Source organism: Hibiscus syriacus, unplaced genomic scaffold (assembly GCF_006381635.1).
Source record: "Hibiscus syriacus cultivar Baekdansim isolate YM2019G1 unplaced genomic scaffold, ASM638163v2 tig00005939_pilon, whole genome shotgun sequence".
In the NCBI taxonomy this organism is placed as follows: Eukaryota; Viridiplantae; Streptophyta; class Magnoliopsida; order Malvales; family Malvaceae; genus Hibiscus; species Hibiscus syriacus.
Window position 1 is genome coordinate 1,266,279 of NW_024062073.1, and position 72,089 is coordinate 1,338,367.

Below are 72,089 nucleotides of genomic sequence, written 5' to 3' on the forward strand. Positions count from 1 at the left end.
TGGGATAAACCACCAACCGCCGAAAACATTATAACAATAACAAAAAAAATAAACTAATATAAACTTTATACAAAAGTGATTCCAATGAAAATAAACTAGCCATTTTTCTTCTAAAAAAAGTTACCATATAATAACGAATGTTTTTATTTTACTTTTTTAACAAGTAACAAATAACTTAATGTAACAGTCAGTGTCTGTTTCAATTTTAACCGTTATTCTCTTTTCCCCCTTGCCAAACAAAGCAGCCTCAAGATCCTTTCTCACTGAATTTTCATTTTATTTTATTTTCTTTAAAAGTGTATGATTATAAATTAAAATCAATAGATAAAATGCAGCATCAAATCTGATTATAATCTTCAAAGCCCACCCCTTGAATTTTCCCCATTATCTCTTCGATCTCTTTCTCAAATTCAATTGGATTTGGATCCTTAAGAAAGAAGAAAAGCCACCCAATAACCATTGGATTCTGTTTTACCATATATATAGTTAAATTTGTATGAATCGGTTGTGTAAAAACAACACGGGGTTGAAGGGCGGGGATGGAAAGATTGGTGATTAATTCTAAATCAAAGAGAGTTTAGGAAATCAAAGAATGCCAGGATTTGCGCAAAGAAATGAGTAATATAGTAGTGCCTCATTCGGGTTTTAGTCTAAGCATCGCGATGATGTTAGCTACAATCAACTTCAGAAGGTATTCGATTTTCTTTTTCTCCACTTAAATTTTGTGGTTGTTGAAATTTTTGGTAATGTAATTGTATTAATTAAATTGGGATTGGATCAGTGTTTTTTTTCCCTTTTTTATCTAATGCGTAGTTTAAGTTTGGATTGGATCTTAATTTAATTGGATTTATTTATTGCTTACCGGATTCAGTTAATTTTGATTCTGTGCCAAATTTGATTCTAATAATGTACTTGTTGTTTTATGGCATCTGGCTTTCCGTAGAGAGCATAGAAATTAGTTCCCTAGTTTTGTTTAAACTCAAGGTTTTTAGTGCTGTTCCTGGTTTTGGATAGAGTAATGGAGGAAACAAAAACTAGAGGTTTGATAATTAACTTCCTCAGTGTTGGTTCTTCGAGATTTTTTCCTACTCTTTGTTGAGCTGTGTGTGGCTTTTAGTCGAGGTCTATGCTTTTAAAATTTTGTTTCTATTTTCTGGCTATCACAAGTACTGGTAGGTGATTTGAGGAGGAATTGGAAATTCGAGCATTGGTTCTTGTTTGCCAACGGCAAACAGGGTTGTCTTATCTCTAACCAATGGGGCACCCAAATGGGTGGGATGTGAAACTCTGATTATGAGAGTTCAGGTTTGAGTCCATGGGATGGGGGAAAGCAGGATCCATGGAATAGGTGAGAGCTGCCTCCCTTGTGTAGCTTGAGACCTACTGGATTTTCACATTATCTCCACTTCCCATATGTACCAAAAAATCCCGATGCCATTGCTTATACGGTTTAATGATAGATGTTATTCATAAGTATCTGTTTATTGATTTAATTTTCTGATTAGTCACTAGAAAGAGCTGTGTTTTTTTATTGCAGTTCTGGAGTGAGCTTCCATTACAAGCTCAACAGGAGCTTCTTAGAATTGATAAACAAACCCTTTTTGAGGAAGCTCGCAAGAATATGTAATGGGCTACTGCTCGAAGGTTTTTTACAGATTGTCATGTATGGAAAATCCTTGCAGCAGGAGGGAATAGCTGGTAGCCTTTCTTACAACAGGCCAGGAGTCACAAAAAACCGTAGTGATGGTGGATGGTGTATGACGAAGGGTTTCAAGATGAAATTCAAAATCCATCTGTCCATCCTTGAGGAGGTTTGACAACAAACCGTGATGGGTCACTGACACTTCTTGACTGCTATTTGTGCTCAAAGTCGCTCAAGGGTCTCCAAAATGTTTGTTCTGATCAAATTGCTTTTATGGTTATCCTTACTTTTTCATCTAGTTGCTAATGTTTCAATTGAATCAGGTGTTTGACAGTGCACTTGCAAGAGAGTGGAGCGTGAATTGCTTTATCCTGATGCTTGGGGTGGGGGAGGTAGGGGTTGGATTAGCCAAGGTATTGCTAGTTATGGAAGAGGTCATGGAACAAGAGAAACATGTGCCCTGCACACTGCCAGGCTTTCTTGTGATACCTTGGTGGATTTGTGGTCAGCTCTGGGAGAAGAAACTTGGAAACCTCTTTTAAGAATGAAGGAAGAAGATTTCATTGAGAGGCTCATGTACAGGTGTGTTTGTAGCTCCTCCATCATTGAAAGTGTTTCATTTTCTATATTGTTCAGCCGCTGAACAATGTGAAGTCAAGTCTTACAGTCATTGAACAAGGAGTTATCTTTGGAGCTAGAAATATAAGACTAGTGGTGGTGGAAATTCATGATGATTTCGAGACCAGTAGTTAACGGTATAAAAGACATGAAATCATTTGTGTGTTTTTGAGAAGTTTAGTTATCATTTGTTCTTCTCCTAGGTGACACTTGACTTGCCCTTCAAAATAAATGCAGTATTGGAGTATCTGATTTCCAAGCTATCAGTGTCAGTCAATATTGGAGTATCTGATTTCGAAGCTATCAGAGTGTTAGTCAATATTGGAGTATCTGATTTCCAAGCTATCAGAGTGTTAGTCAATATTGGAGTATCTGATTCCAAGCTATCAGAGTGTTAATCTTTTAAATGGAAAATTATGAAATAAAATTTGTGGTACCCCATGAAGTGGGGAATTGAAATCCATACTGCAAACTGGAAAAAGGCATTTCCTGAGATTACCCTGGAATTATAGAGTAGCTTGCATCAGTTATGTTCCCAAGAAAAAGCCTCTAAATTCGCTTTTTCTTATCTTTTTTTTTTTTGGGTTCAATCATAGACTCTTAAATATTGCTTTGTGTACTTGATTTCTATCACTTTATAATCTTTATTTTTACTTGTTCAATTTGTTTAATTTTTCTTGTTATACGGAGTCAAATGTTGCTGACTAAGACATTACATTTTCACAAGAGGACTTTTTGGTCAATGATAGTCATTACTGGTGTTTGTTGGCTAGAAATATAAGCATTAGGAAACTTATCACAGAGAATGATGTTGAAAAGGTGTCTTTGTTGTGAAGTGGATACAAATTGAGGCTGTAAAAATGTTTGGATGGGTGCATATGTTTAGAGGATATTGAGAGTTATATCATCCTTTAAGAAAAATGAATATGCTACAACTTCTTTTGAGCAGTAAAATTTACACATTTAATGGACTGAAAAGGCTAAATCTCCTTTTCACATCTGCTCATGAGCTTTGGCTTTTGTTTAGTGATAAGTAGAAGAGATTCAAATATCATACATTAAGGCTGGCTGCATCTTTTTGTCTTTCTTTTTTGTGGAAAATGGCTTTTGGAAAATGATTTTGGAGAATGGAATTATTTTTGGAAAAGTTGATATTTTATGTTGTTTTGATGATCCTGCATAAAATATATGTCATAACGTTTTCTGTGTGGATCCGTTAGACTTTAAATTTTTAGGTTTTTGGGGGTAAACGATGAAATTCGATTTGAAAAAAAAACAATTTGATATTAGAGTCGCCACCAACCTTTAAGTTAGGTAGATTGGAAACCTTAAACATCATTTTAATGAGTTTAGAAAAATCATTAAAAGACGACAAACTGGTCTGCGTTTTACCAAAGATTCATTTTTTAAGAGTTCGGGAGTCGGTTACGTGGGGAAGGGTAAACATCCACAACGTCCAAATTTTGGTACCTAAACGATTATATGTTGTTTAAATATTGGGAATTACAAACTTCAAAAATATATTTAAAGTATGATCATTCTATTTATTCAAAATCTGTAAGTGTTAATAAAAATCTTTAAAATAAGGAATGCAATTAATGAAAAAGATTAAATAACCCAAAAGATATTCTTACAAAATAAAAATATTATAATTATTTTATAATATGAGAAAGTGTGTTATTTTGTACGAACAATCCTTGAAAATGCACTTCCTTTATAGTTAGGAGACTTTTTCATAGATTCCTCTCACAAAATAGCATTATTCCATATTTTCACGAGATAAGATTAGTTAAAATAAAACAGAAAATAATAAATAATAAAGATAATTAAATGTAAAGCTAATAAAATTATTGAATAAAACATTTGTGCAAAAAGTCTTCGAAAAGATACATTCCCTTTAGTTGGGAGATGTCTTCGTGGATTTTTCCCACAATAAAATTTCTTTCTTTACATACGTAAGAAAACAAATAATGATTTGTAAAAAAATATGATGCAAATAATATACAAAAATAAATCGCACAAAAATCTAAAAGTTATAAGATTAATTGTACAACAAAAATAAAATGTTTGTATGTCAGTGGCAAGAATAAAATAATGAAACATAAAGTGCTTTAAATCATAAATAAATAATGCTGGAATTGAAGTATATTAGTGACTAAATTATAAACAGCGAAACTTAAGTGGCAAACACAAAATAAAACAAGACAGATAAATTTGGGGACTAAAATGCGAGTTACTACAATGTATTAGAGGTTTAACATAATTTTACGCAAAGAAAAAAAATTAGTGACCAGTTTATAAAAACGCTTAAATGTGCAGGGGTCTAAGCGTGATTTTATGCACAAGTTTGGTGATCAAGATGTAAAACACGACAGAAATTTGAAAGGCCTCAGCGTGATTTTCACCATTCTTAATCTATATATTTCACATTTTAAACCATTTTGGATGAACATAACCCCTTTTTGTATCTTCCTCTCTTCTTTCTGTCTATCCTTCTAACAGACCCCCTCTTCAACTATTTTTCTATTTTTTAGCCATAGAATTCACATAAACAAGCAGAATCAAATTATAAACTACATTAGGTTTTCTAATTACATCTCAAGAATCTAAAAAAATGAAAATATCTCTTTAATTTGCTTGAAGATTTCAGTTCTAATTGCTGTGTTTTATTGCTGAAAAAAAATCCGTCCCTTTTACATAGAATTCGATTGGGTTTTATACCCATTACAAAATCATATAATAATAATTTCCTGATGGTGGAGTGATGGGTGAAGCATGGGCAGCAACATGAGTGAGGTATGGTGTTGAGTTAATCGAATGACGAAATTGGCCAAGAGGGGGGTGAATTGGCAATAAAAATTTTGTGGAAGCTTTTGCAGAAAATTGAAAGTAATTGCACAGCGATTTACAGTGGTTCGACTTTCTCAAACAAAGTCTACTTCCACTACCTTAGCTATCCACACTAAGGATTTTCCAACAAATTCACTAATTTGTTCTTTCTTTTGAGGCCAAAGAGATAACCTTACAATTCCCTCAAGAGTATACCCCAACTCTTGAGAACACTCTTTTCTCAAAGAGAAGATTACAAATTTGCAAACTTACAAGAAAACCTCACAAGGTAAGATGTTTGCACAATTCTAGAACAAAGAAAAGAACACTCAAAGATGAATACAACTGAGCACAAAAAGTGTTCTTGAAAGCAAAATGAATATTGAATGAAAATGGGCTTGAAATGCTCAAACTTGAGGTTTGATGCTTTCTCTTTGATTCTCTCTTGATTCTAGTTGCTTGATGTTTTTTTGTTGTTGATCAATGGCTTCTAAGCTTGCTTAAATACACCTTGGATCACTTCTGAACGTTGGGGATAATTAGAGAAGATATTATAGCCGTTTTAGTGTGAAAACATTTAATAAAACAGCTTGGACAGTGGGGGGAATCGGTTCCCTCTCATAGGGAATCGGTTCCCTAAGTGTAAAATTCAAATATTTCGACCGTTGAACAAGGGGGAATCGGTACCCCCTTGGGGGGAATCGGTTCCCTCCGAGCATTCTGGAAATCTCGGAGCCAAACCATTCAGGGGGGAATCGGTTCCTCCTATGGGGGGAATCGGTTCCCTCTGAGTATTCTGGAATTTTTGGCTTTGAATTGGTTCGAAATACTTTGTAAAATATTTTGAAATTGTTTTATGATTAAAACTTAATTTTACACTTAAGTAAGGATCAAAAATGATTTTGAAATATTTGGAGTAATGTTTTGATATTCGAATAGTTATATCGAATATACTTAGAAAATCATTTGGAAAATCTTAAAATTCATTTAACTTAATTTGTTATATCGAAATATTAAAATGTTTCAACAATCTCCCCTTTTTGATATAACAAAACATTTTAAGATTTTTGAAATCAAGTTTTGAAATTACTCCCCCTTACTTTAACACTTCTTCAATTTATCATGTAAAACATTAAACACTTATTCTTCTCCCCCTTTTTGTTAAATCAAAAAGACATTGTAAAACAAGGTTTGAAAATCATTTAGCCAATTGATTTATTAATTATAAGCTTAAGCTGCTAAGATCACAATCAAAGAGAAGTTAGCCATTAGTTTCATAAATCAATATTCATAATAATGTGATATGGCAAAATTGGTCATATTGCTAATGATAATGTAAATAATGCAGAAATGTATAAAACACACCAAACATATAAGTTCACACCATTCATATATCCAAAATCCACTAAATCAAACAAATCAAAATGTTGAAACAATATTCATTTTGTTCAAAGTTTTAAAGCTAAACATAAAATCAAGCATCCGGATCGGTAGGAGGAAAACGGGCTCGCATAGCGGCCATCTCGTGTTTGAGTTCATTTATACGAGCGTTGGTTGATTCATTGTTTGCACGCATCTCCCGAAGAATCTCTAATTGTTGAGCTCCCATTGTGGATAAATGAGACTCTATAGAGGAAAAACGCGAGTCCATGGTAGCGTATCGGAAATCGAATGTCTCCATAAAGGATTGAAAATATGGAGGCATTTGATGCGTTTGTTGTGCTTGCTCCTTGGGCTGCTCTTCGGGTAGTTCAGGTTCTTCTTCAGCTTCATCAATATCCCTCATTAATTGGTCAAACTCGGGATCTTCGTCAGCTTCGGGTGGAGCTTGTGAAGAGCTAGCTCCCGGAGTAGAAGAACGAACCCATTCACCGGTTTCTTTGTCCTTTACCCATCCCGCTCTCGTTAAGGAAAGAAGATTTATTTGTTCTTAAGAGGAAAAAACGGCATCTAGACCGACTCTAAGCCCAGCTTTGGAAAACAGATTACTCAAAAAGCAACCGTAAACTAGAGATGAACAGTGTTTCTTGTTAGGAACAAGATTTACGGTTTCAATAATTTCAGCAAAAATAATCTGAGGTAGGTTAATTTTAATACGGTTTTCGAAACAATGTAACCACCAAAGATCCAAAGCTCTAAGAGTAGAATAACGACCTCCGGATGGTCGAAACCACCAAGAAATCATTAGATGAAGAAAACGCTCATGTAGGTCTAAGACACTCGCACTATCTCTTCTTTTATAACGAGAACCTAAGATTTGTTTTTCGTTCGAAATACCATCATTATCTAATCCAAAAGTATTGGCTATATATGCCGGGTCAATATATAAGAATTGTCCTAGAAGGTAGGAACGAATTCCTATGGTTTCGGTTTCAGCTTGGTTTTTAACACATACGGCATTAGAGTAGAATATACGAACAAGTTGATGGTAAACGATGGGTTCAAGATCAAATAGTTTATCAAATTTCCATTCTTGTAAAATGGGAAGATATTTAAAATTGATAGCTAACATAGCTTGACGAGAAGGAATACGTTCTTCCCGGATTTTGTAAGAATCGAAATACTGATAATACCAATATCGGTGATTTCTAGACCCAGGATGATTGAAACACGAATTTTGGATAGTCAAGTTAGGATCAGTGGGATTGGGATTAGAAATTGGAATAGAATGAGGATTTGGAGGTGGATTTGGTTGACGACTGGAATGACTAGATGAAGACCTAGGACGTTTAGGATTTGACATGGTCAAGGAAATCGGAATAGATATAATAACCTGCAATTTTAAAACAAGTGTATGCAATTCAATTAATCCCAAAACTCAAATGAGTCCTCAATATTTCAAGATTCTCTAAATCAATCCTAATGGGCAAAGTTTTTGAAAAACTTTTGAAAAATATGGTTTTGAGAAACAATATTTGTATGGTTTTTCATAACAACAATATAATTTTGATCAAAACACAATAATTTGAAAAATAACAATTTTTTTTTTATTATTTCGAAATTTTTTTTTAAAAAAAATTTGAAAAATTCTTGTGTTTTTGATGAAATTAGTTGTAACATCTAGTTTCTAATCACTAAATAATCAATGCCGATCACTATTTCAACCTAGAACTAATTGAAACTAATCCTATGTTCAAAAATAATGAAATAAAGAGTTTAGAAAAATTTACCTTGAAATATGAAGATTGAGGGGATTTAGATGTTGTTTGCACGATTTTAATGATTCCAACAGGTTTGGAAGATGATTTATGAAGCAAATTCCGATTAATATGGTTGATTTGAGGCAAAAATGGAGATTTGAGGGGTTTAGAGGGTGAGAACGGCGAAGAGAGAGAGGAAGAGGGTTTTTTGGAGAGTTTGGGGTTATTCTGCCCGATTTTAGCAAACCCCAGGGGGGTATCGATTCCCCTGTGGGGGAATCGGTTCCCCTTCAAAGGGGGAATCGGTTCCCTCATGGGGGGGATCGATTCCCTCTGCACCAAAATGCTAAAATCCAAATTTTTAAGCACAAAATGCTAAATTAATCTTTTCTAGTGGTATTGGCAACTCATATATCAAACATTAATTATGTTCAAATAATTAAATTAATCTTTAATTGATTTTTGAACATAAAATTAATTTTCATTAAGAATCACAAACTCCCCTAACTATAGCAAGAATGCAATCAAATATTTTATTATAAGCATTTTTCAAGCTTTATTAAAAGTGCTAAAATTATTTTAAACACTAAGTGAAGATAGGTTGGTCAAACCTAATTCTCTCTAAGTGTCCAAAATCTTTCCTTGTCTAAGGGTTTTGTAAAGATATCTGCTAATTGGTGCAAAGTATCAACAAATTCTAGAACTACATCTTCCTTAGTGACATGGTCTCTAATGAAGTGATGTCTTATTTCAATGTGCTTAGTTCTAGAGTGTTGGATGGGATTTTTAGTGAGACAAATAGCACTAGTATTGTCACACTTGATAGGAATGGTACCTACTTCAATTCCATAATCAAAAAGTTGTTGTTTCATCCATAAAATTTGTGCACAGCAACTACCGGCTGAAATGTATTCTGCTTCAGTGGTAGATAATGCAACACAATTTTGTTTCTTTGAAAACCAAGAAATCAACATATTTCCAAGGAATTGACAAGTACCGGAGGTGCTTTTCCTATCTAATTTGCATCCTCCATAATCCGCATCAGAAAAAGCATGCAAGCTAAAGCTAGAGTCTCTAGGATACCAAAGTCCTAAACTAGGAGTGTCCTTAAGGTATCTAAAGATTCTCTTAACAGCTAGTAAATGTGATTCCTTAGGACATGATTGAAATCTAGCACATAAGCAAACACTAAACATAATGTCCGGTCTACTTGCAGTTAGATAAAGCAAAGAGCCAATCATTGACCTATATAATTTAACATCTACACATTTACCTCCTTCATCTAAGTCAAGCTTTGTTGAAGAGCTCATTGGAGTGTTATGAGGTTTCCCATTTTCCAGTCCAAACTTCTTGAGCATATCTTTGACGTACTTAGCTTGATTAATGAAGATGCCATCTTTTCTTTGCTTGATTTGGAGTCCCAAGAAAAATGAGAGCTCCCCCATCATGCTCATCTCAAACTCACTTTGCATTAGCTTAGAAAATTCTTGACAAAGAACATCATTAGTAGAACCAAATATTATATCATCAACATAAATTTGAACTACTAATAAATCTTTACCTTTTCTCTTTAAAAACAATGTAGTGTCAACCTTTCCTTTTAAAAAACCTTTTTCAATTAAAAAATTTGACAATCTTTCATACCAAGCTCTAGGAGCTTGTTTTAAACCATAAAGAGCTTTTGTCAATTTTAAAACATGATCCGGAAAATTTGAATCTTCAAAACCTGGAGGTTGTTCCACGTACACTTCTTCTTTTATAAAACCATTTAAAAATGCACTTTTAACATCCATTTGATATAATTTAAATTCATTGAAACATGCAAATGCTAATAACATTCTAATTGCTTCCATCCTAGCTACGGGAGCGTATGTTTCATCATAGTCTATGCCTTCTTCTTGGGTATAGCCTTGAGCAACAAGTCTAGCCTTGTTCCTCACTATATTACCACTTTCATCAAGTTTATTTCTAAAAACCCATCTAGTACCTACAGTAGATTTATCACTAGGCCTTTCAACTAATGTTCATACTTTACTTCTCTCAAATTGATTTAATTCTTCTTGCATAGCCATAATCCAATGTTCATCTTTTAATGCTTCTTTGATGTTCTTAGGCTCTATGCATGAAATAAATGCAACATAATTACAGATATTTCTAAGAGAAGATCGAGTAGTTACCCCTTTTGATGGATCACCTATAATTTCACCATCTTTGACATAGTTGTACTCTCTTAGAAAAGATACTTCCCTTTCTTCAATGGTTGGATTCTCGAGGGGATCATGAGTTTCCTCATCTTTTGTTTCTTCCTTTGATGATGATTCTCCAACGTCATATCTAACGTCATTTGCTTGTACAATACCTACATCATCATTAACAGAAGAATCCTTCCTCGGAAGGGGATTATCATCGAAAACAACATGTATAGACTCTTCTACAACTAAAGTTCTTTTATTAAATACACGATAAGCTTTAGAGTTTAAGGAATAACCCAGAAAAATTCCTTCATCACTTTTAGCATCAAATTTACCAAGATTTTCTTTACCGTTGTTTAAAACAAAACATTTACATCCAAAAGGATGAAAATAGCTAATGTTAGGCTTTTTATTTTTGAGAATTTCATATGGAGTTTCTTTAAAATTGGCCTAATCATTACTCGATTTATAACATAACAAGCGGTATTTGTGGCTTCCGCCCAAAAATATTTTGGCAAATTATTTTCACAAAGCATGGTTCTAGCCATTTCTTCTAAAGTTCGATTTTTCCTCTCAACAACTCCATTTTGTTGAGGGGTTCTAGGTGCTGAAAAATTGTGGCTAATACCATTATAATTACAAAACTCAATAAATCCAAGATTTTCAAATTCAGTTCCATGATCACTTCTAACACTAGTGATAGAGTATCCTTTTTCATTTTGGATTATTTTGAAAATGTGATGAAATTTTCTAATGCTTCATCTTTAGTACTTAAGAATAGAACCCAAGTGTATCTAGAATAGTCATCTACCAAGACAAATGCATATTGTTTTCCTCCCAAGCTAGTAGTTCTAGTTGGCCCAAAAAGATCTAAATGGATCAATTGTAATACTCTACTAGTTGATACATCATTAATAGATTTAAAATAAACTCGTTTTTGTTTTCCTTTAGCACAAGCATCACAGATTTTATCATTATCAAATTTAAGCTTAGGCAACCCTCGAACTAAATCACCTTGAATTAGCCGTTGCAAACACTCATACTAGCATGACCTAGTCTCCTATGCCATAACCAACTATCATGCTCATCCTTAGCAACTAGGCATAAATTAGTCATATCAATAGAATCTAAATGCACCATGTAAATGTTTCCTATTCTATGACCAACAAGCATAATCCGATTAGATGCAATGTCAATGACTTTACAACCATTAATTTCAAATAAGACATTGAATCCTTTATCGCATAATTGACTAATACTCAATAGATTATGCTTTAATCCATTCACATATAAAACATTCTTAATTTGTATGGAAGAGGTATTACCTATTGTACCAATACCTTCAATGTGACCTTTTGAATTGTCTCCAAAAGTCACTTCTCCTCCATTTTTGGCGTTAAGCTCAATGAACCGGCTTTTGTCTCCGGTCATATGTCTTGAGCATCCACTATCAAGGTACCATGAGTTTGAATTTGTTTCCCGTGCCTTGTAGCAATGCTCCTTTCCCTACAAACATAGATTAATTTTTGATTTTTGGTACCCAAATTCTTTTGGGTCCATATTCATTAGTTTCCAAAATCCTAGTCCCTTTAGGTATCCATTTGTGTAGGATATTTTATCTTTAGTAGTAATGAGTTCTTTAGGAACCCACACACTTCTAATGATTTTTCCATTAGAGGTTCTTTGGGGACCTCTATGATTGTAGTTTCTAAAACTTTTTCTAACAAAGTTGGATTTTGAATTTTCACCTTTTTCAAAATGTTTTGTTCCAACTTTATCAAAAGAAGTTTTAAGATCATCAATTTTCTTTTGATGATCATCATTGATCTTTGAAAGTAAATTTTGCAAATCTAAATTTTTCTTTTCAAACTCTTCTAGTTTGATTTGCAAATTTTTTATTTTACTTTCAAGATCGTTGTTGGTTTTGGATATGAGTTTGTTTTCATTTTTCAATTTTGAAACATCATTTTTATATTTTAAAAACAATTTCTCATAATCCGAAGCCAACCCATTGTACTCCTCAAATAACTCATCATAAGATAAATCATCAAAATCAGATGAGTTAGAGGTTACCTTAGAATCTTCCCCGAATGCCATCAAGCACAAGTTTGCTACTTCTTGTTCCTCTTCATCGGAACCTTCTTCATCGCTCCATGTAGCCACATGAGCCTTGTGCTTATTCTTTGATTGACCCTTTTTCTTCAATTGTGGGCAATCATATTTGACATGCCCCGGCTTTTTGCATTCATAGCAAATGATTGGGTCCTTCTCTTTTGGTTCATTTTTGAGGCCTTCGTTTCGTTTGAATTTTCTTCCTTGGTAAGGTCTCATCATTTTTCTGAACCGTTTGGCAAACAATGCCATTTCCTCGTCATCATCATCATTAGAATCACTCTCATCTTTTGTGGATTTGAGAGCAACTCCAATGTTTTTCTTCTTCTCCTTCTCCTTTGGTGTCTCTTCAACTTTATCAAGGTCCACCTCATCTTCAAGCATCATCTCATGAGTGAGGAGTGAACCGATAAGTTCTTCAAGAGTTAAGGACGATAGGTCCTTATACTCGATGATTGCCGTCTTCTTTGATTGCCATGATTTTGGGAGGGAGTAGACTAACTTCCTCACAAGCTTTTCATTTGAGATGATCTCTCCATATGATTTGAGACCATTGACAATCGTTGAAAATCTATCCGTCATAGCTTTGATGTCTTCATTTGGTTTCATCCTGAAATTTTCATAGCTATGCGTTAGAATACTAATTTTTGATTTCTTTACCTCATCTGTACCTTCATGTGTGACTTGAAGTTTGTCCCATATTTCTTTGGCGGTTGTACACGATGAAACTCTTCCGTATTCATCTGGTCCAAGAGCACAAAAAATAATATGGATGGCTTTGGAGTTGAGCTGGAACATTCTTGTCTCTCCTTCACTCCACAACCTTGGATGAGTGAGAGGTTTGATGTATCCTTCTTCTACAGCATTCCATGCTCCCATGTCACTTGCTTGAATGAAGTACATCATTCTATTCTTCCAATAGGCATAGTTAGCTCCATTGAAGAAAGGAGGCTTGTTGACGGGCATCGAATCGAGACCGGAGTCGAAGTTTGAAGTGGAGGCCATTGATGACTTTGTAATTGATGTAACTCTTCCCGGATCGACTCAAGAGGCGATTAAACCTTCAAATGAGTTAGGCTCTGATGCCAATTGTTGAGTTAATCGAATGACGAAATTGGCCAAGAGGGGGGTGAATTGGCAATAAAAATTTTGTGGAAGCTTTTGCAGAAAATTGAAAGTAATTGCACAGCGATTTACAGTGGTTCGACTTTCTCAAACAAAGTCTACTTCCACTACCTTAGCTATCCACACTAAGGATTTTCCAACAAATTCACTAATTTGTTCTTTCTTTTGAGGCCAAAGAGATAACCTTACAATTCCCTCAAGAGTATACCCCAACTCTTGAGAACACTCTTTTCTCAAAGAGAAGATTACAAATTTGCAATCTTACAAGAAAACCTCACAAGGTAAGATGTTTGCACAATTCTAGAACAAAGAAAAGAACACTCAAAGATGAATACAACTGAGCACAAAAAGTGTTCTTGAAAGCAAAATGAATATTGAATGAAAATGGGCTTGAAATGCTCAAACTTGAGGTTTGATGCTTTCTCTTTGATTCTCTCTTGATTCTAGTTGCTTGATGTTTTTTTGTTGTTGATCAATGGCTTCTAAGCTTGCTTAAATACACCTTGGATCACTTCTGAACGTTGGGGATAATTAGAGAAGATATTATAGCCGTTTTAGTGTGAAAACATTTAATAAAACAGCTTGGACAGTGGGGGGAATCGGTTCCCTCTCATAGGGAATCGGTTCCCTAAGTGTAAAATTCAAATATTTCGACCGTTGAACAAGGGGGAATCGGTACCCCCTTGGGGGGAATCGGTTCCCTCCGAGCATTCTAGAAATCTCGGAGCCAAACCATTCAGGGGGGAATCGGTTCCTCCTATGGGGGGGAATCGGTTCCCTCTGAGTATTCTGGAATTTTTGGCTTTGAATTGGTTCGAAATACTTTGTAAAATATTTTGAAATTGTTTTATGATTAAAACTTAATTTTACACTTAAGTAAGGATCAAAAATGATTTTTGAAATATTTGGAGTAATGTTTTGATATTCGAATAGTTATATCGAATATACTTAGAAAATCATTTGGAAAATCTTAAAATTCATTTAACTTAATTTGTTATATCGAAATATTAAAATGTTTCAACATATGGGCTGGCATTTGGTGGTGTGCAACCACATGTGCTGGTGCTGGTAAGTGGAGCATGTGCTGGTGCTGGTGTGGAGAGTGGAGCATGTGCTGGAGTGGATAGTGGAAATTGTACAGCTTTGGGAACAACAAAGTATGGGGGACAAAAATTGGTTATTAAAGCTGCCCCTCTTTGCTCATTGCTATGAAAACAGGAATAGAGCAAAGACCTAAAACACCAATTTTGGACCGTCAACAAATCTCAAGCTCTTCTTTGATTGGCTCCAATTTCTTCGATTAATCGGTTTGATATTGAAGACGACATTGCTCATCCGCGATGAAGAGATCGGGTCGCTTTCGATTATGACTATGTTCCTTCGTGATGAGGAAATCGGGTCAATCAAGAGATAATTTGGGGATAATATGGTTCCTTCGTGATGAGGAAGTCTTATTGTCTGAGGGTGACACTGCTCCTTCGTGATGAGGAGATCTGGTCGGTTTGATGTTGAAGACGACACTGCTCATCCGCGATGAAGAGATCGGGTCGTTTTCGAGTATGACGTTGTTCCTTCGTGATGAGGAAATTGGGTCAATCTGGAGATAATTTGGGGACAATACGGTTCCTTCGTGATGAGGAAGTCTGATTGTCTGAGGGTGACACTGCTCCTTCGTGATGAGGAGATCTGGTCGGTTTGATGTTGAAGACGACACCGCTCATCCGCGATGAAGAGATCGGGTCGTTTTCGAGTATGACGATGTTCCTTCGTGATGAGGAAATTAGGTCAATCTAGAGATAATTTGGGGACAATACGGTTCCTTCGTGATGAGAAAGCCTGATTGTCTGAGGGTGACACTGCTCCTTCGTGATGAGGAAATTGGGTCAATCTGGAGATGATTTCATTCAAAAAATATCAAATGACATGCATGTCATATGCAGTGTGTCCTAAAGATGATCTAATGTGAATGTAATGCATGAATGTTCAATTATTTGTTGCATCAAATTTCGAAGTGTGGAATCTCATCGGCTTTTAGTGGTCTTCACTTGATTAAAACCGTCAGGGCTTTTCTACTGCCATTGTCTAGGATTCCAAATGTGACTGCATTACTAACCCCCTTAATTGACGAATACGTCAAATTGAATGGATAAAGCTCTGATTTAAAATCTCTTTTACTTGCGTAAACTGCTGATTAAAGTTATCCTGCTTACGTAGGCTTCCCGTTGGATACATGTTTTGAAATTATTGTTTCCTCTCACTCTTCTCTGAGTAATGCATAATAATCCTTCTTTTTATACAATACCATTATTAATCAAAATTTTATATGTATAATGCTTACACAAAGAAACAACAAAAACATCCAATTGATTAAAGAGTGGCAAAAAGGTACAATTTTTGGATGAAGATTTCTTTTTTTTTTATTTACGAAAGAAAGGCAAACATTTCAAAAGGAACAGAGATTAGGTACACCCGATATCAAGTACGCGAGTCTTTCTATCATTTTGTCTCAAGTCTCTTTGTCTCAAGCCTCTCCTGAGAGTTGACATGTGTTTAGAGGATTCAGATTGTACTAAAAGATGTCTGAGTATGAGAACCTCTCCCCTAACTGTCAATATTATGTGCCTAACCCCAAATATTTAAGCCGTATCTTATAGATTTTTAACTCAAATCCCTCATTTGGCTTTAAGACATACATCTTGGGTTTTTGCTTGATTCCCTGTTCCCTTTTCTTTGCTTCAGGTGTAGTATCTCTTGACTGAATCAGAATTTACGAGATTAGACAACTCATCTCCATCCATTTCAGTCAAAATCAAAGCTCCTCCCGAAAATGTCTTCTTTATGACATAGGGGCCTTCCCAATTTGGCATCCACTTTCCTCGAAAGTCTTTTTGCATGGGTAAGATATTTTTCAGGACCAAATCTCCTTCATAAAATTCTCGAGGTCGAACTTTCTTGTCATGAGCTCGTATCATCCTCTTCTGATAAATTTGGCCATGACAAATAGCTCTCAATCTTTTCTCCTCGATTAAATTTAACTGATCAAATCTGTTCTGAACCCACTCAGCCTCTCCTAACTTGAGCTCCATCATTACTCTCAGAGAAGGGATTTCTACTTCCACTGGCAAAACTGCCTCCATCCCATAGACAAGTGAGAATGGTGTTGCCCCCGTTGATGTTCGGACTGATGTACGGTAAGCGAGTAAGGCGAAAGGTAGTTTTTCATGCCAGTCCCTATATGTTTCGATCATTTGGTTGATAATCTTTTTGATGTTTTTGTTTGCTGCTTCTACTGCACCATTCATTTTTGGGCGATAAGGAGCTGAATTATGATGTTTGATCTTAAATTTCGCACATATTTCCTTCATCAGGTCGTTGTTCAGATTCAGAGCATTATCTGTGATGATTCTTTCCTGGGGTTCCATATCTACAGATAATTTCCTTTCTTAAGAATCTGCACACTACTCCTTTCGTGATACTGGCATATGAGACAGCTTCAACCCACTTGGTGAAATAGTCAATAGCTACTAGGATGAAACGATGCCCGTTTGAAGCCTTTGGTGAGATTGCCCCAATAACATCTATGCCCCACATTGAAAATGGCCACGGTGCGGTCATTACATGAAGTTGTGAAGGAGGAACGTGTATTTTATCACCATGGATTTGACATTTATGGCATTTGCGTGCAAAGCTGATGCAATCCCCCTCCATTGTTGACCAGTAATAACCAAACCTCATAATTTGTTTGGCCATTGTGAAACCATTTGCATGTGTCCCACAAATTCCTTCGTGGACTTCTTCAAGTATCTTATTGGCTTCAACTTTGTCTACACATCTCAGTAGTATCTGATCTTTTCCTTTTTTATACAAAACATCTCCATCAAGGACATACCCCATAGTCAATCTTCTTAGGGTTCGTTTGTCGTTTTCAGTAGCTTCAGTAGGATAAGTTCGATATTTCACATATTGAAGAATATCATAGTACCAAGGGAAACCATCCTCCTCATCCTCTTCTTCAATATTACAATAGTGAGCCGGTATTTCTCTTATACTCATTTGGATGGGCATCATGCAAGCTTGGTTATTGACTTTGAACATTGACGCTAGTGTGGCTAAAGCATCCGCCATCTGGTTTTCTTCTCTCGGGAGATAACTAAAAGTAATCTCCTCAAATCTTTTTATCAGATCCATGACTAGATTCTTGTACTCTACCAATTTGGAATCTCTAGTCATCCATTCTCCACGAAGTTGATAGATAACTAAGGCTGAATCTCCGAATACTTCTAGGATTTTGATTTTACGTTCAATTGCAGCTCGGATCCCCATGATACAAGCTTCATACTCAACCATGTTGTTTGTACATTCAAAAGTGAGACGACTGGTGAAAGGATAGTGATTTCCTTCAGGTGACACCAATACTGCCCCAATTCTATACCCAACAGCATTTGATGTACCATCGAAATTCATCTTCCATATTTCATCTTTTGGAGCTTCCTCTTCTTCTATTGTATATATGGTCATTAAGTCCTCGTTTGGGAATTCGAATTTTACTGGTTCATAGTCTTCTAGTGCCCTATTTGCCAAAAAATCTGCAATGACACTACCTTTCACAGCTTTCTGGCTCACATATACTAGGTCGAATTCTGCTAATAACATTTGCCATCTCGCCATCCTCCCATTCAAGATTGTTTATTTCATCATGTACTTCAAAGGATCCAATCTTGATATTAACCACGTGGTGTGGTACAATAAATATTGCCTTAGTCTTTTCGTAGTCCAAACCAGGGCACAACACAGCTTCTCGATGTGAGAATATCGGGTCTCGCAATCAGTGAACTTTTTACTTAAATAGTAAATGGCTCGTTCTTTCTTTCCTTGTTCATCATGCTGTGCTAGAACACACCCCATTGAATTTCCAAAAACGGTCAAGTACATAATTAATGGTCTATCAGGAACGGGCGGAACTAGGACCAGAGCATTGGATAAATAATGTTTGATTTTGTCAAAACCTTCCTGGCATTTATCATCCCAGGTTCCTGGATTCTTTTTTTTCAACAAACGGAAGATTGGATCACATTTCTCCGTTAACTGAGATATGAACCTGGCGATATAATTTAACCTCCCTAAGAATCCTCGTACCCCCTTTGGTGTTTTAGGGGGCGGTAATTCTAGGATTGCCTTGACTTTATCGGGATCTATTTCTATCCCTTTCTCACTGACTACGAACCCGAGCAACTTCCCTGAAGTGGCCCCAAAGGTGCACTTGGATGGATTAAGTTTTAACTGATATTTCCTTAATCTCAGGAACAACTTCTTGAGGACTTGAACATGTTCTTCTTCAGTTTGTGATTTGGCAATCATATCATCCACATAGACTTCTATCTCTTTGTGCATCATATCGTGGAACAAAGTAACCATAGCTCGTTGATAGGTTGCCCCTGCGTTCTTTAGCCCGAAAGGCATCACTTTATAGCAAAATGTGCCCCATATAGTCACAAACGTGGTTTTTTCCATATCGTCCGGATTCATTTTGATTTGGTTATATCCTGAGAAGCCATCCATAAATGAGAAGAAAACGTGACCTGCGGTATTATCGATCAATGTGTCGATGTGAGGGAGAGGGAAATTATCTTTGGGACTTGCACGATTAAGATCTCGGTAGTCAACACACATTCGGACCTTTCCATCCTTCTTTGGAACCGGCACAATATTTGCTACCCACTCGGGGTATTTGGACACTTGTAAGAATCCAGCATCAAATTGTTTCTTCACCTCATCTTTTATTTTTAGCAACATATCTGGTCTCATTCTCCGAAGCTTTTGTTGAACTGGCTTGCATTCTGGTTTTATTGGAAGCATTTGTACCACAATGTCATTATCCAAACCTGACATGTCTTGATAAGACCATGCAAACACATCTTTGAATTCATGCAAGAGATGTATAAGATCCGATCTTGTTTCTGCTGAGAATGAAGTACCAATCTTGACCTCCTTCTTATCATCCTCAGTCCCCAAATTTATTGTCTCAGTCTTTTCTTGATGGGGTAAAATATGCTTACTTTCTTGCTCAATCAACCTGACAAGTTCAGGATTTAACTCGCATTCCTCATCATCCTTATAACCCTCGGATTCCTCTAGACACATATCATTTTCAAAATCAACTATTGGTTCCGAAACGTCATTATTCGTGCAATTGATATCTAGAGACCTGCAAAGGGAGATGAATACGTTTGGGCTAGAGACATGAATATTTATTTATTTATTTATTTTTATTTTTTTCAATGACTAATGGCTATCATAAAGACAAAATAAATGTTTGCCATGGAAAGAATGAAAGAAAATACATCATTTTATTAAAATAAGGATTAATGATAGTATGCCCTAACAAAGGATCCCTATTACTTTCGGGCTAAAGTAACAAGGTTGTTATCATGCATTACTCTGAGATTTGTTTGAAAAATACAGGGAGCTTCTCAACAGTATAATTGTTCAGAACATATCCAGGAGGGCATGGATGAATCAATGCCAGAGAGCACTCCACACTAGTGTCATTTGTTATAGCGTTGATGCTGAGATCTTCCATCAGGGTTTCAACTTCAGTAGCTCCTTCCTCAATCCATGGAACTTCCAGTGCCTTTATCACAAAACCCCCAGATGTGAATGTCTGAGTGATGAGTGGTATGATGATAGGTTCCCCGAAGGCATCTTGGCCATATGCTCTGCCCTTCTTTCTGTCCCTGAGCTTCTGGGCATCTTTAACCCTGTCTTGATAAGTAGGTTTGTATCCTATCCCAAAATAATTTCTCTTAGGTATGGGGCTCAATCCCTTGGTTATTCCTTGCAACTCCTTGCCCAATCCTTTCCCAACTATAGCTCCTCGGGCTAAAGTTTCCTTCAACTGCATCTTAGCATTCTTTGAGAGTTGGGGAGATGGAAATTTCTTTCCTTCAGGGACAAAGGTGGCGTTGACGAACTCCAGGGATTGGAAGGACGACTCGAGTGCATTTTCGTTTACCTCTACATATGGCATATCAGTGGTGATAGAGGCTATGATTTCCTCTTCAGCTTTGATAGTTATCAAAGTCCTTTCCATGATAAATCTAAGTTTCTGGTGCAGTGAAGAGGGAACCGCTCCAGCCATATGTATCCATGGTCTTTCAAGTAGGCAATTATAATTAGGGTGAATGTCCATGACCACGAATTCTACCTCGAATATTGCAGGACCTACCCTCAAATGGATTATGATCTTTCCCATGATGCTCCTTTCTGTGCCATCAAATGCTCGAACAGTATTGCCACAAACTTTCATACGTGAGGTTTCTACTGGAAGTCGATTCAAAGTTGCCCAGGGCATGACATTCAATGCTGATCCATTGTCTATTAAGACTCCATATATGATAACCCCTTTACAGTGAACGGTTATATGCAGTGCCTTACATCTACCCTTACCATCCTCGGGTATTTCATCATCATTAAAATAGATAAAATTATCGGCATTGATGTTGCCCACCAACCTATCTAAGCATTCCACTGGTATGTTCTTGGCTACGAAGGTCTCATTCAATACCTTCAACAACGTATTTCGGTGTACCTCTGAGTGCAGAAGAAGAGACAATATTGAGATACATGCAGGAGTCTTATGGAGTTGTTCCACAATGTTATATTCACTATGCTTCAAAAATTTTAGAAACTCTTGGGCCTCATCAATTTTAACAGGTTCATTCATCTTTTTTTCATTCTCATTGATTACAACAACTCTAGCCTTTTTTGTTCGGCGAGCACAACATCTGCCACTTTTAGTGAAACCTCCAACCTCATCAACTTCGCATTCCTTGTGCTTGGGAGTGGTAATTTGACATGTGTAACTCCATGGAACACTTCTGTTGTCTTTGTAGGCAAATGGTACTGGTGTTTTTATCACTATTTTCGGTACCGACTTCCCCTTGTTCACCTCGTAGCTTGGCTTAGATATAACCAAAACCGGCTTTTTCATCTTTGTGTCAATCTTTTCTGAATTATCCTCGAAAGCATGAACGTCTCCTTCATTCTTTGTCGGTTCTTCTTCAAAGAATTGTATTTCCTTCCCATCCATCAGCTTCTGTATTATATTTTTGAATTCATGGCAATCTTGGATCTGATGGCCATCATCACAATGGTATTCACAGTGAATTTTTTATTTCTGCCCCACTGATCCTTTCTTTGGACTCAATAATCCTCTCATGATCATCTGTTCATACACCCATTTTAACGGTGTCTTTACTTCTTCAATGTTTTCTTTGACCCTACGACCTTCATTGATAGCATTAACTCCCTGATTTTGGTGATTTGGGAGTGGGTTTGCGGCAACGCATGGTGCCTCTGAGTCATGAAAGGACATGATCTTTCTCCTGATCAAATCTTCGACCAACCTTTTGAAAGCAATGCATTTCTCGATTGTGTGTCCCTGGGTATTGGCGTGATATTCACATGTTTCATTCTCGTTATACCATTTAGGGAAAGGAAGTTCCAACGGATCCACATATCTTGGTGACACCACATGTGACTTGACTAGCCCTTGGAAAAGTTCACTGTATGTCATCAGGATAAGTGTGAAAGTTATTCTTTCATTATTGTTTTCACGCTTGGTTGTAGAATTTCCAGCTTTCGGTTTATTTATTGAGAAGTTCACATTGTTTACCTCTCATTCCTTCTTCTTTACAAAGGGTTTCTTTAATGAGTTTTGGCCACCAACAATTTGACCTTTCTTCAATGCCCTCTCGATCATTTCCCCACACATAACTATGTCCGAGAAACTTTTCGTGGCTACCCCCAGCATATAATCAATATAAGGGGATTTTAGTGTATCAATGAACATGGTTATGAACTCTCTTTCAACCAATGGGGGGTGGACCTGGGCAGCAATATCCCTCCAACGTTGCGCATATTGGCGGAAGCTCTCGTTGTTTTTCATCTCCATATTTTGGAGAGTGACTCTATCTGGCATCATGTCGGTAACATGTTGATATTGCTCTTTGAAGACATTGGCTAGATCTTTCCAAGACCTTATTTTAGCCCGGGTCAGTTGGTTGTACCATCTTACGACAGATCCTGTCAGACTTGCTTGGAAGCAATGTATCAGGAGACTATCGTCTCTAACAAAGCCGGTCATCCTTCTACAGAACATTGTTAGATGTGCACTAGGACATGTCTTTCCTTCATACTTCTCGAACTCAGGCATCTTAAACTTAAGTGGTAAAACCAAGTCGGGTACCAAACTTAGCTCTACCGCGTCTATCCCTTCCAGGGAGCCTTGCCCACCCATCTCCTTAAAGAAATCCTTGCACCAATATTTTAGATGCTCAGGCACTTGATTCTTCATTTTCTCGATCTCATCAAGATCTGGTACATTGTACTCGTTCGGGTTGTTCTGAGGGTTTGTGACAGCCATTTGAATTTTAGTAGCAGAGGAACCTGTTGGATGCCCAGTGAGCTTTTCAGATGAAATAATCAATCTAGGACCAGACTGTATTGGTGCATATTCAGAAGTCTCGGCTACTGCAGTATTTTGTTCTTTCCCTTCCATGTCGCTTAGCCCAGATAATTTGGCCACGATGTCATTCACCATGTTAGATTGGATTTGTATTATACGGTCAATGGCAGATTTTTGTGACTGTTCCATCTTAGCCTCCCAGTCTTGTTGCATCTTCAAGAGCTTTTCTTGAAGTTCCTTTTGTATTTGCTCGAGTTTAGCATCCATTTTCTTAGTCTTGCTTCTGGAATTATGCGGATGTGTGGCTTCGGACTGGTTTTTATCGGTTTCCAGGGTATTTTTCTTCAAAATAAATATTCATAAATTAATATCTTTATGGTTGTTTTTTTTATGCACATGAGATGTTTAGAAAATTAATATACGAATGTAAAAATGCAAAAATGCAAAATGCAAATGCAAAAGGTATCGATTTCCAAAAGTAACCATTCTTAGAAAAAGTTTCATTCTTCCAAAAGAGTTTTCGTCATTACAAAAGAGATCAATCTACAAATACGGTTTGGCTCTTTCACTTAGTTCCATGACCTCAGTCATGATCTCAGCAATTTTCTCTCCATATTCGGAAGATAAGCTGGTGCGAAGTAGGATGACTTCAGCTCTGTTGGCGAGCTCTTGTGTATAGTGGGCCACCTCGCTCATTTGTGCTATTGCTTCACCCATCATGCGCTCCCGTTCCTCAACCAACATCCGGTGGTGCTCATACGTATCCTTCCACCCATCATTGATACGAGTGATTTCTCTTTCTAGGTTGGTGATGTATACTCGACAGCGCTGAAGCTCACTCTCTAGTCTTCTGACTTGTTCTCGCAAAAGTTTATTCTCCTCACGAGAAAACCTTAAGTCCATCGACTCGGGTGGTACTTGAACTTGAAGTAAAGACTCCTCGAGGTGCGTAATATGATCTTTAAGTTCACTATTCATATCCCGAGACCGATTCAATTCTCCTTCAAAACTGGTCTGTAGATCTTCCATTTCCTTGGTTAATTGTTCCACTCGCCTGTTCTTTTTTTGGAATCTTTGCAACCATGACCCAATTTCGGCCTGCTTTCTTTCGAGAATTCGGTTCCACCCCTGTCTTTCAGTCCATACTTCCTCTTTTTTTTGCTCTCTTGCTTTCTCTAATTCTTGGATCCTCTGATCTCTAGCCTCGAGTTCTTCCAGCATACTATTCATTTCAGTTTCCAAACCAAGAACTCGATGATTTTCTGCTTCCTACTCCTTCAAGCTAGTTTCTTTCTCAGCTTTCCATTTCTCAGCTCTACGACTTTCAATCTTAAGTTGCTTAGTCGCTTCTCTTTTTTCAGTTTTGTATTTGTCCCGTAATTTCTTTTCGGCTTCAATTCTCCTAAGTTGGTGTTTGTTCTCGGCCTCTAGACTTTGAACACATCGCTTCTCAATTGCCAACTCTTTAGCCTACTGTTGTGATGTCTTGCTAGATCCATATATTTTCTTTGCCTTTTGTAAGTTGCGATAATCTCTTTTCAGGTCAGCCAGTTCAAGATTAACTTTCTCTTTATCTTTCTTCAAAAACTCACATTGTTTGGCATGAAGACCTCTATCAAGATCTAACATGAAATTCTCTTGTTTGAACTCTTCCATTGCCCTGTCCCAATTCTTCTTTTCAGCTTCAAATTCAGCAGTGAGAATCTCTGATTGTGAGGGTACCACCTTGATATGTTCTTCCCAAGGAACAACTTCTCCTTGATCTGGAAAAAGGACATTTTCGTTTCTTCTTGCAGACCTCCAAGCCTCATAGTCTGGAATGTACATAACATCCCCGGCCATAATTTTTGTTCGAAAGGTTCTTTTCCAGGCAAGAGATAAATCACGTGCTCTCTTCTTGTAGTGGTCTCCATGGTATGTGATCTCAGACTTATTTAAACCACTCGTAACTGGGACAAATTGGCGTGCCCTATACTGTCTGAGAACCATCAACGGGGCATAGTTGACTCCTCCCCATAATCCTAGCAACGGAACGTGGTCAAGATCTCCACATCTGAATAAAATGCTAGTATATCCTAGCCAAGGAACACACCAAGCGATGTCTCGATCTTGTAGATTACTGAAAGCTGATATCCATCTTCTCCTTGGTAACCCCTCTGGCCACTCCTTGCTAAGAAATTCTTTCAAAGGCGAATACATGGTGGAGAAACGGTGATAAGATATTTTCTCTTCCTTCCAGAAGTGGCTACGAATCCAGACAGTGAGTAGCTGGGCACATCCTATAAATCGACCCCCTCCAGTCTACGACAATTGTTTAAGGATCGGAAGGTCTCTGCCAAAATAGCTGGTGCCGGATTTATACCTTTCTCCAATCTATCAAAGAAATCTGTAATAGCAGCCTCCACGTGGAACAAGGTCTTCGGGAATATCACTAGACCATATACAGCTAGAGCAAACGTGTATAATCTCTTATCTTCATCCATGTGCTCGAGTATCACCTTCTTGAGACAATTCCACGGAAAACATTCACTTTCTCCTTTCTGTTGGATGTGCTCTACTATCCAATTTTCGCCTCTACCAGTAATCTTTACAAGTTTACTTTTAAAGGATTGGACTTTTGGAGGTCTAGAATAAATCCTATCCACCTGGAGGCTCTCAAAGTTAAATAGAGTTGTATACTCTTCTATTGTCGGTGTCAAATCTTGTCTGTTGAAAGTGAAGCAGCTGTATGCAGGGTTCCAGAATCGGACCAGAGCTTTAAGCAACAGTTCATCTATCTTTACATAGAGTATATAGGCTATGTCACCATATTTCTTGTGGAACTTCTCTTTGGTAGCTACTTTCCAACTCTCCCAAATCTCTATCAGTTCTTGTAGATCATTCTGCTTGAGAGTGATATTTACATCTGTGGACATATGTGATACATAATCTCCAGGCAAGCTGTCTCCTTTAGCCCTTTGTGTTTCTTCAGACCAAACTCGGACAACCGAATTGAGTTCTTCCTTGTTATGAAAACTCTTTTCCATTTTAATGGTCGCTCTTCTACTATGATGATTACTTGGTTAATCAACACCTTTCTTTTATTTATGATGATCATGCAAAAAAAATGCCAAATAATAAACCATTAAACACAAAAATGTGTCAGTATAAAAGAATTCAAATATCAAGCAAATATTATTGAAAGGTAATTGCAACACCTACCCACATGCTCTTCTAGTTCACATGCTTTATTCAGAAAATAAAATATTACAAGTAAAGAAAGAAAGAAGGTTTAGCGTCGTTTGTCCTTTGTGTATACTTATTTTGGGTACCTACTGACGGACAGAGGTTCTGAATGAATTTTATCGGGATGAGTTCGTAGGGCTCATTATATGCATGGTTTCGGCATTATGAGAAAAAGGTACTCGAATTGTTCTTGTTGGTTCCTCCTTAGGCTGCCAAACCCTCAATCCTGACCCATTACAGGCTTAAGCGGATCGAGTTCAATTCGAGAGGATACATTCCCTTATGTCCATGCGGAGAAACATTTTATCTCACGTAAACATAAGGTATATGAACCCCAAAGATTACTTGCTAAAACCGTACGGAGAAACAATTTATCTCACGTAGGTTAAGCTTTCACCTCAACTTAAAAAGGACAAAGCTCGTAAGTGAGCTTATGATATGTAAATGCACGTGCCGTGTGTGAGGAGAAACTCACAAACCTTTAAAACATGACCAAAAAAAACTATTCTTTCACAAATCTCAAAAATCTGCTCAAATCTGAAGACCACTAAAATCAAAAATCAATTAGTTAAAGATAAAAATAATGCATGTAATGTTGAAACTCAAAATAAATAAAATGATCATAAATCAAATACAACTTAAGTTTGTAATTTTCAAAAATAAAAACAATGTATAATCGTTTATGGCCTGACTCTCTAAGTCCCCAGCAGAGTCGCCAAGCTGTCATAACGCTTTCTGTGTGGATCCGTTAGACTTTAAATTTTTAGGTTTTTGGGGGTAAACGATGAAATTCGATTTGAAAAAAAACAATTTGATATTAGAGTCGCCACCAACCTTTAAGTTAGGTAGATTGGAAACCTTAAACATCATTTTAATGAGTTTAGAAAAATCATTAAAAGACGACAAACTGGTCTGCGTTTTACCAAAGATTCATTTTTTAAGAGTTCGGGAGTCGGTTACGTGTGGGGAAGGGTAAACACATCCACAACGTCCAAATTTTGGTACCTAAATGATTATATGTTGTTTAAATATTGGGAATTACAAACTTCAAAAATATATTTAAAGTATGATCATTCTATTTATTCAAAATCTGTAAGTGTTAATAAAAATCTTTAAAATAAGGAATGCAATTAATGAAAAAGATTAAATAACCCAAAAGATATTCTTACAAAATAAAAATATTATAATTATTTTATAATATGAGAAAGTGTGTTATTTTGTACGAACAATCCTTGAAAATGCACTTCCTTTATAGTTAGGAGACTTTTTCATAGATTCCTCTCACAAAATAGCATTATTCCATATTTTCACGAGATAAGATGAGTTAAAATAAAACAGAAAATAATAAATAATAAATATAATTAAATGTAAAGCTAATAAAATTATTGAATAAAACATTTGTGCGAAAAGTCTTCGAAAAGATACATTCCCTTTAGTTGGGAGATGTCTTCGTGGATTTTTCCCACAATAAAATGTCTTTCTTTACATACGTAAGAAAACAAATAATGATTTGTAAAAAAATATGATACAAATAATATACAAAAATAAATCGCACAAAAATCTAAAAGTTATGAGATTAACTGTACAACAAAAATAAAATGTTAGTATGTCAGTGGCAAGAATAAAATAATGAAACATAAAGTGCTTTAAATCATAAATAAATAATGTTGGAATTGAAGTATATTAGTGACTAAATTATAAACAGCGAAACTTAAGTGGCAAACACAAAATAAAACAAGACAGATAAATTCGGGGACTAAAATGCGAGTTACTACAATGTATTAGAGGTTTAACATAATTTTACGCAAAGAAAAAAAATTAGCGACCAGTTTATAAAAACGCTTAAATGTGCAGGGGTCTAAGCGTGATTTTATGCACAAGTTTGGTGATCAAGATGTAAAACACGACAGAAATTTGAAAGGCCTCAGCGTGATTTTCACCATTCTTAATCTATATATTTCACATTTTAAACCATTTTGGATGAATATAACCCCTTTTTGTATCTTCCTCTCTTCTTTCTGTCTATCCTTCTAACAGACCCCCTCTTCAACTATTTTTCTATTTTTTAGCTATAGAATTCACATAAACAAGCAGAATCAAATTATAAACTACATTAGGTTTTCTAATTACATCTCAAGAATCTAAAAAAACGAAAATACCTCTTTAATTTGCTTGAAGATTTCAGTTCTAATTGTTGTGTTTTATTGCTGAAAATAATCCGTCCCTTTTACGTAGAATTCGATTGGGTTTTATACCCATTACAAAATCATATAATAATAATTTCCTGATGGTGGAGTGATGGGTGAAGCATGGGCAGCAACATGAGTGAGGTATGGGCTGGCATTTGGTGGTGTGCAGCCACATGTGCTGGTGCTGGTAAGTGGAGCATGTGCTGGTGCTGGAGCATGTGCTGGTGTTGGTGTGGAGAGTGAAGCATGTGCTGGAGTGGATAGTGAAAATTGTACAGTTTTGGGAACAACAAGGTATGGGGGATAAAAATTGGTTATTACAATATCTTTCTTGTACTTTTCTTTTGAAAAACTCTACATTGATATAAAAAAGATTGATCCCTACAGTTAAGGAATTGATCGTTGTTTGCTTTGCTTCAGCTTCTACACAATAAGGAACGGATTGCTAGACTGATCCATTTTTCTTACTTCAACTTCTAGAATATGTCTTATGCTTTTCTAAAGCACAAGACAATTTTCGGAAAAAGGGGGTAGTATTCCATTAACCTGGAGTTAATTTTCTTTCGACAAAGTTATTTTCTGTAAAACACCAAACAAGATTGGTGGCATAGCCTTATTATTTTTACCCTCAGAAAGATTTCTGCTGAAATTAATATTATTTCAAAATTCTCTTTCCTTTTGCACATCCGAGAGTTTTTCATAAAGAAGTATTGGCCTAGGCTGAAACTGTATTCAGATATCACCTATTTTTTTATTAGCTCCATCTTTAGAACATTCCTGCAAACTTCTGGTCACTATTATTTTGTAAAGATATCATATCTCACCTTTGCATTTTTGGCTTAGGTTTGACAGCAAAAGGTTTTGCAGAAGAAATGTTATCCGTGAGTTCAAGGAGCTGAAGGAACTAAAGCGCATGCGTAGAGAACCTCGATGCAGTAGTTGGTTTTGTGTCGCAGATACAGCGTTTTTATATGAGGTATCCTGATCTTTAAAATTTTGGTGCACCGACTATTGTTTACATAACATCAAATGTTCATCTTTAGATCAACTCTTCAAAAAAAAATTATTGGAGAAATTTCAATTTTGACTACCATAGTCATAAATATTGATCTTCTCGTGAGAATTTTCAAAAGTTATCTGACTTATGCGAATATTTTTCTTTATTACTCGCCCAGGTATCTGATGACACCATCCAGGCTGATTGGCGTCAAACTTTTGCCGACACAATTGGAACTTACCACCACTTTGAATGGGCAGTTGGAACTGGGAAGGAAAATCAGATATCTTGGAATTTGAAAATGTTGGTATGAATGGGAGTGTCCAAGTCAATGGTTTGGATCTTGATGGCTTGAGTATATGTTATATCACTCTGAGGGCCTGGAAATTTGATGGCCGCTGTTCTGAGTTTTCTGTAAAAGCCCATGCATTAAAGGGCCAACAAATGTGTGCATTACAGGCTTGTAGTTGGAGATGGTTATGTTACAATCACGAGGGGCGAAAGTATTAGAAGTTTTTTGAGCATGCCGAAGAGGCAGAGGAAGAAGAGGTAGTTCAAACTTTGTGAGGATTAGAAGTAAGGTTTTTGGAAAACTGCGACGTTGAACTTTTAAATCATCTTTTCCGGATGATGATTCCATGGACAAGGATGGAAATGAGCTTGATGGGGAATGATCACATCCACAAAAGCATGCGGAGAGTCCTGAGCTTGCTCAAGAGTTTCTTCTTGATGCAGCAACTGTTATTTTTAAGGAACAGGCATGTTCATACCTTCACTTTTACTGTGCTGTAACGTCTTGAAACATGAAAACAGCTTTGGGATTCTATCATTTCCATTGATAATTGAACCTTTGTGTGTAGAAGAATGTGAAAGTTAGGAAGATAACAGAAATCAGTTTATATTAATGACTTGATATGTTAATTTGCCTAAGGTAAGTTATTAACCAGAATTTCATTCTCTTGTTTCTTACAAAATCTCTATTCAGAATGGTTTGGTGTTGAACTTTGAGGTTTAGAGAAGCAGGACCAATAATAAATGATAATATTGTCTATGGTTAAACTTTGAGAAAGATTGCCATAGTCACAATACTATAAGCTACTTGGCTAGAGGAAATGCAACACGTTTGTTCTGTGAACAATGATATCTTGAGACCAGTTTCAGGCCAACCTTGCTAACTTGCTCCACCATGTTTGTTGAAGACCAGTTGTTTGTGTCTTCATTATTGCTAAAATTCTTGTTACAAATTTAAAAACAAGTGATCAATTTTGATATTCAGGTTGAAAAGGCTTTTCAGGAAGGAACAGCACGCCAGAATGTATATAGTATCTTCGTTAGTCTTGCCGTTAAGCTGTTGGAAGAACATGTTTATGTTGCATGCAAGGAAATTATTACTTTAGAAAAGCAAGTTGAGCAATTGGCGATTCTTTGAGATAGATATTCCTTTATACTTATCAGTAAATATAGGATTCTCCATATGTTTTTTTTTATAAATATCATTGTCACTGCGTGATTTCTACAGATGAAGCTTCTTGAGGAAGAAGAGAAGGAAAAGCGTGAAGAAGAAGAGTGCAAGGAAAGGAAAAGAACAAAAGAACGGAAGAGAAAGCTTAGGAGAAAGGAGAGACTGTAAGGAAAAGAAAGAGAGAGAGAAAAGAAATATGCTGAAAGTATTACTCCTGTTTCTCCTGATATTGCAAAGGAAGAATCTTCACTAACTGTCGAGGTTGTAGGAAATATTGCTATTACTTGCAGAGACTCTGTGAGTGACACAGGTGATATTATAGTGTCTGGACCTGGTTCTCCAGATGTTCAAGCAGACCAGTTTTTAGATGGGAATTCCGTTTCAAGTTTGCAGAATCACTCTTTTGATAGTTCTGATGGAGAAGGTACAAAGATAACAGATGGGAATGGCACTTTTATAATCGAACAATCAAAATTTTCTCGTCGGAGATTGGAATTTCACAATGATGGTCAGATCGATCTCTCCACAAAATGGTCTGATCGATGTCAGCTTGCTGTTGTTTCAGAAAGCTCTCCTGTTAATAGATCTGAGCCACGACAACAAAGTGAAAACTTTGAGGCTTCTTCAAGTAACTTCAATGGATTAAATAGGCAATTAAGGATAAGCAATGCAAAGTCCAATGGTCGGAATGGTAGTGTTAAGTATGCCGAGAAATTTCAGTGTTCCAATGGGTGGAGTGATAGATGTGACTTTTACTCCAGCAGCTGCAGCCAACAAAATGAATACAGAGCCAAGATTGAGCCACATATGTCTGCAACTAGAGTTGGTCAAGAGCCCAAATCTGTGATCAAGACAGAATCTAAGTTTGCTATGTCCAAGCAGGTCTATAGTGGTAACAAGTATAATCAACAAGTTCACATGCGTGAATATTTTGGGAAGCTGAAACATAAAATTGTTTGCAGAAACAATCCTACCGCTCGAGATTCACTTCAAGAAAGTTTGGGAGCCCTCAGAAGCGCATAAAATCTACCCCCGGAGCAACTCTGATACGCATATTACTTTGAGGTCATCTACAAATCTACCCCCGGAGCAACTCTGATACGCATATTACTTTGAGGTCATCTACTTACAATGAAGGGGATGAGCCTGATGATAACTTTGTTAATTCATCCAGTAAGGCGTGTTCAAGTGAAGCTAGTGCAAATTTGGATGAAATTGATCATGACCGTCGCAAGGTTAATACTTCAAGAAACTCCAACCATTCAACAAATAGTGACTGTCATGTGGAAACACATTATCAATGTTCTTCACTTAATGCTGGGTGTGAGGAAGTTGGAATTTTTCCCAACAGAAACCCTACCTTGAATGGTATTCCTCATTCTACGATTAGTAGCACTTCTAATTCTGATAACTTCTCCTCATGCATTAGTGAAGGAGATAGAAATACCTCCTCTTCAAATCATGGAAATTTGGAATCTTCGTCAACATCGGATTCTAAAGATGCCTGTCAACAATCAGATAGGAGAGACACTTCAATCTGCATTCAAAATGGCTTTTCTGAGTTTCAGGTGAAAGGAATGGATAAAAAGCAGGAAGTCAATGGAGGGATTGCTCTGGAAAGGCAGGCATTGTTTGGACATCCACTAGATGGTACTGGGAACAAAGCTCCCGGAAATCCGCCTACAAAAACTGCTGAAAATTCTGATAATGGAAACCAACTGCCTTTATGGGTCCTCAGCATCAAGGCATGTTTGCATCAGTGCATAGCCAACACGTACAATTTCCAGTGTACCAAGCTCCTTCAACCATGGGTTACTACCATCAGAATCCTGTTTCTTGGCCAGCACCTCCATCTAATGGTTTAGTGTCTTTCCCTCCTCCAATCCCTTATCTTTATACTGGCCCTCTTGGCTATGGTCTAAACGGAAACTCACATTTATGCATGCCATATGGAACTCTGCAGCCTTTAGCTGCTCCACCGTTTAACCCTGGTCATGTTCCAGTTTATCAGCCAGTTTTAGAGGCCAGTGGCTTGTACACGGAGGGGAGAACTCAGATTCCCAAGCCTTGTACAACAATCGAAGCTTTCACCGAATGTAACCCACTGAGGGTTGTTCCCGGCAAGCTGCATGCAACAGAACAAGCAGCAAATGGAGAAGGTAGGCAAAATGATAGCTCTGTGAAATCACACATGGATGACACTAGCTTTTCCTTGTTCCATTTTGGTGGGCTCGTGGCTCTTTCAACAGGATGCAAATCTAATCCTGTACCTTTGAAAGACGAGATCGTGGAAGAAATTTCTTCCCAGTTTTCAGCAGATCATGTCGAGAATGGTCACGGTTGCAACAAAGAGGAGTCAACTGTTGAACAATACAATTTGTTTGCAGCTAGTAATGGGACAAGGTTTTCCTTCTTCTGACTTCTTTCCCAGGATATTGGAGAGTTCTTTATAACTGGGCATACAATAATCTAAAATCCAAGTTTAGCTTATAGTTTCTTAGTAGATAGATTGTTTACCCAATGTGTGTCATTTAATTTATTGAATGTAGAGTGTCATATAATGTTTGAGGGCTTTCAGTGGTCAGTTTTTTTTTTTTTTTTGTTCTTGGTTAATGGAGCTTTGCTGGTTTGAGGTTTTGTTTTCCTGGAATTCATTTGGATTTTTTGGTCATTTCTTTTCAGTTTCTTGAATGGTTTGCTTCAGATTGAATATTAGCATTACATTTTAAGGTAAATGATAGGATTCGAACTCGCACAAAATGGGATAACACAAAGTGGTTCTTTTGATTTTCATGAGGCAATCAGACTAGTCCTAAATGATATGGGGTTCTCTGAAATGATGTCCTTAAAAGATTTTTATTACGTAATTTAATCATACAAAACGATTAAAGATATTATCATAACTTCTTTTATAATTTCTTCTATCTAGAATCAAAGAAAATGTTATTTTCACTTTTAACATAAATATCGTTAAAACATAAATATTATATACGAATATTCTAAATTTTGAAATCCCCTAGCATATTATATTCTATATTTGTCATTAGACGAACCTGGATGCAATTTTTAGTCAATGGATATGGCTTCCAAAGCAGCTTTTCGGCTGCCCCCACAAATGATTCTATTAATGTGCTCCCAACCAGTGAGATAAGGTAAGGTTTTCTGCTGGTAATCGATGGCTTGTATATCGTCGAAATATGGAACGGAACGATTGATTCTAAGAACCAAAAAGGTCGGGAGGGCTTTGGAGGTTGGGGGTTTGGGAAATGATTTGGGGACTAAGGTTTGGGTTTAAAATTTAAAACAGATTATAGAATATTATTTTATTAAACTTACTTATTATTAAAAGTTACAAAATGGTCTTCCGATTATAAGAAGTTGCTTTATTGAGTCTGTCAACTATTAAAAGTTATAAAATGGTCACCCGACTATTTATTATTTTCCGAACTCATCATTTTCCGTTAAAAAATTAACGATCACCTGAGTTGGACGTTAACATGGTGACTGAGATATAATAGTCATTTAAGATTATGAGATTAAATTTTATCATATCCCATTCAGCAAGTTAACTCCCAACTCATATTATCGTTAATTTTTTAAAAGAAAATGACTAGTTTGAAACATAATGAATAGTCGGGTGACCATTTTATAACTTTTAATGGTCGAGGGACTCAATAAGGCAACTCCTTGTAGTCGGAGACTACTTTATAACTTTTAATAGTTAGAGGACTCAACAAAGAAATATCCTATAGTTAGGGAATCATTTGTGTATTTTACCCTAAAAATAATTATCAAATGTAAACATATGATCTTATATTTGGTTTTAATATCAAATAAATGATAAATTAAAGGTAAAAATAAATCTGACCGACACATGAATAAATTTGATAGTATTTTTTACACTTACGTCAATGATCTCACGTGTCTAACGCCTTTATTAAAATCCATGCAACTTGTACAAAAGCTTCAGGTATTCCTTCTTTACAGTTATAGTATTAATCTTCAAACAAGTTCCATATTTCCCCCCCTCATTTGTACTCTCAAAAATGTCGAAAACCATGGATTCGAGCGGAACTTCCCAAGAGATCACTTATCCTTTCGCATGCACTCGATGTCCGAGAAGATTCGCTTCGTGGCACGCCTTGGGGGGACACCAAAACGCTCACAAGAAGGAAAGAAACGAGGAGCAGCGACTGTACAACGAGCGGCGCTTCGCATTCAAGAAGCGGTCTCCTCCGATGGTGACTATTCCAACTGCGGAACCGGTGATCATGATACTGAACAGTTACTCTTCGGCGGGTAACAATTTGTGTCGAGAAATCAAAGACTCGCGTACTCGTAACGAGGGTGGTAACAGGAAGGGAGTGGTGTTGAACTTGTTTGTGTAACCCTCTCAGACCGATGCGGATAGTCCGATCCGATCTGGAGTGTCACATTAGGGCCACCGGAGCAACCCACCGTAGAAATAGCGAAAACTTTAAAACTTTTCTTAAAACATGTAAAATCATAAAATGATTTATTATTTTTCAGAAATAAAACGGGTTTATCAGACTCTGATATAAAAACAAAATACAATCTACATGCCCCCTAATCACATGTACCATACTCTACAAACAACGCCGGAAGAGCTCCCTTATTGAATTCGATAAATGCACTGGTATAATTCTTTTAACCTGCAATGGTGAGTAATAGAGTGAGCTTCAGAAAGCTCAGTAATACAGAACTACCAGATGATGCTACATGACATGCAGATAAATGAGAAGCCATAATTTCCTTATTGAATCAAACGTATATCAATTGCGGAATAATATGGGGTTCCATTAGTAGTTCATCGAGTAGAAGCCATGAATCTCAGTTCATAAGAAACCTTTCATACTATCACATTTTCATGAGGTCGAATAGGATGCCTAGTGTGTTCCATCAGTACGATAAAACCATAATAGGTACACTAATCAAATGATAGTTCAGTAAAATCCCATAAACCATACTGTAGTGGAGCTTTTTTAAACTCGTATTTTAAAACCATTTTACAAAGAGTTAACCTAAGGGAAGATCTTAGGGCCTGAGAGCCTACCCAAGATAGATTTCGGGGCCGTGGGGCCTACCTAAGAACACATCTTAGGGCTGCAGGGCCTACCCGAGAATGATCTTAGGGTCGCAGAGCCTACCTAAGAGTCACATTAGGTCCATAAAAATTTTCCAGCTTGATCAGAGCTGTACTTTACAAATCTGTATCTCCAAGATACAGTTTTATATAATGATACAAATCCATAAGCCATCACAGTTAAGTCGGTGCATCCATAAAACAGTAACCATAGATTTTAGTGTACCACATGTTAAAACAATAAAACAATTTTTAAAAATATAAGGAACACACTAGAGAATCCAAATACTTTTCAGATGCATTTTGTAGTTATCAATATGGATAACATGAACTTATGCAATTTGATCGGATTCCAGTAATAAGATCTTATTGAAGAGAATCGATTTCTAATCGATCTAATCAGACATTTCATATTGATACTTTAGAATTCCACTAAGTTTCTATGTGCATCAGGAAAACGTTCAGGAACTTTTATACATAATAATTCTAAATTCAGATTTACTACGAGTGATTCCATTACCCAAACAATCAGGGGTATTCAGGAATATACTTTGAATTCATAGGATTTCAGCCCAATTGAACCAAATGAGGTATTCCGAATCTTTTCCTTCTGTGTTACTTGCGTTTTCAAACATGACCGAAGTGATTTTAGATGAAAATATAGAATCAAAGATTCAAGTCATTTACAATCTATGACTATCGACCGTATTATCAAACAACTCGAGTTACATAACTCTCAAACTGATGCATGTCAACAAGTCAATTCATTATCCTTCCAGTGTATTCACTCTTTAATACCATAATGCAGATCCATAGATCATCCCCATAACCATCGCTGAATAGATCTCTCAATTGTCTTTATTTCATTTCCATGTTTCAACGATATCAGGAAATACATACGTACTTGATTCATGGTTCATAACTCATAAAGACAATTCATCATGTAAGTTCAACAGTGTTTCCAGACTCATCCAAATCACTTATTTAATCCTCATTCATTGGGGTTATCTAGTTCATTTAACAATCATGTCTATTCTTGTTACTTCAGAGTTTTCCCGAGTAATTCAGACGTTTCTGAATTCCAAATACATATTGTATTTCCATTCAGTTCAATTTAGTCATATACTAGAGTCATTATAGTATTCGTGGTTGATTTTATCTTACGGATATCCATTACTTACTATCGAATATGCTCTAGCGTTGAGTTAAGTACTTCCAAAATTATCATCAATTCTAACTTGAGGAAACGAACAAGCATTTAAGTGGTTCCTATGCCATTCAAGTATTGATACAGCACTAGCATTGATTAATCGGCTTAAGTTGCGTTCTATAACCTTTAAGAGCAGTACAACATACATGTTTATTTGAATTTCTTAAATAATCCAAGACATTTACTTAGTCTAGGACATAGGGGTATTTTGGCCATCTTACAGATCTAGAATATTTCCATCATTTTCTTCCGTCCAGTCTTATTATTTAATTCAAACTTATCATTTATGTCAGTCCATTTGAACTATTCTGACAATATATCACCATCGATAAATTATTATTCTTCATGTACTTACTTAAGTCGGAGATTTCTAGGTTAAATGCATTCTCAGATGTTACTGACGGATTATTAGGAATTTTCCATACAAAAATAGGATCTCAATAATCAAATCAGTAATTTATCGGTTTAAAAACAAATTCTCATGTTACTTTTTCATTCAGAGTCAACTTGGACTATTTTTACCTCTCAAGGACATTTTCGTAATTTTTTAACCAGATAATTTCGGTATTAACTCTTAACGAAAATAATTATACTTTAGAGATCCAATGGTTAATTGCTTTCCCGAACATTCTTTGATCTCGAAATGATTCCTTAACAGACTTTTAGTATCTTGCATAAAACCTATTGGGTTAAAACCCGGTTATCCAAATTTTCTAAGCAAACTAGCATTTCTTATGCACATCTATAGTTTGCTCAGATCAATATATTCTTTCAAAGTTATTAGTCAACTTCCAGGGACAATTCTTGTCATCTTAAAACATAAGGGTTTTTTCGTAATTTTACCCTACCAAAATATTCTCATAATTTCTCATCCAAGTACCTTTGATGAAATAATTTATATGCTACAAATCCATGATAATACCTTTATCACTAATCACAGAACTCATAATTTAATTCTAACAATCCATCCATTTCTTATATTAGTCATATGAGCCATATTCATTTACCGTATTTTTAATGTATTCGAATCGTCTGTAGAACTTCATTAATTACACATATGAGACCAAACATTTCAATTCATGCATTTACCAATACCAACATATTCCATAAAACATGAAAAGATAGTAATGTATTACCTCGATTTTTGTGCCATACTGATCGACCATATAAATTCTATTTGAATGCCCTCGATCTTTAATTCAATGTCCAATAATTCCTCATATACATATTAACAGAAATTACATCAAAAAAGGAGCTTAATTCTGAAAAACGGATCGAAATGATAAATCAATGAAAAAACAACTTACTGGGTTCGAATTTGGCGAAACAGACTTCAGATTCAGGACGTCGAAAACATAAAATATGACTTTTCAAAAATCTTGAATTTTCGGTCAAAGTCAGTCAACAGGTTTGACTGGTAATTTCGAGGTCTTCGAGTCTGAATTTCAAAAAACGGACTGCAGAATCGGATTTGGAACGTCGAAAAAATATCAGGATAGGTATACTCGGTCAAAGTCAAAGGTCATTTAATGCATGGTCAAAGCTGGTCAAACTTCTAGTCAACGCCGGTCAACGGTCAACCATTTTACACAAATATCACCCTAATAAAAATTAATTACCAAATTAGCCATATTTTGCAAATATTACGAAACTAACACCCGAATTTTACACAAATAGCACCTAAACATAATTTAATTACAAAATTATCACCCAGACGATGCCCACTCTTGGGGGTGGCACGTGCGATGCGTGAACAGTGCTACGGTGTCGGAAAATTCCCGGAAAATTCTTAAAAATTATTTTAAGCGATTTTAAGGCACTTACCAAGCTTGGTTCACAATTTTGAACGGCGGAGAGCTCGATTCTGAAATGTCAGAAACTTTGACCGCTTCACCTCCTCACGCGCCGCCGCCGACGGAGACAAGGAGAACACCGGCAGACTCGGAACGGCACAAGGAACACGATGGTGCGGGAGGTGTCGTAAACGGATGACCGGATCGTCGTGAATCGACGAAAAACCAACTAAAATCGAGTTATTACCGATGATACTTCCGACTGAAATTAACGACAAATGGAGACGATTCACGACGAAAGGTTTGATGGGTTTTGTTCCTCAATCGACAACGAACACGATGGTGGTTTCGGTTCGTCGATCAAAAGTCGGACTGCGAGTAGATCGGAGTTGAAAAGATGGTTGTTATAGAGGAAAAACTGAGAAATTTATGCGGAAAAACACACGGGATGTGGGGTTATAATTCATCCCATAAAGAAAATGGGTAAATCATAAGTTTAGTCACTGAACTTCCTGCACTTCTTAAAATAGTCTACAAACTTTACAATTTTACAATTTAATCCCTAATTTCTTCCAAAAATACCAATTAAATTCACCACTTTATAATTTCTTAAAATTTAGCCCCTAAATTAGGGTGTTACAGCTTGAGCTTGAAGAAAGGGAAGATGAAGGTGTTGATGAAAGTAATGCAGAGGAGGTGGACTTGACTTTGAGAATTTGAGGAAGAAAAAGGCAAGGATGTTTAAGGGCATCATAAATGAGAATCTGTTTATTTATACAAAAAAATAATAAACAAACAAATAAACTAAAATTCTAGAAAAAAAAAAGTAAAATATTTTCGACTTCTTTCTTTTACTTTGTCACCTAAGTTCTTAGTTTTGTTATGCAATGTTATGTGTCAGCTATGATTAATATATGTAGTGTAGTTTTCATATTATATATATATATATAATAGCATCCATTTAAATTACGTAAAATTAATAAATTTTACATTAGTTTATAATCATTAGATTTAAATAAATAAATAGTATAAATTTAATTAAAATTTATAACTTATAAATAAATATTTCATTAACTCACAGTAAAATGTTATTTTTTTCTTCTTTTAGAACTAGGATTTATAATTTAAGATTTAAGGTTTAAGATTTAAGGTTTAAGATTAAGGGTTTGATGTATGAGTTTTAGGGTTTGAGATTTTTGTGTTTGAGGCTTGAGATTAAGAATTGGGGGTTAAAAGAAATTGTTTTACGATGTAAAATCTTTTAATTTTATACAAATTTAATATGATAAGTAAATAGGAGTGGAACAATCTCTTCAAATGCACACATAATCCTTTTTAACCATTGACAACAGGGATGGGCACGGGACTCGAATCCGACGGGTTCCGACTTGACTCATTTGATTGGGTTGGATTTAAAAAAATCGGGGTCAGATCGGGTCAGCTTGGCTGGAAACCTGACCCATGTCCATCCCTAATTGACAATACATACACTCCTCATGGACCCACCCACTCAAATTCGGAAATTCTAAGAATATTAAGACTTCTTTCTACCACTGAAATCACTTGATGTATTTTATATATATTATTAGCTGTGTTTTTTAACAGGAGAAAACACTCTCTGTGAGGGGTGCTCAATTTATATATATTTTAAAACTTTGAATATACATACTCAAATGATCTTATGACTTTTTAAATGATTAGTGGATAATTTATCTATTACTTTTAACAAATAATGACTTGTGGTTAAGATAAAATTTATAACTAAATTACATATTGTTGGTGTGTTTGATTAATGATTAGTGAACATTATTGAGAAATACAAGCTAGGAACATTAAATTAGTTCAATAATGTATAAACGAACACGTTATATCAATATATTCGTTTTAAACTATGATAATAATCATAGATAAGGGGATATATGCATATTAAAACAATGAATTAATTTAATAATATAACGAGACACATACAAGATGATAAACTAGTTACAACATAATTACTAAGATAAATATATTTATTGACAAATAAAAATTAGAAACGCTAAATTAATTGAACAATATATAAACGAATACGTGTTGATCAAACTATAATAGATATGAATATATTCACACAAAAATGGCAAATTACTTAATGTTATAACGAGACATATGCGAGATAATAAACTAATCACACGTTATATCAATCATAAATATATATTAATAAATACGAAAAATGAATAATTAATTCAATAATTGAATACTTGTAAGTTGATTTTTCTACAACTTATTAAGAAATAATCGTATATGTTGGTAGTACCAACATTTTACATATATACTCCACTGTCTATTTATTGGATTATTTTCCATGTGCTTTTTTGGGGGTTTTTCCCCCAAAGAATTTAAGATAAATTTATTGAACAGTACAGTTAATGATAAATTAAATCGACAGAAAGATAATTGAAGCTCTTTTTTTTTCTTTTTCTATAAGAAAATACAACAATTCAATTACTTACAAAAAATTACATGATTTATGAACATCATTGTTGGAAATTTGTAAAATGTAATAAATTGTGATTAATAATTTCTATTGATGTATGGAAAAAAATCCACTATAAATATATAAATTATGGAGAGGTGAGTTACATTATTTACATATCATAATATATTTTGATTATATAAATGTAAAAAGTTATATTGATAACCCACGTATATATTGCACATGTAATTTAATTTAATTTTTTTAAAAATAATTTATTTTAAGTAAAAAGACATCGGATGTCCTTGTACTTTTGAAGAAAAATCAATGTGGTTCTCGTATTATTTTTTCTCTCAATATGGCCCTCCGACTCAGAAAATAAATTCAATGTGGCCCTTTGATTAACGTTTTCCATCGTTGATTGTTATGGTGTTGACGTGACAGTTCACCAGCCATGTTTGAGTTACCAATTTAACTCATATGTCATGTCATCCGCCATGTTATCAACCATCATGGACTGTCACGTCAGCACCATGGATCGTCAGGTTAATACAGTGAACTGTCACGTCAGCATCATGATGATCAACGACGAAAAACGTTGGTCAAAGGACTACATTGAATTTATTTTTTGAGTTGGAGGGCTACATTGAGAAAAAAATAATACGAAAGCTATATTGATTTTTTTTAAAGTACTAGGATCTCTGATGCATTTTTGCCTTTTATATTAATATTAAAATTGTTCAATGAATTCTTTATTTTTCATGTACGAGTGGAGATTTGGAGAGGGAGAAGGTATAGTTGAGTAGAAAAATCCAAAGGGGGAGGTTGCCAAATGCCATTGCTATATGTTGGAAGCTAGCTTTCCTTGTCGGTCCAATAGTATATAAATATATATGATTTCTTTAGTATTTCTTTAGAGGTAGACAAACACAAGCAGATGTGGTTAACTCAAAGAATTAATGCGTCCTTAGCTAGTTTTTATACCGCTGTCTGCCATTAAAACGCTCGTGAAATGGATGTTCAAAGCTTGGAAAACTGTTGGCTTCATGCCCTAATTACCATTTTTTCTAATATATATATATATATATTATATATATATATATATATATATATATATATATATACACATGTATTTTGTACGATTTAATTGAGTTAAATAGTTAAATAGATGATTGTTTCCTTAGAGTCTCGAGTTCAAGCATGTCGCATATAGAGTGTTGAGCGTTCATTATTAAATAGTTCATAATCTTTCAAACAAATATTATTTTATAATTATATCAGGCTAATCAAATATATATATATATATATATAGTGGCGGAACTAAAGGACTAGAAATTTTCAGATTAAACTTTCTAGCCCCCTAAAATTTAAACCCTTAAAATTTAAAAAAAAAAAATTAACCCCCTAAAATTTATAGAAATTCAGATTAAACTTTAAAAAAATTTAATGTAATAGTTGATTTGCATAAAGTAGGGTGAATACATTATGCAATGGTTGAATTTGTTTAATTAAATTAGCCCTCGAAAATTTTTAGGTCAAATTGATCTTAAAACTTGACAATTTTAATCAAATTGGTCAGTATACTTTGTACAGCAACTTATAAGTTCAAAGGTTAATTTCTCCCAAAAAAACGTTTTGAGGAACAATTTAACCAAATTTGTGGAATTCAAAGATAATTTCAATTAATTAAGCTTTAATACATTTCAGTTCAATTAAAAATTCGATTAATGGAGATTGGATCGGCTAATAAATGAACTCAAACATCCAAGAAATCCTACTTCCAGCAGAAAATTAAGTGATGAAAAACAAAACTAAAGGTTGAGAGCTTCATTGCTTTCAAAACTACTATTGCACAAGTGAAGCGTTTCATATACAATGCCCTAACCAATGGAAACCCAAACAAAGTTGAAGAAAAGATTGAAGCCAAAAAAAAAAAACTCATGGAATACACAATGCACCCCCGCTTGTAATGCACAACAACATTCTCTGGACAATACTCTCCCAAATCATCCCTAACCGGATCCGGCCTTATTTTGAACCACATCGACCATCATTCCTTGACTCACCTAGTGTTTCTCTTATGATGATTCCGTAACAACGGTATCCACTCCGTTGGATTTCTTCAACTTGGCAACAAGCACCCACATATTTGCGAGTTCATTTTCAAGATAAGCTTCTCGTTGCTTCGATTCTTCAACTTTTCTTTGAAGCTCAACCTCTCGGTGATCCCTCTCTACAAGAGCAGCTTCGTACGAAAGCTCTCGTTCTTTACTCATGGCCAATTCCTTCTTTAGATCCGAGGGTGATCCAAGTTGGTCATTTCTTTTGGTCAGACTCTCCCTTCGGCTATTGTTCCGCACTGTACTTGTTCGACGTTGTGTCGGGGAGTTCTTGGCTGCTGCCAGTTCAGAAGCTAGTCTCTCGTTATGATTCATTAGTTTAGTGACTTCCTCTGACAATGCCTTTAGTTCCACAGCAGCAGCTGAGGCTAGCCCTTTAGCATATGAACTCTCCTCTGCCAGTTTCTGGTTCCGCAGTTCTAACTGCTCTTTCGACTCCGTTAGTTCCACAACTTTCTGCTTCAGTTCTTCAATCTCAGTCACCTGATCGAGCAAAGCCAGGAATTTAGATTTAAAATTGACATTCGTGAAAGCGAAATCATTAAAAGGTTAGCACCTAATGAAGTTATATTACCATACATTTTTTTTATAAGAGGAGGTCTCGTTAAAAACGCCTTCATACATCTCGTCATGCCAAATAGCATGCTAATATGCAGTGGAAGGAGGAAAAGAGTACCTCAATTTTATTTATCAATCAATCGTCATACAAAGCACAAGTAGAACCAAAATTTACAAACCAAATGAAAACATTCAACGACAGACTTAACCAATTCCTTCCTAAAAAACCCATCCTAAACCCTCTAACCAACTCATGCTAATCTAAGAAATTAATATCCAGAAATATCGCCATGAACGGAAAGGGGTAGAGCACGGGGACAAGTGGGAATCTGTCTTCACAAATATAAAGTCGTACTGGATTTCCCAATGAGCTATGGGATTACCTCTGGTTTTCATTTTGGCGACTAGAAGAAATATAAACTAAGAAATTCATATCCAGAATTATTGCAATTACTAGAAAGGGGTAGAGCACGGGGACAAGTGGGAGCGGTTTAACGTTGCATGAGTTGGCCTTAAATTAAGGCACCATAGGAGCAATGAAAGCATCAAGTATTAAGATATTAGAAGCACCTGTGCTTTTATAAGCAAATCTCCATCATTATCCTTTTTTGATGCCGCAACTTCCTTTTCCATCCGCAGGCCTTTCGTTTCTCTGGATTGTTGAGAATCAGGAGCTATAGGACCGACATTTTGCAATTCTAGTGCATCAGAGAGCTGCTGCTTTAAGGAGGCAACTGTTTCTTGCAATCCTTCACATTCACAAATCTGATAAAAATGTTTGAGTCAGAACAGGCTCTCAGAGGACGAAGTTTTTGAGGCATGAACAAATGAAAAATATATCTACCTTCAGGTTCAGCTGCTCTTGGATTATTCGGTTGTCTGCAGCTTTAACCTGGAAACAATAAATTTATGATAGGATGCTCATAAAAGAAACAGACAATAAAGCGAAAACTGGCAAAAGGCTGGGGAAAGCTTTTATAGCCTTCTTGGGTTCCTTTTACTATGTTACTGCAGTTCAATTTAAAGACTCCTACACCTATGAAGGAGCTCGCGGTAACGGACCATGTCCACAGATAATCAATTACCTTTTTAATATATTTTTGGTTGAATAGATACAGAAAATCAATTACCTCAAGTTCAAAGGATTTCTCATTTAATTGTGCCATCAATTCAGCAATGGACTGTAGCATTCAAAGGAAAAAAAATGTGTAAAGATGGAGTTGCAGGAGAGACAAATGGCATACAGAACCAATAATACAAGCTGAACTTACTTGATATATTTCCGATTTCTCCATCTTGTCGGGTGAAACCAAGATGGATTCAGCAATTTGCTTTTCTAGTAAAGCGATTTGTTCATTCTTTCCCCTTATTTCATCACTCAACTTTCTCATCTCAACCTTAAATATGAAAAGGATAGCAAAATTCAGTCTTTAGGAAGAGTATAAAAAAAAATAACAAGGATGATATCAAGCCAGTATTTTACTTGAATCTGTTGTTCGTTCTGGGGGTTTCTTGCGGCCTCCTCAGACAATCGCTTTAGGGTGCTTGAATGAAGTGCTACCTCTCCAGACAAAATCTTCTGCTGCTCCCTTAGTAGATCTATCTGATCAATTGTTTTGATGCTAGTCTGGAACAAATAAGACATTAAATTCTACTTACTGAACCATGAACAGTAATTCTAAAATTGAAAAATAAATGAATAAGGCACAGAGATTCTAAACAGTAGTTACACGACATTCCTGCAATTATACATTTGAAATGTTAAATGAAACTGGAGCATGAAGGAGATCAATTATTAAAAACTAATACACTTCAAGATATTCTGTAGAACAGAAAATGAAAAAAGGGGGAAAACATTTGCATAAGAAAATAAAGAAACAATAGATGCATACCAAAGGTGTCTCTGGTCCAAGGGTAATGTCCACCGGAACTTCTCTATCGTGTCTAGCATCCAATAGGATATCTATGGCTGGAGAACTTGCTGTAACTATGGATTGGGAAAGCCTAGATTCTGCATTGAAGTTGTTGCTTCCTGCTTGAGGAGTAGAAGGTGTACTATTAGATTTAATGCCACTTGACTTATCGCTGACACTCGTCAATGTCCCCGTACCATTATCACGTTTCTGGACAAGAATCATAAAATAATTTAAGCCACTAAGGAGGATAAGATCTAAGTATGCTTCAATAAAATCTATTAGTGTAACCGACACCGGCTAGCTTGGTGTCTATATGCTTGTATGAGCTTATTTCTTTGCCAATTTTGGGATAAAATAAAATGCATTTACTACATAGAATCTAGACTAAGTTTCTTGTATCTGTTTTCTTCCAATACAATATCATACCGAATTGACAATGTTGATTTTTAGGGTTCAGAGAAAGATATGGTAATTATTATTCTAAAGTGGCAATTAATGGATGATTTGTCTCGCAAACTCTAACAACAGAGAAGTGCAAAGCTATTAACTCTACAAAGATGAGGAAAGAGACTATGAACAAAAAATGTAGCTCATATGTAAGAACTGGATTGTCAAATTTGGGTTTTTTATTTTGGTAGAGCTATCATTTGAGGAAACCTCGTACTAAAACCTCTAATTAATAAACTTTTTATAGTTTCAGAAAACTAATAAAGAATACAGCTCATCTATTTTATAATAATATTCATTAAGTATATAATTCTAGGCTCTCACTTCACTTCTTGACGGCCATGGCAACTATAGGAAATTCACCTATGATGATAGGTGAACAACCACTCCAAATTAATTAATAAAAAGCCAACAGTTACAATTACAAAAGTAAGACTCTTTCAGATTATTTGCTTTGGCGTGCTGAGTAACTGAAACAAATGTAAGATCAGATGGTGAAAGAAATTCATCCACTGGTCTATTCTTAGCTGTTTTATCAAGACCCACCCCAAAAGCAAAATTTTTGATAAAAATAATAATAAACAGAGACTACAGGGAAACATAGAGAGCTAAAAGTCCAGAACAAACATACTCGGTGCTTAAGCCAGTTTAGCAAGCCATGCTTTCGGGGTTTTTTCTCCTCTTTAAGCCTATCATCTCCAGCATTCTCTTCGAGGGAAACATACAACTCAATATTCTCATCATCCAGGATCAAGTCCCGCCTTCTATGTGGTAGATATGCAAGCTGTGCATAAGCATAACTATAATTAGAGAAAATCTAATCAAACAAAGTGGAATTCTTAGTGTAAAAACAACTCCAGGCACATAGGATAACAGAACAGAAAATATGAAATAATAAGATCAACAATGATACCTCTTCTTCTCCAAATGAATGTCTCCTCCTTGGACCAGCGTGCTGGGTAAATCTTGATGATTGTGAAGCTTTTGTGGAAACAAGAATCAATTTTGTCAATCGTTGTATTCGGCTCAATAAAGCTGCTTTTGCTTCTTCTTCTTGCTCCAACCTTGATTGCAGCTTGACTTGACCATCTTCTAGCTTTAAGATCAGAATTAAGTTGTTGTCAAAGTCGAGAAGTGATTCATCTCTCTTTTCCCCTTTGAGATAAAATTAACAGCTATAATTCAAAAACTATTTACATCAACTCAATTATCCTGATACCATGCGACTAAAGTGAGATGTGAAAATGAAGAATAAAACCGTAAAAAATACAAAAAATGAAAAAGTAAAACAATGGAGAAGCATTTCAAAACAATACCAAGGATGTCCTTAGCTACACCATACATGTCAAGAATATACCATGTAACTGCTTTTGCGTTGAAATCTAATCTAATTCAATCTAAAATATCAGGACAGCTTTCCAAATGATAGCACCCTTGCTGAATTTGTTAGAGACGATTGTCTCAAAGATTTCTTTCCCCTAAGATTACTCGTGAGCATCCAATCTCAAATTATCATCTTGGAGTGAAGAATCTAAAGACTGAGAGGATAGGATGGTTGGCAATAGAAAAGAATTGTTTACATTCTTTAGGATATTATTCTCTCTTTCTACAACAAGCACCTAGATTTAGTACTTTCTTCTAAACATGTCCCTACTCTAACGTCACCAAAAGTTTCAAGAACTATAGAGGCTGCGTTAATAGAATAACCACAAATTGTAGGAAAACCTGCTGAAGAAAAGCCATGCAGTGTAGACTAGAGAACCTTTAATTTACTCTGCCCATACCTGCAATTAGTTTTCTGAGAAAATAAGGTAATTTGGTTCAGTAGGTTCTATATGGTTACCACTTGCCATAAGATACCAAGGGTCCAAGACTATGCATAAAGAGTGGGGTCCCAGCTAATGGGTCAAACTACTTTCTGTATCATTGGAACTGCTTAAAAGGAAAAACAAAAATTGGCTAAACCGAAAAGATGGATCATTGGATGAAAGGTTACTCAATAGAAAATCCTATCCACATGAAGGATACTACTTGGAAGTAAAATGGTCAACAGCTTCCAAGCATTGGATTATATTTTACAAGACAGAATCATCCACATTAACGAGCAGAACAAACTGTATCATTATCGGCCAAACAAACTTCAAAACCCACATACTCCATCCCAGAAAATAAACATACGGAATCTGTTAAACAAGACACAGTCAACCAAAATAAGTTTGAACACATGCTACCACAAGGAGTCAGCACTTCTGTGCAATAGCCTACCTCCCTATGAGTTGAAATCACCTAGTTAGAAAGATGATAAAGATATCAAGATCTATAAATGGAATTTATAAGGTAGCAACATTTCCCAGTAGGCTAGATTCACAATTAGATCAAAATACAGTTAAAAATTGAAAACTTCAGCTACTGTAGTCAAAGCAGAACAAAAGTACCTTCTGCTTTAAGAGAACAATATCATCTTCATCGATATCTTTTAGTTGGGGAATTGTTACGATACCCTGCTTCAATTGTTCTAACTCTTCCTTCAAGGAGCGTATCTCATTTTGGTATTTTTTGATAAGTGATTTCTCATCAATAATCTGCATTTTGACAAAGTAAATAAAAAAACTGAAGAAATTAATATTTAAATAAATATATTTGCGCATTAGCATGTGCACGCATATACATGTTTGTGTTTCTAGCATGTGATTCACCTACAATGAACAGACACACATGAACCTGCAAACAACAAAAAAGTATTACAAATCTAATATACAAGCATACCTTGTTTTGTGCCGCTTGGATTTCAATGTGTTTAGCACGGTGAGCAAACTTCAGTGTATTGTGTGTCTCTTCTGTGTTACTTGATGATGGAGTGACAGTGCAAATGAGCTGAAATTGTAGACAGAAAATAGAAATAATAAAATGAGACTTATTACCTTTTTAAGAGAAGAATATGACGCCACATTTACATTTTTTCTATCATCTTTTTGTTGACCTATACATATGAACAGTGTTTTACGAGAAAGGTACCAATGATGCTTACAGATACAAGCCCATGACCACTTAAGGAAGACTGAAGCAGCCTGGTCAGCTTAGAATCCCTATATGGTATATGAGTGGCTCTCCCATCTGTCAATTTAGATATAACCTACAAAAATGAAGAAGCCATGTTATAAGCAAGGTTTATCCTATAGAAAAGACACTAATAATAGTCTTGACAAATATGTTATGAAAGTGCACCAGTCATCCTATTGAGAAATATATGGCCTATGGGAAATTACTACCATCATATAGAGCATTCACTGTCACTTGACAGCCTGTAGATTCCCAAGCCAGTCCAGAAAGCATTGAAAAGTCCAATATGGAAAAAGGTTGTTGAAGAAGAGAGTAAGGCCCTAGAAAGTAATGGGACTTGGATTCTTACAGAGCTGCCGCAAGGAAAGAAACAATAGGCTGTAAATGGTTATTTACAATCAAATACAAGGTTGATGGGAGTGTTGAAAGATTAAAAGCAAGGATGGCGGTAAAGGGGTTCACTCGGTCATATGGAATTGATTACCGGGAGACCAGTAAATTGATTACCGGTAAAGGCTGGCTGTAAATGGTTATTTACAATCAACATAGACTTAGCCCGATCATTTAGCATTTTTCTCTTGGTATTTAATTTACTGGTCATAAAACACTAGAAAACAAATTGATATGTACTCGACAGCGATGGACTAACTAATGACTTGGAGATTAAAAAGAAGGAAATAATTGCAAACCAAAAACAAGTTAAATTACCATTATGTGTCAAACAAAAATGGAAAATTTTGACTCACAGTTCCTAGTGTTAGCAAACTTTTGTTGATATAAGATCCCTCTTTCCGTCTGACGCCAGTTGTTTCAGCCTTTGAGCTCTCTGAACCAGCCAGATCAATGAGGTTCTGCATGTATATGTAAAACATGAAAATATGGAAATGTTGAAACATTTTCATCAACAGTGGAATCTAAAAGCATTAGCTCCTTCAAAAACAAGGAAGACGATAAATATATATAAATAACACACCAAATTAAAATAAGAAACTAGAAACATTAAAAAAAACCTAGTCCAAGACAGTTTGTAGAATTTACCAGCTGAGAGAGATTTACTGCTTCACCTTCACTATTTTCACCACATGGACTGCTTTCTATTGTCTGTAGACAAGTTGGTCAAAGGAAACAATCAGATGTGGCAGTCAATTTGAGGACATGTAGATGACCATCAACCAATCAAATGAACCATCCAAAATCAGAACAGAACATGAATAAATATTTGACATGTAACAGAAAATCCACATATCAAAACAGGGAATCAGCATTACCTCACACAAATTCTTAGTATTAGCGAACATATTTTTACATTAATGTGGTAAAACTAAAAATGGGGGAATGGGGATCTTATACAAGAAGCAAAGTAATAGTGCATATACCAGTGTAAATATTGTATGGCTCCTGCTGCTGTGTAAGTTGAAGTTTGTTGACCCAACATGTCTGTGTTCTGTTTAAAAAGAAAGAAACCTAGTCACGTAACATGAAAAAAAAAAATCATTACTGCTATCAGAAGGAAACCAGCACTAATTCGAAATATTGACAAGGCATGCAACAAAGAGGATAGCACACAGAAACACGCATCTGCACCAACAAATTCATATGCATAAACACCCTCTTTTTGTGTCTGTAAACTATTTAATCAATTTATTCAACTGAAAAATAAATTGATAGTGCTAGTTTTGATAACCTAATGATTTGAAGCTCGGTTTATAGAAGCTCTCTACAAAATATTTGAATTAAAATTTGGTTAACTCATCTCGTTACTGCAAATCATGTCAGCATGCTTTACCTTCCCCGGCTGCTATAAGAGAAAGGGCATGAGCAGGTGACAGTACAACTTCTTCCTTTATTCCTTCAACAAATGTTCCCTACAGCCATAAACCAAGTGAACAATAAATAAGACACTTTTGAACAAATATGAAACACAAGGCATACCATTGATAAAAACTAAACTGCCTATGCCAACACGACTTATATGTTATTCAGTAAGCCAAAATAAATGCTTAAACTGTTTTAATAATTTTTTTACCTAATATTATCTCGTTAATTTTTTTGAAGCTAAACTACTGTAATAGGGTTAAAAGATAACTTACCATTTTCTTTCACGGTAGCTTTACCTAGTCACTAGGTATGAGTCCTAATCTACTCTATACATATACCTGTGTACCATCAAATGAGAGATAATTTTCTCTGTGATTGGAGCAATGTTGTTTTCACGAATAACCATGGCCAGATTTATGCTAATACATATTTAGTTATACATGTGATATTTGAGTCATGTTATCTGGCTATGTTGTTCGGATTCAAAACATGTTTTATATACATAGTGCACAGATTCCTAGACATGACAAAGAACCACTAAAGAACTTTATAGATGCGGACCGGCTACATAACATTCTAAAATATATGAACGTAGGCTCATATACTATTGTTGGCTTCATTTGGATGGTAAACATGATTTTCATGCCAAGAGCTAAACATGAACCTCCAATTAACAAATTTACACATTCACTAAAATCAACATATGCTGATATTAAAGAATTATCTAACCATAGAAGAGGACAAAAGCCAAAGGAAAATAGCATACATCATTTCCAAAGTAGGAAGGTTATAAATGACAAGGATAAAAAAATCAACAGCATAACTGAAAAACAAGTACCTGAGCATCTTCTCTAATTCTCAAGTTTTGTCCAGCTGGATTTAGCAAGTCATTAACAATATATCATATGTTTTCTAGAAAAAATGAAAGCTGTCAAGTAAGAAGAATATGCTAAAAACTAAAGGGAAAAAAGGAAGGTCACCTCATTATAGATCTCCAGGTAAGAAACACGAAGAAGAAACTCCCGATTCGGTGTCTACAGGTAAGGGGCTCATTATTATATTATCCATAAAAATGTAAAACAATAAAAAGTGCATAAGTCAACATCTCATATAAGCACCTCCTGAATAATACTAAAAGCATCTTTCACAGCCAATGGTATAATTCCAGGGGACCTCTGATCGCCCTGCCATTTCAGCAATCAAGATCAAGTTAACAAACTACTAGTACTCGTATTTTAAGAAAAATGTATGTTACATGTAACACTAATTCTAGACCAAATCATACTACGTATTATATTGTTGCATATAGAAATTGCTCAATTTTTGTTTAAAAGAATCCATGCATTTTAAAGATTTTGCACATACTCCTCGAGAAAACAAGAGTGCTTGATCATGAGTTTCCATTTGCATATATATTTGATAGACATGATGATCCATGATAATAAACCATACCCCTTATTATCACGTAATTATTGTCCTTGTTAAAAGCAATATATGTTATATATGTTCAAGAAGAAAATACAAAAATTAAATAGATTCTACTTGAAGCACAAAGTGAATTTGATACTTGATTTGCTAACTTCTAACTTTGAATAACAAGCCCACAACCCTTTGGAATGAACCATGTAACAACTTCGCCAAAAATGAATTTGGCAGAGTTAGAAATAAGTAGTAGCTAGGCACAAATCTAGAAGCGAATCAAATGTAGAAGACATTGATGGAAAAAGATCGAGATATCATTGCTTTAGTTAAAAAACTAAAGATACTTCAGAGCACATCGAAAAGGAAGATGCACGATTAAATAGATTTGATAGAACAAACAATTCCAATGCTTGTTGCACCAACTTATAAGAGCAAATAATCATTAACCCAACTCTCAACCTCCCACTCTGACAAGCTTAGAGTAATTAAGAAACCAATTCTTCACCAATATGTAATGGGAAAAAAATCAAACATTTGGTCTCCATAACGCAAATTGAATGACAGCTTTAGATGAAATTAAAATAGGAGACACCTTCCTACAATGCACCACATACAGACAAAGAAAAGGAAAAGAAGTAGCAAATTGTTTCTTACATGCATCGTATGAGTCTTCCCACTACTTGTCACGCCATAAGCAAATATGGTGCCTGTGAACAAAATTTAACATTGTAAGGTAAAAGAACAAGTTTTGAGAAAATACAAATTAAATGCCATAACTTTCGATATCAACCCACAATTTCTGATGCAAAACTGTGAGTATTATTCAGAGAAGTCAAGGTAGCTTCTTGCCTGAAACAATTGTTACCAAGGAAGCATAGGATACCTCAGTAACAAATCGTTCCAGAAATCTAAGCTGAGTTTTCCTAGATTAAAATGGCCTTCCTACAAAGTGATTATGATGTGGAGTCCTGCAAAGGGACTATCAATTAGATCTCAATCCAGTTCTATGAACACATTAAATAGCAATCACCAACAAAATTCCATATGCCAAAGCACTCAGGAAACCTCTTATACTTGAACCTAGTCAATCTAATTTATAAGCAAAGACGCCAGATTATACTCGCTCTTAGCAACAAGCCTTGGCAATATCCTCAAATTTTGTTATATATCCTTTACATAAAATGAACATTACACAGGTCACAAAGGCAGTAACAGCCTTGTCTGATTCAACTTCTCATGGATAAATACATTCACACATTCATAAATCCATCAGCCCATGTTGGATGAAAATAGCCAAACTATTTAATCTCAAAGTATCCTTAACAATAATCTCAATCCTTATCAACTAATTTCTTAACTTTCTTTTTGCCCACCATTGACAATTAAAAAGTAATGAATTCCTTTTTTTTTATTGAAGTTGGAAGTCTCATTAAAAACTCCCTTCGTATTCGTCCACATACCAAGAAGTATGTTAACGAACATTGGAAGGAAGAAAAGAGTACCTCATATTTTATTGAATGAAACACCCATTACATAAGAAAACACGAAATATCCTCAAACGGGGATAAACACTACTAAAAAAACATAATCACCTAAAGCTCTCGCCTTCTCGACCACAAAAATCAAGAGGCAATCACCCTATACCTAAGATAAACCTCCATCAAAAGGAAAAACAACCCCACAGTCTTGGCATGACATACATAAAAACAACACCTGAAACAAAACCAACAAGATTCAAAATCACCAAAAAAGTCAGCTCGATAAGTTATCTTCAATGAAACAAAACCAGATCCCTTCCCTTCAATCAAGTATCCTTGCCACTTAATTCTGGAGAATCATCGACTTCCTCAAGGATCCAAGAGATTGGTTTGAAAGAAGGCTCAACTTCATGCACCATGATTTTACAAAAATTAGAACCGACCCCCAAACTCAACAACTCATCAATTCTCACTCTATTCTCTGTGAGGATATGAAGTTTTGCACGATCAAAAGATGAAGGAAACTGAGAGCTTTCATCAATTGATATTAACTTGCCCCACCTAGCCGCAATGTTCTTGAAAGTACCCCAATTCCACGCGTGAAATGGAATCCCTTCGCAAACTACCCATACTCGACGGCACTCTACAACTAGACTCTCCGACCAAGCTTCAACTCTGGAAAACCACTCGACAAGAGTCTCTGATTGTTCATTCTTCACCTTATTCAACATATCAGTGTCCTCGAATATCATGAGAACTACATTCTCAGCAGCTCTCATTAACGAGAAACCATTGAGTCCTTTATCTTGCATTTGGCTAGCAAGATTGCCGATCTTGGTATAGTCCTTACACCACCCCATTAGGCAGTTATCCAAAACTTAAAGTTTAGTTTCGTCAACAACACCGTCTACTGAATAGAGATTATTTCTTGTAACATCTTCCCTCTCAGGCTTTTGATGAACAACTGACTAAGACTTTCTCCAAAAAGAATGTCTTGGGTTGAATTTAGCAAAAGAGACTCCAATTTTTCTACCATCAATGCGAGCTCCATTCATGGCTTCTCCAATTGTTGCAAAGCAAATAAATCCGAAACGAATCCCCTTCGAATTTATTTTGGTTGGAATGAAAGCATCCATAACCTGACCGAATGGACAAAATAAAGATCCAAATCTCTTCCAATGGATTTTCTCTGGTAAGTTCTCAATGTATAACGTAAAGCAGCCAGATCCATATCCATTACTGATTTTTGGATAGTCTTTCTTCCACCAGTAATTAAAACTGTGGCGATTGGGTGATTGGTTAACCGCCTCAGAACTCTGTGCAGATGTCTCTTCCACGTTCCTTGTTTTAACCAAGGAATCATCCTTATTCTTTTTTGTCACCAACAGCATCCTCTCATACTCTTCCTCCGCCGCAGTCATACTATGCTTCTCCTTCTCCTTCTCCTTCTCCACTTTCTTCAACGTCGGTGCTTGTTGCTCCTCTGTCTGTTTATGTAGCTCCGCTTCCGTCACCTTCGGCACCAAAATATCCACACGATTCGCCTTCTTAACTGGATTTTTCAAAGTTTTTTTGATCTCGTTTTCCCCAGATTTGGATTGACGGCCAGACTTAGCCCTGTGAGCTGCGGCTTTAGCCCGTTTCTCAGCTTCTTCCTCGCGATTCTTGGCCACTTTTTTTTGTCACCAGAAGCTATTGATGTGCAAGACTTTTGGATGGATTTTTCTCCAGCTCATAAACATTGTAACTGGAAGGAAGAACTTCTTCGGGGACAGCAGTTGAAACTACTGTCTCCCTCCCAGCTGCAAGCCTTTAAACCTTATGGGAGTCTTCAAGAGTTGCTTGAAAATCTACTGCAAGCTTTTCATCGACAAATTTCTTTAAGAGTTTTGCATCTTGATCAGCTTCTCTTGATTCCCTTAGTTTAGCTGAAGACTCTTTGACCAGTTGCTCAATATCAAGCCTTGTCTTATGCAATTTGTCGCGTAATTCAACGGTATCTTTAAGGGTACCGAGGTAATTAACAAGGCTATCAAAAGCCAAAATAGCAGTTCTTAAATTGAAAATCCCCGCCTCCACAGACTGCAAAACCGAAGCCTGTTCTGCATCTTGCCTTGGATTTTGCCGAGAGGAAATGTAATGGTGTGGGGTAGCAACACCCGCCTGGGAACTCATTCTTTAGCTTTTCTTTAACTCAGGAGGAGGAGGAAGATGGGTTAGGTTGAAAAAAAGCAAAGGAAGAAAGGGTGATGGAAAGAGCAATAACAGCAGCTAAAGATCGGCGGCGAACGTGGCTGACTTGGTTGCTTTGTGGAGAGACGAAAGCCGCATGGAGAGGAAGATAGTAAAGATTATGGCTTTACTGCTGTGATGATTCGCGCCGTCGTCGGAAAAGAAGAAGCGACGCCGACAAGCTTTTAGTCGAAGGGCCTCGACCAAGATCCACTGAGTTTTAGTCTCTCCCTGATGAAACGATGCCTAGATCCCTGATGCTGAGTCCGTTGGTGAGGCGGTGTTGAGCACGGACGGCGGAAAGCGGCGTGGGCCAGCGATCTTCCTGGAAAAAACGGCGTCCAAAACGGAGGTCGGAGTGTGGCGGCGGACAACGAGTGGATGATGGAGGAGAGAATAATTTTCAAAAACGCCTGGGCTCGTGAAATTTGAAATTTGAAATCTCCTGGGTTAGAGAGAAGCTAGAGCTTCTCTCACTAGTTCTTTTATTTTTTTGCTTTAATGAATTCCTTTTTCATTGTCAAGAAATGTAAAAACGTCAATAAGAAAACAAGTTTACTGCATTTTATCGAATGATGTAAGTGCCAATATTATCTAAGAATAGGTCTTCACAACATACCATTGATGCCTTCCATGGAACCACTGACAACATGCTGAGCAGCAACATCATAAACATGGCGTGTAGTAGTTGTTGGGCCAAACACTCGATCTATAAGCATAAGTAATAACAAATCAATTAAGTGAGATCTAGAATGCTTAAGAAAGTTGGAAAGATAAAGGTGAACTAGATAATATAGACTACGTCCAATGCCTAAAATTAAAATGACAGAGCAAAGCATTTTTTTTATTAAAATTCTATAGAACATAAATAACGAATGGTTCTCAAGCTTCATCAAGTACCACAGTGATATTTCACAGACACAAAACCCAAATCGGAACATAAAAAGTTGCTGCACATGAAAAATGACGGAAACAGAAACATGCTCAACAAAAAAATGTTAAACGTCAAGAAGATAAATGTTTTAAGAAGAAACATAAGAATTAGAATCCTCAAAAGCTGCCTTAAGGCTAAGGAACAAAAGAAATTAAGGGTTACAAAATACAAACAACCTAAACATTATCTTCAATATTTCCAGCTCTTTGACACTGGAATTACCTCATAGTATATTTATTCTAACATTTTTCATTAGGTGGTGTCTACAAAACATAAATATGAGTAAAATTAAAGGTATCTTCAATCAAATACATAAAGAAACATGATTTGTAAACTCTGTTTAAATTTTTAAATAAAAATATTACTTGAGAAAATATAAAACTAACCATACGCATATGCTGCGGATGGATTATGTTCATTTCTAACAATAGTCTCCCCATCCGCATACCAAGCAATCTCCTCGCCTAGACGAATTTCCCTTGGACTACATCCACAAACGCAATCAAAGCCTTCATTGAACAATTAAACAAACAAAATACTCAAAGCAACTCAAAAAATAATAACAATATACCTAAGAGGACGGAACCGAACTGTGACGGTGACATTTTCCTTGGATCGGTCAGCATCCACATGCAAATTCTCAGAGTAAATATATTGTGGCTTGCTTCGAGGCGATGAAGATGCCGGTGAGCTCTGGCAATCGATAGATGTTTCCAGAAATTGTTTGGATGATGAAGTTGTTGAAGATGAAGGTGAATTTATAGCCTTTGAGTTGCTTGAACCTAATTTCTTCGGTTTTGATCCTCTTCTCGACGACATTTTCACCTCCTCAAGGAATTCTCGCTTCTACACACAAGAAACACAAAAACGAAAGGGGAAAAAAGCAACTCCAAATTAGAAAAATAAAAAAGTGGAGCTAAAAAGATAGAAATTAATTACGGAAATAGCTACATTGTTATAAAATTGGTTAACAGAAGATGAAATTTAAAGCAATTTCCACGTTCTCAAGTTTCCTAAAGTAATCAAATTGTTAAAGAACAAAAAATCAACCTCTGGAGTCAATTTAGTAGACGAATTCAGTTGACTTTTTACAACTGGAGAAGAAAATAAAATCAACTTCCTCTTATTTCCTCAAATTTCTCAATCATTGAACACAAAAAAGAGAAGTAAAAAATCATTAAATAAAATATACTTTTTTTCCTTAAAAAAGTTCAACTCATCAATCCAAATAAAATGGCAGTAAGAAAGCTTACCTTCGTGGAATCAGAGAAGCATTGTGGATTAAATTATACAGATCTAGCTGTTATAGAAGAGAATTGAGAGAAAAAGAAGGGATTAATCGTCCTTCTATATGCCAAAAAAAACAATAGGAATACGAGAAAAACATCATCATCATCATTACCACTCATTCACCAGTACAAAAGAGCAAAAGAAAATTTTTAGTATTTCTTTTCACTCAATAATTTTAGTTGGAATAATAGCCTTTTTGCTTTCCTTGGAAGCGATGCCATTCATCCAATGGCTTAGATGAAATAATAAATGGGTGGTGAACAATCTGATGTGTAATTTTCGCTTTTGATTGATATTTTTTTATTTCTTTAGAATAAATTACTTATTTAGTCATTCAACTATCTCTTTGGTTTGTTTTACTCACCTGACTATTATTTTTTCAAAGTTATATCTAAAGTTGTGTTCTGGTCACTGTGATTAAAAAAATTATATTAGTATTAATGTGTCTTCGTAAGATAATATCATATCATCATTTGAAAATATAAAAAAAATCATCACATCAATAATTTTGTTTATTTTTAAAGGTGGGTAGAGATGGTAACGGGTTAAGTTGGGTTGGGTTTTTGGACAACCCGACCTAACCCAAAAGTATGTATCGTCCACCGGAATCCAACTCGATCTGACTCGATTCAAAAAATATATATCTTTCACCCGACTCTGACTCAACTTGAATTTTTAGAGTATAAATTTGACTCGACCCGACCCATTATAAAATAAGGATTTAATTGAAAAATATTAATTTTTAAAGAAATTACATTATTATCCTCGGGTCTAGTTAGGTCAGAGTTTTTTCACCCTCCACCCGAACCTTAAAGTTTTTAAAAAAATTGACTCTATTAGATCAGGTCGAGTCAAAACCTACCGATTTCGGGTTAAATTGCCATCTCTAGCCGTGGGTAACCAAAATAGAAACAAAATGTAACATTAGGCATGATTTTGAAGAAAAACTAGTTTGGTGACAAAAACAGAACCAAAGTGATAGTTAGGTTGCTAATACGTAGTTTACCCCTCTTTTTTAATGTAGCGCGAAATGAGTAATGAGTTGTAGAAGACACGATCACGAGAGTCGCGTGAGATTGAGGTGGTGGGGCCCAGTTTTCGTGGTAGTACACGTGTCGGGACCTGCGAACTATTTCACTCAGCTTTTTTTTCTAGATTCGCGTATAGACAATTTTTTTTCTTGCTGAGGAGAAAGAAAATGCATGCTGTACTTTTCTCTCGTTATTTATTCTTTTTTTCCTTTCTTAAATTATGTAATAAGAAGAAATTAAAACAATATTATTTTAATAAAAAGGCAAACCTCATAAAAAAAACTCATAATTCGTTGGACACATAAGAAAAGCATTTGACTATTTATCCCTCTTTTAAGGTTTTGTTATTAATATAAGATGACTTATTTCAAAGATTTTTAATTTAACAATAAACGTAAAAATATTCATGTTAATATGCTTGAACTTTGTCAATCATCCCTTTACTATTAGACATAATAGCAAAATTATCCATTCCACAAACGATTATTTTGTATCTTATCCTTTTTTCTCTCGAGTATTTTAACTTTCGATGTTTTATTTTAGAGCAAAATATCTCATAGATGGATGAAAATTATTAGTTGACTAACAATCAACACTTTTTATTGACGTAGTAGGTCCACATGTGATGTCAAGTCATCAAAAAATATTTTTAAAATATTTTTAAATATATTTTAGAAGTATATATATAATTAATTATAATTATAATTTACTCTAAAAAAATTTTGATGATGTGGCATTACACGTGAACCTCACACATCAATGGAAAACATTGATTCTTATTCAACTAATAGTTTTCGTCCACCTAGTGGACCAAAATAAAACGTTGAAGACTAAAATACTCCAAAAAAATGATAAAAGGCAAAGTGACCATTTATGCAACGTTGGGGTATTTTTGTTATTATGTCTTAGTATTAGGTCCACTTGATCATAAAAATGTATATATTATTAAAAGATAGTTGTCTCTCAATTTAAAAAATATTTAAGAAAATAAACTAAGGGGTTGTTTAATAAAATAAAATGATTAAGCGCTGAATGATTTAATGGCATGAATGACTGAATGTGACATGTTGTTTGATAATGGTTCTGAATGTAAAATCTAAATTATGAATATTTTTATTTTTACTTTCATAATGATTTATTATATTATATAATAGGGGCGGATGTACATGGCTCCCTAGGGGAGCCATTGCACACCTATTATTTTGAGAAAAATGTTTAATTTAGTTTAATTTGTTAATAGGAATAGAGAAAAATAAGAAAATTTGCATACCCAAATTTTTTGGACCTCAATTTTTTAATTTCTAGATCCGCCACTGTTATAAGATATGATTGTTTAATAAGACAACATGTGAAAAAATATGTATTATGGTAAAATATTGAGTGCTTAATGATTCATAATGTACTTTAATGATGAATCATTCAGTATTGTTTTGATGTTTCATTCAGCATAGTCTTTATTCAGATGTGAGAATCAAACACGCTAAATCTTGAACGATTCAACATTCAACGGTGAATGATTCCATTTAGCAGTAAACAAACGGCCCCTAAGTTTTGTAGTAAAGTTTAAAGTCATCAACACTTAAATAAAAAATATACACCAAGGAGTGTTTGGTTTGCGAGAAAAAAAATATTATCATGAGAATAATATTTTTAAAAAATGTATTCTCGTATTTAGTTTATGAAAAAGATCATTATTGGTTAATACTTTATTATCAATAATAACGTCTTTTTGTTAATTGTGAGAATATCATTATATTTGAATTCTTAGGTATTATATAGAGATGGGTATGGGTTGGGTTGGGTTGGGTCGATTTTTCTGTCAACTTGACTCAATCAGAAAATTGTACACCCTACACGCGACTTGAACCCGAATTGAAAATTATACACCCTCCACTCGACCTGAACTCGAACAAAAAACTATACACCCTCCACTTGACACGTCCTTTTGAGATAAAATTCGAACCGACCTGACTCGACCTGATTCGAAATAATATATTTATAAAAAATATTACTTTATTCAATAAAAAATATGGATTTAATTAGAAAATAATATATATAATAGTCTTATTGTAATCATCTCTAAATATATAAAGTAAAATTATAATTTCTTCGGATCGAATATCTTTTACCCGAATCTCAAACTCGACTTGACCCGAATATAATCTCTAAAAAGCTTACCCGACTCTACCCAAACATAATCTCTAAGAAATCTTTGAGTTCAGGTCACGTGAATATCCCTAATATTACATAATTATTTTTATTTTAGACAAAAATATCACTAAAATAATAAGATCCTTTCGTATAAATTATTGTCGATTCTTATTATTGTTTTACTTAAAATTATAAACATAATAATATACAGAGAATTTACTTTGGTCAAATATAAATAAATTAAAATTATTAAAATTATTTACCAAATTAGATTAAATATTGATTCTAAAAGAAAAAAAAATAGGATATCAACTAATTTGGTAAACAATTTTAATAACCGTTTTAGGTGCTCGGACCGTCAACGACGTTAATTTTTTCTATTAAGTTACACGTTTCACAATCTAGTTATTTTCAAATTTTATTGAAAACTAAACAATTAAAATTATATTTAAAAAACATAGAAATTTCAAAATAACCTCAAAACTTTGAGAATCTTCATTTTAACCCATAAACCCACGCCAACTATAGCCCTTTGCCGTCGAAGAAGCTTCACTCGATCTCACCTCCCTTGGTGACCAAAAGCCCTATGAAAATCGTGACCGATCGAGGGCAAATCGATGTTTCATACCTCGCAAATCCTAGGATGAAACTCGTATTCCCACGCTATTCTGACGATCAATCGGTGACAACTACGACAACTGATGATTAGGGGGATAATCGGGACTACGTCGGTGATAATGGTCATGGCTGGAAAGGGCGATAGTGTTGTGTTAGAGTTAGGATTTGGGGATTTTAGGGATTTTTTGTAATGTAAGAGAAATTAGATTTTTTTTTTATAAATATAATAACATTTTTAATATTTCTTTAAAAATAAATTTCAAAATTACTAGATTGTGACACATGACACTTAACGGATGAAATTAATGTTGTTGGACACTTAAAGTGGTAACGTTTATAATGTTAGACACCGATATCATTCAGAAAATAATTTAGACACCTATTCGTAGAAAACGTTATAATTTAAACACTTATTTTATATTTAATCTATAATAGACAACATGCGTCAAACAGTACACGTATTTATAAAGGTTTATTGTATTCATTACCATTTTAAGTTAATTTTTTATTTTTAAAACAATATTTATGGGTTTGGATAGGTCATATAATTGCTCACAGATTAAATAAATATTTTTGGACCGTACTTCAAAGTTCAAACCATAGTTTAATTTGCTTTAGATGCCATTCACAACACAAACATATACGTACCATGGCTTTAGGTATACAATAGTCAATAGTTGTTCATTGCCAGCTTCCTTTTTCAACAAATATTTTGTTTATTAACTTTATTTATTTTAATCAAGATGTTTTTAATATTTAATTCAATAAATAAATTTATATAATAAAGGAAATTATTCAAAATATTTTAAACTATATAATGCAATAATCTGTATATAATTAAATAATTTTATTTTTAATTATTAAATTCAACTTCATTTATATTACGATCTCCATTTTATATAAATATGATTTTAACATCTTAATGATATTTTTCTTGACAATATTGAAAAAATAATTACAAATTACAAATTTAAAAGTAATTGAAATTTAGGATTTAGGGTATGTTTGTTTGGCTGTAATTGGTTTTTCGGAAAATGAATTACTGAATTTGAATTACTGGAACTGGAAAATGAATTACATTTCTGGAAAATGTTTTCCGTAAAATGAATTATATTTTTCTAAAAAACTTCTGGAAAACGTTTTATGATATTTGGAATATGTTATTTAAACCTTTTTTCACTAGTCGAAGAGTTTTTTTAAAAATTATTTATTACAAATATTAAATATAATAAATATTATTATTTATCATAAAACTTAATATTATTATTTTAAAATATTAAAATAATTTATTTATTATTAAATATTATTTTTATAATTTTATTAATAAAAATAATAATTTTTGTATATTTTAGTGAAATAAAATATTATAAATTATATTAATTATTTATTAAAGTAATAGTGTTATATTATATTTTAAAAATATTAATTAGTATATTTTAAATATATTTATTAAAATATTATTTAAATATATAAATAATATTATTCATTATTAAATATAAAAAATATATATATTATTAAAATAAAAATATAATATCTTATATTATTATAATATAATTGATTATTTTATATAATATTAAAAATACAATATTATATTATTATAAATATTAATAAATAAATAATATTTTGATAAAAATAATATTAAAATATTTTATTAATATTAAATTCATAAAATAAAATTATTTTGTATATTTATTCTTTAAAGTGAAAAGTTCAGAAAATGACTTACGGAAAATGAATCCGTAAGTCATTTTACATAAAACACAAAATAAATTCTGTTACTAAGAAAATGAATTACATTCCTGAAAACCAATTACGTGAAACAAACACGGGAAACATTTTCCAGAAAACGAAGTACATGAAACAAACACGAGAATTCGGGGAAAACCAATTCCGTAATTCCAATTACGGCAAACAAACACACCCTAAAATATTTTATTAATATTAAATTCATAAAATAAAAATTATTTTGAATATTTTTTATTTGAAGTGAAAAGTTCGGAAAATGACTTACAGAAAATGAATCTGTAAGTCATTTTACATAAAACACAAAGGAAATTCGGTTACTATGAAAATGAATTACGTTCCGAAAAACGAATTACGTGAAACAAACACGGGAAAATATTTTTCGAAAAACGACTTACGTGAAACAAACACGGAAAAATATTTTTCAAAAAACGAATTACATGAAACAAACACGAAATTTCAAAAAAAATCAATTCCGTAATTAGTTTTACGTCAAACAAACACACCCTAAAGGTTGCGTTCGTGCCCTTCCCGCCCACTCTCTAATTTATTCGCTAGCCGTAATTTGTCTTGTCATTATTACCCCCAATTGAATTTAAATAATATATTATATTATTAATTTTAATTTCACTTTTACTAATAATAAATTTGATTTAATTAAAGAAAAATTTCCTAATCAATCATTTTAAATTAAAAAATAGAAGCTTTTTCTGAAGTCTCTGGCATTCTACTCATATATATACACCATCCTACGTTTGGACGTGTAGAAGGAACTTCAATTGAATATTTTTATGAGTGGTTTTCCCTTTTTCTTTATAAAATCACTATTTGTATTAAAAAATATCAAATTACAATAAAAATTTATAATTATAATAGTAAATTAAGCACGTAACTAGAGCAAATTTGTATAATAATTGAAGCAAAACTATTAACTTAAGATCACATAATGACTTGCACAAACTATCTTACTTCAATAGTTAAAGGAATTGTTATTGTTCGTAGAGGTTATGGGTTCGAGCACCAACGATTGTAGCATGATGATTGAGCGTTCATTGTTAAATGATTGAGAATATTGAGAATAATACTACTTTTGTAATCACATTAACTTAATAAAAAATATCACATAAGGACCATACAAGGAAAGATTAAAGCCTAACCAATAAACTCGAATAAAAATATATACAAACAAATCTGATCACATCAAGATCAAACTATTAAAAGACCGTCGACAAACCGTAACGTGAAAAATTATCAACAAAAGCATAATGGATATTCAAATCCAATCTAAGTGTTCAAAGCATAGAATCAACAATATAACAAATAAGCATAACCTCGATAGTTAAGACGATATCAAATCAACTCTTAAAAAATGATAAATAAAAACAACATTAAAGACTTAAAGGACTAAAAACGTATTAAAAAAATACTATAAAGACCAGATAAAAACGCATCATGGACGTAGATTTATTGAAAATATGAGTGGTTTTTTATTTATTTTCTTTTTAACAATGATTCCTTTATTATAAGATATACTTTTTTGTCGTTTTCCATCATAATTCAATAATTAAGGACGCATTTATTAAAAGGAAAATAGTAATAAATAAATAAGGATGCAATGTTGGGGAATTAATATCTTTTTGTTTATTCTAAAACTGTTCCACCTGATCTTTCCACCACACTAACTTTAATTCATTATTATTTAAGTAGAAGTAGTTAGCAAATGATAACTGCAATTATTATACCTTAGTATGTTATAATATATTAATATTTTTAATATAATTATTAAATTCGTTTCCTATTTTATTTAATTATAGTATCAAATATCTTAATTTCCACTCTTCAATAATTAAACTATATTATAAGATACGTGTTGATAAAATTAAACCACCTTAAGAATGTTAATGAAACCTATATGTTATTCAGCTGTTCACTGTGTTAGTTTTCCGTGTGCTCTTCAGCAGTTCAGTTTGTTCTGGATCTTTGTGGGGTCGTTTCTTTCAATCCTTAAAGAAACAAGAAATAGAGTTCATTCTGATGAAGCCAGATTGCTTCTGGATGTGCAGTGTGCTTCGGTGGTATCGGAGTAATGTTCTGTTATCATTAATGGTAGGATTGTTACTTCAAAACTCTTTCGGTGGTTCATGAAGAATAAAAAGTGTTCATTGGATGGCGCTTTGGCCGGTGGCGGAGCGGTGAATAGAGCAGTAGACGGTGATGAGAGGTTTCCTTGGTTGCAGGTGGTTTCCGTTGTAGTTGCTGGTTTCGAGGTTGTCTTTAATGTAGGAAATTTCAATGTTACACGTAGTAAGAGGCGTGAAGTTGGTGTTCTAACATGTAGATTCCCGCATGTTGATACTTTTGGTGGAATTAAGGTGGTTGTCGGGTGATTGGTAGCTCTTTCGATGCTTCAAGGATTTTTTATTGGTTTAGGGTGAGCATGGTATGGGCGTTAGAGTGGAGTAGGGATTGGAGAGTTAGTGGAAGCATGGGTGGTTTTGTTTGGTTTTAGTGCTAGCATGGGAGGCATGGGTGGTATTCCCACTTTTGGCAAAAAGCTACGTTATTTTATATGGTTTGATCCAAGTTTAGTATGTGGGGTTTATCCTGGTGTTTTATTATTGCCATTAGGTTCTTACCTTTGGCTTTGCTGTTTGTGTATGGTTCTCAGTGTGTTCTCTATGTATATTGTCGGCTTGCCTGTGTTAGTTATATGTGTCGGCTTGGGCTTGTGGTAGGGCGGGGGTTCGGTTTGAACCATGTAATAGTGTTATGTGTATTTGATCATGACCACCTTAAGGTATACTCTTTTTCCTTCATTTAGGATTAGAGAGGCTTTTTAATGAGGTTCTTGAGGTTATGTACTTTGTTATCATTCTTAATACAAAGTACTCTCTTTAAAAAATATAATGTTAGTGATGTTATCAATTGCTTACGTTATTTGAAATTAGCCAAGTCTCTTGATGATTAATCAAATTGAAAATAAGTATTAAAATTTAGATATATACATAAATATACTAATTTATATACACATACAATGTATAATTTAATTATAATTATATTGATGTTATTAGAATATTGAAGATTTTTCTACCCATGAGTTTTTTTTCTAACATATGAAGTAGAAGATGTATGACGTTTGATATCTCTTAAGTAAGATTTCGAGTTCGAGTCATTGTGTATGCAGAAAATTCATGTTGGGGGACTCACACACCAAAATAAAGTGTACGATGCAAGTCAGTTCAGATTAATCAAAACAAAACATTGAAAATGGAAGAGCAACAAAAAAATAAATTTAGAACTCATTTTAGTTACGATTAATTTTGAATTTTTTGTTTTCAGTTAATTTTAATTTTTAAATATTTTTTAAATTAAGTGGATAGGTAATTGTAGAGATGACAATGTAGTTTGATTGCGATTGAAGTCCAAGTCGATCCGACAAAAATTGATTCAAATCTGATTAGAAAAAGTTCAAATCCGCATCTAAATTTATATTCGATTTGTGTTCAATCATGGTTTTATCTATATTCAAGTCTGAATTAAAACATTTAATATTTTTAATTTTTTAAAATTTATAAAACCAAATGCCCAAATAATTCATTAAACATACGAAACTCTAACCATTGCGGCATCTTTCTTTCCATATTTTCCTTTTCAGTAAGAACGTGTTTGTTTTTCTCCATTTACTTGGATGCTTTAGCTCATAAGTCTTATATTATAAGTAAGATAAAAATTTAACCCGAGCAGACGGGTTACGATCTGATCTAATTTAATAAGGTTAATTTTTTTTTTAAAAATGGGGATTAGGTCAAATCGGGCTGGACTTTTTAAAGGAGTAGGTCAAGCCAGATTTTGTTCAGGTGAAGTGTGAAAAAACTTCGATCCGACCTAATATGATGATAATAATGTAATTTTAAAAAAAATATTATTTTTAATTAAATATTTATTTTATACCAGGTTGGGTCGGGTCTGATTGGATTTATACTCTAAAAATTCGGGTCAAGTCGGAGTCGAGTGGATGATATATATTTTTTAGGTCGGGTCGGATGGAGAAATATATAATCTTCAGGTCGAGTTGGATTTAGGTGGAGGATACATATTTTAAGGTCATTTCATGTTGACAAAAACCCGACCCTAACTCGACATGTTGCTATTCCCTAATTATAAGTATGTTTTGTGATTTTTTTTATTTACGCTTGATATATTCTATTTAATTTTCAAAATTTATTTTTTCTTACAAATCTATTTGGACTTTGTGTTCAATTTATTTCAAACTTGTAGTTGAATTATGCATGAAATCTTGTAGTTGAATATTTGGTTTGACTTTTTTTAATCTAATTGAGGTTTTAATTGTGTGTTTTTAATTACGAATTTTAGCGGGTATCTTGAAATTAATTTATTATTGTGTTATATCGGCTTTTTCGTTATGTTGGCAGACTAGACCAGTAAAACTATTATAGTTAATTTATGGACAATTGAGAGACTAACGAAAGACAACATAATTTAAGTTTGAGTAAAGGTATGATAAAAAATATTATAAAAATATTAATTTTTTTATTAAATGCAACTTTAAATGTTAATTTTTTCTTAATATTTTTCGGTTGAAAAATTCTTTATAAAAAAATTTGAAATTTTATGTTGTGTTATACCGAAAATATTATGATTTTTATAACATTTTTGATCGTATATATTTATTGTCATTTCTTAATCTTAAATTAAACTGTAGTAGTACATAACTACATATGGTTAGATTTTACTTTTAAGTTGAATTTTGAGCTACAACTATATTTTGTTTCACAATAAACATCGGCAATTGGAGAATATAAAGGTTGGGGGTTTGGACTTCATATGTTTGATGAATTATTTGGGCCTTTGGTCTTTTATGTTTTAAAACTTAAAAATATTAAATGTTTTAATACGGATTCAAATATGAATCTAACTCGAATCGAATATAAATTCAGATCAAATTCGAATGGAATCTTAATAGGATATGTATTCGATCCATCTCTTGTTAGAACTCAAATTCACCATCACTTCATCCAAATTCTAAACACAATTAAACCTCCCCCACCGTCATTACTTGGTGAAAGATACCTAAAAGAGTCCTTGCAGATGATATCACCTGACCAGGCTGTCACACATAGTACATTTCGACGATGTTATGCAAATCTTCATATTTTATATTTTTTATTGATAATATAATTTTACACTCTTAATATTTTATAATTTCGCACTTATGTAATTTTAATATCACTTTTTAAATTCATACCCTCTAACATAAAAATACTATGTTCGTCCTTGTATGTCCTGATAAAAGAAATGAGCCATCAATGACAAAGTCATTAATATCGCTTAATCAATGTTTAGATTTCGAGTATTTGTTTATGCAGAAAATCCATGCTGGAAAACTCATTCACCAAAGTTAGATGTGCCACGAGAGTCATTCCAGATTAATCAGATAAAACTTATGTGCCACGCGAGTCATTCCAGATTAATCAGATAAAGCTTTGGAATTGGAAGAGCCACGGAAAAAAAATGATGAAGTCATTAATTGAAAGAAGCTGGTAAAAACAGATTTGAAATTAATTACCTTATTCAAAATTATTAGAATGAACTTGCCTCATACAGACATTGGATGAAACATATGAATACGAATCAAATAACTAATTTGGATGGTGAAAGAATTTTGAATGTGTTTGAGACTGAAGAAAATAATGATGAAACTTTTAAGTATAGTTGATATTGTGTTTAGTAAGACGACAATTGAAATAACATCATATGATAATGAAGTAGACAAATAAAGATAGGTAATTTACCATTAATTCGAAAAACCTAAAATTTTAAAGAAAAAATATTACTTTCCATATTAACATTGATGTGTTAAGACATGTCTTTGGTCATATTTATGTTATGACCTATGCGATTAGATTATGAGACAAAATGTCATTTGGTCAGCGAATGATATTCCGTTTATACTTACTTTCTTGATAGTCTAATTAAAATATGTGCATAAAACATTTACTGTCAGTTAAAGACGATTTTTAAAATTGTCGACAATTGACGGTATCTTTAATAATAATATTTTTTGACTTAAAAGACTTTACCATTTTATTATTAAATAAATTTACTTTTAAAATAATTTTTAATATTACTTAATAATTTATTTTTTAATTTTCCCTAATTTAAGCCTGAAAAAAGTCAAGTAACATGCTTTGTTTGTTGTTGCTGGTAAGTAATCTGCTAATAGGAGTTGCCGTTTTCAAAGCTAAACGTGTGATGAAGTAGCTTTATAACAGTTAGGGTAAATTATGCATTTATTATCTAAATTATTAATTTTATTTGTTTTAGTGTCTAATTTTTTTTTTTAAAAATTATATTTAAAGTTTAATTGTTGTTTCATTTTAGTCATGCCTGTAAACGAACCGTTCAATGGAAAGTTCATTTATGTTTGTTTATTTGTTAAACGAACGAACATGAACAAGATTTAATGTTCATTTAACCGAATGAACAAACACGAAAAAGGGCTAGTTCGTGAACATCAGTAATCTGTTCATTTATATTCATTATTTATATTTAGCTCAATATTCCATCAGAGAGGTGGGCAAAAACACCCTTGAGTTGTCGACAGGGAAGGTCAATGAACATAAAGAATCGTGGTGGTGGAACAAAGAAGTCCAAACTAAGGTGAAGACAAAGCAAACTTGTTTCAAGGAGTTTCTACAATGCAATGACGACGAAGAAAGATCGAGAGCTAAACAAAGATACAAGGAGGCAAAGCGGGAAGCCAAGAAAACGGTGGCTAAAGCAAAGGATAAGGCATACGAGGAAATGTACAAGAGATTGGACACCAAGGAAGGACAAAACGAAATCTTCAGGCTTGCAAAATCCAGGGAGAATAGGAAAAAGGATCTAGGTAGCATTAGGTTTATTAAGGACAACAATGATGTTCTTTTAGTGAAAGATCATGATATTAAGAGGGTTTGGGGTAGTTGCTTCTTTGGCTTATTTAATGACGGTGCCTCTCCCGGTAGAGATAGTACCGTTGATGGGTCAGTTGACCATCATACTACGACCAATGACTGCCCTACAAGTAGGATTGGGTTTGAGGAAGTCAAAATGGCTCTTAGAAAGATGGGGAGGGACAAAGCTGTCGGTCCAGATCAAATTCCTATCACTGTGTGGTTGGCCCTAGGAGAAGAGGGAGTTAAGTGGTTGACCAACATTTTTAATATCATTTTAGAGACTGCCAAGATGCCTGAGGAGTTGAGAGAGTTTACGGTGATACCAATCTATAAGAATAAAGGAGATCCCCAACGTTGTGGCAACTACAGAGGTTTTAAATTAATCAGTCATACCATGAAGCTATGAGAAAGAGTGATAGAGGCTAGGTTGAGACAAGTTACTAGGGTTTCGGAAAACCAATTTGGCTTTATGCCAGGCAGGTCTACTACGGAGGCGATTCATCTTCTTCGATGGCTTATGGAGAAATATAGGGAAAAAAATAAAGATCTTCACATGACGTTCATTGACCTTGAGAAGGCGTATGATAGCGTTCCCCGCGATACGATCTGGAAGACCTTGGAAACGAGACGAATCCCATCTGCTTATATTCGGGCGATTCATGATATGTACTGTAGATCTACTACATACGTCAGGACTATAGTTGGCGACACCGAGGCATTCCCGGTGGAAATCGAACTCCACCAGGGGTCGGCTCT

General features: G+C 34.6%; 5 protein-coding genes across 5 annotated transcripts; 2 read left to right on the forward strand and 3 right to left on the reverse strand.

Annotated features, from left to right (window-relative positions):
* Positions 1–17,048: 17,048 nt before the first annotated feature.
* LOC120200313 lies at positions 17,049–18,326 on the reverse strand. The gene has a single exon (XM_039201188.1). It carries the CDS (start codon positions 18,324–18,326, stop codon positions 17,049–17,051), a length of 1,278 nt encoding a protein of 425 aa, XP_039057119.1.
* Positions 18,327–22,335: 4,009 nt separating this feature from the next.
* Positions 22,336–23,391, reverse strand: LOC120200315. The gene has a single exon (XM_039201189.1). It carries the CDS (start codon positions 23,389–23,391, stop codon positions 22,336–22,338), a length of 1,056 nt encoding a protein of 351 aa, XP_039057120.1.
* A 6,792-nt stretch (positions 23,392–30,183) lies between these two features.
* Positions 30,184–33,548, forward strand: LOC120200316. The gene is made up of 5 exons (XM_039201190.1): positions 30,184–30,318; positions 30,812–30,940; positions 31,055–31,101; positions 31,177–32,062; positions 32,115–33,548. Exons 1-4 carry the CDS (start codon positions 30,184–30,186, stop codon positions 32,018–32,020), a joined length of 1,155 nt encoding a protein of 384 aa, XP_039057121.1. The 3' UTR covers positions 32,021–32,062; positions 32,115–33,548.
* A 1,495-nt stretch (positions 33,549–35,043) lies between these two features.
* Positions 35,044–35,385, forward strand: LOC120200317. Its single transcript, XM_039201191.1, has one exon. It carries the CDS (start codon positions 35,044–35,046, stop codon positions 35,383–35,385), a length of 342 nt encoding a protein of 113 aa, XP_039057122.1.
* A 7,970-nt stretch (positions 35,386–43,355) lies between these two features.
* LOC120200377 (kinesin-like protein KIN-7K, chloroplastic) lies at positions 43,356–58,830 on the reverse strand. The gene is made up of 24 exons (XM_039201251.1): positions 58,795–58,830; positions 58,113–58,394; positions 57,928–58,025; positions 57,227–57,316; positions 53,552–53,604; positions 52,594–52,659; positions 52,455–52,509; positions 52,314–52,372; positions 51,444–51,522; positions 51,034–51,101; positions 50,696–50,758; positions 50,404–50,508; positions 49,626–49,730; positions 49,364–49,471; positions 49,033–49,179; positions 47,511–47,693; positions 47,229–47,381; positions 46,127–46,357; positions 45,718–45,861; positions 45,506–45,631; positions 45,365–45,415; positions 45,079–45,126; positions 44,805–44,999; positions 43,356–44,159 (listed from the first exon to the last, which is right to left on the reverse strand). Exons 2-24 carry the CDS (start codon positions 58,358–58,360, stop codon positions 43,635–43,637), a joined length of 3,000 nt encoding a protein of 999 aa, XP_039057182.1. The 5' UTR covers positions 58,361–58,394; positions 58,795–58,830; the 3' UTR covers positions 43,356–43,634.
* Between the last annotated feature and the right edge of the window lie 13,259 nt (positions 58,831–72,089).

Bases quoted from the DNA above. Each gene is read 5' to 3' on its own strand.
- LOC120200313 (XM_039201188.1), bottom strand. From the start codon at position 18,326: ATGGCGAGATGGCAAATGTTATTAGCAGAATTCGACCTAGTATATGTG.
- LOC120200315 (XM_039201189.1), bottom strand. From the start codon at position 23,391: ATGGATGCTAAACTCGAGCAAATACAAAAGGAACTTCAAGAAAAGCTC.
- LOC120200316 (XM_039201190.1), top strand. From the start codon at position 30,184: ATGGAAATGAGCTTGATGGGGAATGATCACATCCACAAAAGCATGCGG. The intron at 30,319-30,811 runs GTGCTGTAACGT...TTTGATATTCAG, and splicing joins TTCATACCTTCACTTTTACT to GTTGAAAAGGCTTTTCAGGA. The intron at 31,102-31,176 runs GTGCAAGGAAAG...AGGAAAAGAAAG, and splicing joins GAAAAGCGTGAAGAAGAAGA to AGAGAGAGAAAAGAAATATG.
- LOC120200317 (XM_039201191.1), top strand. From the start codon at position 35,044: ATGTCGAAAACCATGGATTCGAGCGGAACTTCCCAAGAGATCACTTAT.
- LOC120200377 (XM_039201251.1), bottom strand. From the start codon at position 58,360: ATGTCGTCGAGAAGAGGATCAAAACCGAAGAAATTAGGTTCAAGCAAC. The intron at 53,605-57,226 runs GTATGTTGTGAA...TTTTGTTCACAG, and splicing joins TTCCATGGAAGGCATCAATG to GCACCATATTTGCTTATGGC. The intron at 52,510-52,593 runs GTGCTTATATGA...CCTTACCTGTAG, and splicing joins CTTTTAGTATTATTCAGGAG to ACACCGAATCGGGAGTTTCT.